This window comes from Pelobates fuscus, chromosome 9, assembly GCF_036172605.1.
Source record: "Pelobates fuscus isolate aPelFus1 chromosome 9, aPelFus1.pri, whole genome shotgun sequence".
NCBI classification, from domain to species: Eukaryota; Metazoa; Chordata; class Amphibia; order Anura; family Pelobatidae; genus Pelobates; species Pelobates fuscus.
Genome location: NC_086325.1, coordinates 13095221 through 13167309, shown reverse-complemented (window position 1 = coordinate 13167309; position 72089 = coordinate 13095221). Strand labels below are relative to the sequence as shown.

The following is a 72089-nucleotide window of genomic DNA, read 5'->3' as shown; positions in this document are numbered from 1 at the left end:
CTCGCTGTGATTTTCACAGTGAGAATCACGCAAGCGCCTCTAGCGGCTGTCAGTGAGACAGCCACTAGAGGATTTGGAGGCTGGATTAACCCATTTATAAACATAGCAGTTTCTCTGAAACTGCTATGTTTATAAAAAAAAAAAAAGGGTTAATCCTAGAGGGACCTGGCACCCAGACCACTTCATTAAGCTGAAGTAGTCTGGGTGCCTAGAGTGGTCCTTTAACTACCGATTGCAACAATGTTGCAATCTGTTAATTGGCGCCACACGACCCTCAGTGTGTGGGCTTGGGTTCGGTACTTATTTCGTTTCACGAACAGCCGGTAAAGTTGCTGTTCGTGAAACAACCATGTAAATGCTAGCGGCTTTCGGCTGCTAGCATACGAATACTATAGGATATAGGCAATCATACAGTTCAATACAGAAAGCAAATTACATTTAAACACAATATGGCAGCAGTGCTTAGGACAACCTTTAACCCCTTAAGGACACATGACATGTGTGACATGTCATGATTCCCTTTTATTCCAGAAGTTTGGTCCTTAAGGGGTTAAAGACACAGTTCTATAGTCTGAAGTGGCTAGGTTTGCCACAGTTAGTAATGATGGGGGGATTCTGGGTGGATATAGGGCCCTGGGGGCAGTTAGTAATTATGGGGGGGTGGGGGCCTGGGGGCAGTTAGTAATGATGGGGGGATTCTGGGTGGATATGGGGCCCTGGGGGCAGTTAGTAAGGATGGGTGTATACTCTATCGTCAGTTTCTTCATTGATTCCACATATTATTTTTTTCTCTGTCCTCCGCTGTAGAGGTTTTTTGACTCTGAACAATGCAGGTATTTTCCAAGCCAGTCAATCTCATGTGTTTAGAATGTTGTGTAAAGTCTAAATTCATTACATTTATTTGTAATCGTTTTTTATTAATGCGATTTTTACAATAACTACAAATCTGGTGCATTTTCAACAGGTGCCTAAACCATTCCCTAAATCATTTCTAAATCACTCCTTCCTAAAGTGAAGTGACAAGAAACAGTCGTCCCCATAGCTCCGGTGTTCAGGTCTGACAGCTGCACTCGGAGGTGCCTGAGCCAATTTAACTTACATCCCCAAATTAAGCATTGCAAGGCAACAAGAAATGGCAGGCTCCACAATTCTTCAAGGCAATGGCATTAATGAAGAGGCTTGTGAAGAGCTTAGATATAAACCAGATTGAGGAACAGATCTGTGATATACCTACCTACCCAAAACCATGATCAAATCGGAATGGGGGGCTAACAATCTAGTTTCAGCACATGCAATATCACAGGGCAGCTAGTGAAATAAAACAGCATTGACATAACGTTCGTTTGGTGAATTATTCTTTTTGGAGCGCTCAGTCACAGTAGGACTAAGATCCCATGTGGTCTAAGTAGGTTACCAGTTTGCGCCCCCGTTCACTCTTCACCTAGGGATGGTTAATGGGGTCAAGCAGTTTTAGAGTTCCGGGCCCCTGGCTAACTCCTGGGCCCTAGTGACTGCTTTGGGTGGATCGTTGATCCTGCTTTGCTCACAACAGTTGAGTTAAGTAGCTATGTTCCAAATTCCGGGTAACATTGAATACGGCCAATATTCAGACCAAGAGCAATGAAATCCCTTCCAGCAGGAAATAGGGATTCCCGCTTTATATTTGGGGATCAGTGCGTTGGCTGTTCCAACAGAGTTTGGAATATTTATAAAAGCTGTCGATGGCTGAGGAGGATACTGGCGGGTGTTTATAAACTGCGTCGATGGCTGAGGAGGATACTGGCGGGTGTTTATAAACTGCGTCGATGGCTGAGGAGGACACTGGCGGGTGTTTATAAACTGCGTCGATGGCTGAGGAGGATACTGGCGGGTGTTTATAAACTGCGTCGATGGCTGAGGAGGATACTGGCGGGTGTTTATAAACTGCGTCGATGGCTGAGGAGGATACTGGCGGGTGTTTATAAACTGCGTCGATGGCTGAGGAGGATACTGGCGGGTGTTTATAAACTGCGTCGATGGCTGAGGAGGATACTGGCGGGTGTTTATAAACTGCGTCGATGGCTGAGGAGGATACTGGCGGGTGTTTATAAACTGCATCGATGGCTGAGGAGGATACTGGCGGGTGTTTATAAACTGCGTCGATGGCTGAGGAGGATACTGGCGGGTGTTTATAAACTGCGTCGATGGCTGAGGAGGATACTGGCGGGTGTTTATAAACTGCGTCGATGGCTGAGGAGGATACTGGCGGGTGTTTATAAACTGTGTCGATCGCTGAGGAGGATACTGGCGGGTGTTTATAAACTGCGTCGATGGCTGAGGAGGATACTGGCGGGTGTTTATAAACTGCGTCGATGGCTGAGGAGGATACTGGCGGGTGTTTATAAACTGCGTCGATGGCTGAGGAGGATACTGGCGGGTGTTTATAAACTGCGTCGATGGCTGAGGAGGATACTGGCGGGTGTTTATAAACTGCATCGATGGCTGAGGAGGATACTGGCGGGTGTTTATAAACTGCGTCGATGGCTGAGGAGGATACTGGCGGGTGTTTATAAACTGCGTCGATGGCTGAGGAGGATACTGGCGGGTGTTTATAAACTGCGTCGATGGCTGAGGAGGATACTGGCGGGTGTTTATAAACTGCGTCGATGGCTGAGGAGGATACTGGCGGGTGTTTATAAACTGCGTCGATGGCTGAGGAGGATACTGGCGGGTGTTTATAAACTGCGTTGGGTTGTTTTTCCGCATTGCAACATCTGTAACCGGTTACTCTACCCTTTGATAATTCGCTCCTTTTTTTGCAACTTTTTTGTAGTGTTTTCAAAATAATCAGTTTTTCTGACACGTTATTCCTCTCTTGGATATTATTTTATGATAAATTTCCTTTTTTATAGGAAAAAATAGGACATTTGCAATTTAAAAAATTATTTAAAAGGGAGAATGAGAATGGAAAATGCATGAAGAGGAAAATGAGGGCAAAAAACAGGAAATAAATAGTAGCAACTGAAAACGCTCCAAAAAAGTGACATGAAAAGCAGAGACAAAATGTAACAGTTTGTTTTACACGGCGCGGCAGCTAATATACCACGTTGGTTGGTAGACGGCGTGGCAGCCAATATACCCAGTTTGTTGGTATACGGCATGGCAGCCGATATACCCAGTTTGTTGGTACACGGCGTGGCAGCCAATATACCCAGTTGGTTGGTACACGGCGTGGCAGCCAATATACCCAGTTGGTTGGTACACGGCGTGGCAGCCAATATACCACGTTTGTTGGCACGGCATGGCAGCTAATATACCACGTTTGTTGGTATACGGCGCGGCAGCTAATATACCACGTTTGTTGGTATACGGCGTGGCAGCCAATATACCCAGTTTGTTGGTACACAGCGTGGCTGCCAATATACCACGTTTGTTGGTACACGGTGTGGCAGCTAATATACCATGTTTGTTGGTACACGGCGTGGCAGCTAATATACCACGTTTGTTGGTATACGGCGTGGCAGCCAATATACCCAGTTTGTTGGTACACAGCGTGGCAGCTAATATACCACGTTGGTTGGTACACGGCGTGGCAGCCAATATACCCAGTTTGTTGGTACACGGCGTGGCAGCTAATATACCATGTTTGTTGGTACACGGCGTGGCAGCTAATATACCACGTTTGTTGGTATACGGCGTGGCAGCCAATATACCCAGTTTGTTGGTACACGGCGTGGCAGCCAATATACCCAGTTTGTTAGTATACGGCGTGGCAGCCAATATACCCAGTTTGTTGGTACACGGCGTGGCAGCTAATATACCACGTTTGTTGGTACACGGCGTGGCAGCTAATATACCACGTTGGTTGGTACACGGCGTGGCAGCTAATATACCACGTTTGTTGGTACACAGCATGGCAGCTAATATACCACGTTTGTTGGTACACAGCGTGGCAGCTAATATACCACGTTTGTCGGTATACGGCGTGGCAGCTAATATACCACGTTTGTTGGTACACAGCGTGGCAGCTAATATACCACGTTTGTTGGTACACAGCGTGGCAGCTAATATACCACGTTTGTTGGTACACAGCGTGGCAGCTAATATACCACGTTTGTTGGTATACGGCGTGGCAGCTAATATACCATGTTTGTTGGTACACAGCATGGCAGCTAATATACCACGTTTGTTGGTACACAGCGTGGCTGCTAATATACCACGTTTGTTGGTACACAGCATGGCAGCTAATATACCACGTTTGTTGGTACACAGCGTGGCTGCTAATATACCACGTTTGTTGGTACACGGCGTGGCAGCTAATATACCACGTTTGTTGGTACACGGCGTGGCAGCCAATATACCCAGTTTGTTGGTATACGGCGTGGCAGCCAATATACCCAGTTTGTTGGTACACGGCATGGCAGCTAATATACCACGTTTGTTGGTACACAGCGTGGCAGCTAATATACCACGTTTGTTGGTACACAGCGTGGCAGCTAATATACCACGTTTGTTGGTACACGGCGTGGCAGCTAATATACCACGTTTGTTGGTACACAGCATGGCAGCTAATATACCACGTTTGTTGGTACACAGCGTGGCAGCTAATGTACCACGTTTGTTGGTACACAGCGTGGCTGCTAATATACCACGTTTGTTGGTACACAGCGTGGCAGCTAATATACCACGTTTGTTGGTACACAGCGTGGCAGCTAATATACCACGTTTGTTGGTACACAGCGTGGCAGCTAATATACCACGTTTGTTGGTACACAGCGTGGAGGCTAATATACCACGTTTGTTGGTATACGGCGTGGCAGCTAATATACCATGTTTGTTGGTACACAGCATGGCAGCTAATATACCACGTTTGTTGGTACACAGCGTGGCTGCTAATATACCACGTTTGTTGGTACACAGAAGGCAGCTAATATACCACGTTTGTTGGTACACAGCGTGGCTGCTAATATACCACGTTTGTTGGTACACGGCGTGGCAGCTAATATACCACGTTTGTTGGTACACGGCGTGGCAGCCAATATACCCAGTTTGTTGGTATACGGCGTGGCAGCCAATATACCCAGTTTGTTGGTACACGGCGTGGCAGCTAATATACCACGTTTGTTGGTACACAGCGTGGCAGCTAATATACCACGTTTGTTGGTACACAGCGTGGCAGCTAATATACCACGTTTGTTGGTACACGGCGTGGCAGCTAATATACCACGTTTGTTGGTACACAGCGTGGCAGCTAATATACCACGTTTGTTGGTACACAGCGTGGCAGCTAATATACCACGTTTGTTGGTACACAGCGTGGCTGCTAATATACCACGTTTGTTGGTACACAGCGTGGCAGCTAATATACCACATTTGTTGGTACACAGCGTGGCAGCTAATATACCACGTTTGTTGGTACACAGCGTGGCAGCTAATATACCACGTTTGTTGGTACACAGCGTGGCAGCTAATATACCACGTTTGTTGGTACACAGCATGGCAGCTAATATACCACGTTTGTTGGTACACGGCGTGGCAGCTAATATACCACGTTGGTTGGTACACGGCGTGGCAGCTAATATACCACGTTTGTTGGTACACAGCATGGCAGCTAATATACCACGTTTGTTGGTACACAGCGTGGCAGCTAATATACCACGTTTGTTGGTATACGGCGTGGCAGCTAATATACCACGTTTGTTGGTACACAGCGTGGCAGCTAATATACCACGTTTATTGGTACACAGCGTGGCAGCTAATATACCACGTTTGTTGGTATGCGGCGTGGCAGCTAATATACCATGTTTGTTGGTACACAGCATGGCAGCTAATATACCACGTTTGTTGGTATACGGCGTGGCAGCTAATATACCATGTTTGTTGGTACACAGCGTGGCAGCTAATATACCACGTTTGTTGGTACATAGTGTGGCAGCTAATATACCACGTTTGTTGGTACATAGTGTGGCAGCTAATATACCACGTTTGCTGGTACACAGCATGGCAGCTAATATACCACGTTTGCTGGTACACAGCGTGGCAGCTAATATACCACGTTTGTTGGTACACAGCATGGAAATTAATATACAATTTGCCGGTACTCATTCTGAATGCTGTTTGTAGCGCTCACCTTGCTATAATTTCCTTTGCTATGTCTATCTCTGATTATATCTTCATTAAACCCACGTCACGCACTCGTCCAGCAAACCGATGGGAGCCATCAGTGCTGAATTCTTCCTGATTGCTGAAGAGAAAAGGCTGTGACTGGATCTGATAAACTGCGGCAGACACCTGGCATGGTGCCAAGTCGTGCTATAGTATAGAATGATGCAGATTTATTTAATGCTGGTTTCGAGGTGGGATAACAAGATTTCATAATTAACTCACTAATACTGTGCCAGGCTCTGTATCACTGCATCTTTTTACAAAGTAAACGGTGCCCTACAAACTATTCAAGCAGTGTCATCAGCCTGTAACGCAGGGTATTACAAAGAACCGTCTCAGAGAGGTGCTGCTAGACTGAGCAGTGGGAAAAGGGACATTTTTACCCCAAAATGGTAAGACAGGCTTTAAGTGTACACATTGCAATGCCATTTAGTAAATTTATGGGTAAACAAAAAACTCCACTAACATTGGCACAATGATTGGCTCTGACCCTTGTCAAATTCTGTGCCCATTGTCTACAACCATGTGCAATACACCCGGATGCTTTCCTGGAACAGAATATATCCAAGAATTAACTTAGATTGAAAGCTCTTCAGGACAGCCTTTGCACCTACATAGTTACATAGTTACATAGTTACATAGCTGAAAAGAGACTTGCGTCCATCAAGTTCAGCCTTCCTCACATTTGTTTTTTTGCTGTTGATCCAAAAGAAGGCAAAAAAAACCCCAGTTTAAAGCACAATTTTGCAACAAGCTAGGAAAAAAATTCCTTCTTGACCCCAGAATGGCAGTCAGATTTATCCTTGGATCAAGCAGTTATTACCCTACATTGAAAGATTATATCCTTGAATATTCTGTTTTTGCAAGTATGCATCTAGTAGCTGTTTGAACATCTGTATGGACTCTGATAAAACCACTTCTTCAGGCAGAGAATTCCACATCCTTATTGTTCTTACAGTAAAAAAAACTTTCCTTTGCCTTAGACGAAATCTTCTTTCTTCCAGTCTAAACGCATGGCCTCGTGTCCTATGTAAAGTCCGGTTTGTGAATAGATTTCCACACAATGGTTTGTATTGTCCCCGAATATATTTGTATAATGTTATCATATCCCCTCTCAGGCGGCGTTTTTCTAAACTAAATAGGTTTAAATTTGTTAACCTTTCTTCATAGCTGATATGTTCCATTCCTTTTATTAATTTTATAGCCAGCCTCTGCACTTTTTCTAGTGCCATAATATCCTTCTTTAGAACAGGTGCCCAAAATTGCACAGCATATTCAATATGTGGTCTTACCAGTGATTTATAAAGAGTCAAAATGATATTCTCGTCCCGAGAATGAATGCCCTTTTTCATGCATGACAATACCTTACTGGCCTTGGCCACTGCTGATTGACATTGCACATTGTTGCATAGTTTGTTGTCTATAATTCCCAAGTCCTTTTCGTGTGTTGTTATCCCTAATTCGCTTCCATTAAGGGTATACGTTGCTTGTGTATTCTTTACGCCGAAGTGCATAACTTTGCATTTTTCAACATTAAATTTCATCTGCCATTTGAGCGCCCAGTCCTCCAGTCTAGGACTGGGCGCTCAAATGGCACATGAAATTTAGTAGTTCTCCTGTACGGTACCTCCTGCACTGCACAAACCTTCAGAGAAGGTGGTGGATTTGGAGGTGGTGGCATCTGTACTGCAGAAACCTTCCCACAGGGTGATGCTTTTGAAGATGGCATCTATTCCTGGGTTGTGCTCCTGTGCTGCCCAAACCTTTTCATGATGGTGGGTTTTTGTGTTGTACGGAGGCCTGCACATTAATGGTGGGTTTTTGTGTTGTACGGAGGCCTGCACATTGTGAGATGTTAAGAGATGGGATGTTCTCCTGGATGGTGGGTTTTTGTGTTGCATAGACCCCTGCATATGGTGGGAGGTTGGAGGATGGGATGTTCTCCTGGATGGTGTTTTTTTTTATTGTATAGACCCCTGCACATGGTGGGAGGTTGGAGGATGGGATGTTCTCCTGGATGGTGGGTTTTTGTGTTGTATAGACCCCTGCACATGGTGGGAGGTTGGAAGATGGGATGTTCTCCTGGATGGTGTTTTTTTTTGTTGTATAGACCCCTGCATATGGTGGGAGGTTGGAGGATGGAATGTTCTCCTAGATGGTGGGTTTTTGTGTTGTATAGACCCCTGCACATGGTGGGAGGTTGGAGGATGGGATGTTCTCCTGGATGGTGGGTTTTTGTGTTGTATAGAGCCCTGCACATAGTGGGAGGTTGGAGGATGGAATGTTCTCCTAGATGGTGGGCTTTTGTGTTGCATAGACCCCTGCATATGGTGGGAGGTTGGAGGATGGAATGTTCTCCTAGATGGTGGGTTTTGTGTTGTACAGAGCCCTGCACATGGTGGGAGGTTGGATGATGGGATGTTCTCCTGGTTGGTGGGTTTTTGTGTTGTACGGAGGCCTGCACATGGTGGGAGGTTGGAGGATGGGATGTTCTCCTAGATGGTGGGTTTTTGTGTTGTATAGACCCCTGCACATGCTGGGAGGATGGAGGATGGAATGTTCTCCTAGATGGTGGGTTTTTGTGTTGTATAGAGCCCTGCACTTTGTGAGAGATTTGGAGATAGGATGTTCTCTGGGGTGAAGAGTTTCTCTTTTTTACACAGACCTTCTTTCAAGGTAAAGGGACTGGAAAGTGATATAGGAATGGTTTGGTGACAGTCACCATGGAAATGCATTATACGTTTCTCTTTTGCAAATAGGGGAAGAAGCATGCACACAGGTGGCATGCTCTATAGCGAGGCACACGGTGCCCCAGGCAGGGGTTAAATGCAATGTTCGCTGCAGACAGGGAAGAGAGGGTGCTAGGGAGGGGGGCAGGTGGTCTCTTTGCAAATGGTCTATATGAATTTACACGCAGGTATAGGGGGGAGAAGTCTAGAAGCTGCAATAGAATAGAAATTGCTTTTCAAATTAAAACGCAAAGCATCAAACTGAATGCCAGTCCTGGGACAACATTCCCAATACTTAATCAGGTCATCCACTGCCATGTGTACAGGGGAGACAGAGGGGGCAATATGGAGGGCTTTCTGCAGCAATGTTTCATTAGCCACAAAGAAGCAGACTGGGGTCCTTAAAATAGAGCTGTCAGCAGGGATGGGCCTGTGGAAATAGGGGTGCCAGGAGGGATGAGTGGAGGGGGCCCTGGAAACAAGGGTGCCACAGGGGGAGGGCAAAAGAATATGTATTACATTGGGGGAGCAGCTGAGTTAGGTTTAAAGCCCCCTTACCCCCATGTGATCCCCATGATGCTCCGGGCGCACATGGCACATTGCTTAGCTGTCTGATTGGCAGCATGAAGGGCAGACTCATTTGCATGATATGCCCTCCCTGTGCCAGGATAAACAAGTATAGGTTTTAATGTTGTTCATACATATATTTTATACTGATATAGGAGATATTTGTTTTTTTTTTACTTTACAGATAGTCTTATTTTAAACCTTTGAGTAATAGTGGATGTGAGAAAATAAATATATAAATTATATAAATTTAACGAATAAAGAAAACTGCGCTATATACACAAATTCGGGCGTTGAGGTTTACGGGTCTGCGTTTTTCCGTATGTTCTAATTAGAATACAGACATAATGCACTATTTCTAACCGTGAGTTTGTTGTCATTTCCAAATGATTTTCCAACAAGAATTACCATAGACTCGATTGGGGACTTCTGTAGGATAAATTACTCAGAAGGTTTTCCTAACAGATTGTGTGATCATTTGAAAAAAAATATCCAATAAAATTAAATCGAGGCCAAGCTTTGCTTGTTCTAATGTCTTATAAGGTGAATTGAGAAGATGCAAAGATGGCGGTGGGCTTATAACGTTCAATCCTAACAAGTCCACAGTACAGTTCCCAGCACATTAATTCACTTCCACTTCTCCCAAATTGCTCTGGACAAACCAAACTCTATAGAACTCCAGCCCAAATGAAAATATAGCTTGAGCTTTAATGAGTATAAATGACTCATTTTAACAAGACAACGCTGAATCCAGTCTAAACTACATCTTGACTCTGGGGATCATAAAATGGACTTCTCCTCCCCTGTACACAGGGATACACAATTTCTTTAATTAACTAGTATTTTCTGTATAATTTACCTGGATTACCATGGAAACCGCAAACCTCTGAAAACAGCAGTAAATAACAATTTATCAGGAATTGTCACGGATAAGCAAGAGAAGAGATAGTTTTTATGCTGAATCTGAACCGTCTTTCAGGGATAAACCTGCGCATACAGATTTATACCACCATGACCACTTCTAAACACAGAGATGGTGATGGAGGCTGCAGTAACCCGTTTAATCTCCCACTCATTCATTCACGTAGTGTCACCTTTGTCCTTTTCTTGATTTTGTGGTCTAGTCTACTGACCCGAGATTATTTTAGTAAATGGCTACAAGTGAGATGTAATTTTCTCATCCTAGTCTTGGCAAACAAGGATTTATGTGATGTTCCCTCCATCGTGTAGATACGTTCTACTAAAACGCCATTTATGAGACATGTATTGAGCCCAAAATTAATGAGCATTGAAAGTGGTCGAACATGAAATGTCTGCTCTTAAAATCTCATTCCCCGAGGAGGCAAATTATACACCAAACCAGAACCCATTCAGAGGGTCACGGTAGGCCCTCTGGTTACTAGACACAGAGGTCCTCACAGATTTCCTCTCAGTAATGGCAGATATCCTTCAGTAAAGGCAGATTCCCTTCAATTAAGGTGGATTTCTTGCCATTGAGGTTGATTTCCTCTCAGTAATGGTGGATTTCTTCCAATAAAGAACCCATTCAGAGGGTCACGGCAGGCTGTTTGGTTATTAGACACAGATGTCCTTGCAGGTTTCCTCTCAGTAATGGTGGATTTCCTTCAACAAAGGTGGATTTCTTCTCAGTAACGCTCGGTAACGGTGGATTTCCTTCAATAAAGAACCCATTCAGAGGGTCACAGCAGGCTGTTTGGTTATTAGACACAGAGGTCCTCGCAGGATTCCTCTCAGTAACGGTGGATTTCCTCTCAGTAAGGGTGGATTTCTCAGTAACGGTGGATTTCTTTCAATAAAGGTGGATTTCCTCTCAGTAACGGTGGATTTCCTTCAATAAAGGGGGAATTCCTATCGGTAACAATGGATTTCCTTCAGTAAGGGCAGATTTCCTCTCAGTAAGGGTGGATTTCCTTCAGTAAGGGTGGATTTCTCAGTAACGTGGTATTTATTTTAAAAATGTGGATTTGCTTCAATAAAGGTGGATTTCCTTTAGTAAAGGTGGATTTCCTCTCAGTAACGGTGGATTTCCTTCAATAAAGACGGATTTCCTCTCAGTAACGGTGGATTTCCTTCAGTAAAGGCGGATTTCCTCTCAGTAACGGTGGATTTCCTTCAATAAAGACGGATTTCCTCTCAGTAACGGTGGATTACCTTCAATAAAGGTGGATTTCCTCTCAGTAACAGTGGATTACCTTCTATAAAGGTGGATTTCCTCTCAGTAACAGTGGATTTCCTCTCAGTAACAATGGATTTCCTTTCAGTAACGGTGGATTTCCTTCAATAAAGGCGGATTTCCTCTCAGTAAGGGTGGATTTCCTCTCAGTAACAATGGATTTCCTCTCAGTAACGGGGGATTTCTTTCAATAAAGGCGGATTTCCTCTCAGTAACGGGGGATTTCCTTCAATAAAGGCGGATTTCCTTTCAGTAACTGTGGATTTCCTTCAATAAAGGCAGATTTCCTCTCAGTAAAGGTGGGTTTCCTTCATTAAAGGTGAATTTCCTCTCAGTAACAGTGGATTTCCTTTCAGTAACGGGGGATTTCCTTCAATAAAGGCAGATTTGCTTTCAGTAAGGGTGGATTTCCTTCAGTAAAGGCAGATTTCCTCTCAGTAACAGTGGATTTCCTCTCAGTAACAGTGGATTTCCTTTCAGTAACGGGGGATTTCCTTCAATAAAGGTGGATTTCCTTTCAGTAACGGGGGATTTCCTTCAATAAAGGCGGATTTCCTCTCTGTAACAATGGATTTCCTTCAATAAAGGCGGATTTCTTTCAGTAAAGGCGGATTTCCTCTTAGTAACGGTGGATTTCCTTCAATAAAGGCAGATTTCCTCTCAGTAAGGGTGGATTTCCTCTCAGTAACGATGGATTTCCTCTCAGTAACGATGGATTTCCTCTCAGTAACAGTGGATTTCCTCTCAGTAACAGTGGATTTCCTCTCAGTTACAATGGATTTCCTCTCAGTAACGGGGGATTTCCTTCAATAAAGGCGGATTTCCTTTCAGTAACTGTGGATTTCCTTCAATAAAGGCAGATTTCCTCTCAGTAACGGTGGATTTCCTTCAATAAAGGCGGATTTCCTTTCAGTAACTGTGGATTTCCTTCAATAAAGGCAGATTTCCTCTCAGTAACGGTGGATTTCCTTCATTAAAAGTGGATTTCCTCTCAGTAACAGTGGATTTCCTTCATTAAAAGTGGATTTCCTCTCAGTAACAGTGGATTTATTTTCAGTAACGGGGGATTTCCTTCAATAAAGGCAGATTTCCTTTCAGTAAGGGTGGATTTCCTCTCAGTAACAATGGATTTCCTTCAATAAAGGCGGATTTCTTTCAGTAAAGCTGGATTTCCTCTTAGTAATGGTGGATTTCCTTCAATAAAGGCAGATTTCCTCTCAGTAAGGGTGGATTTCCTCTCAGTAACGATGGATTTCCTCTCAGTAAGAGTGGATTTTCTCTCAGTAATGGGGGATTTCCTTCAATAAAGGCAGATTTCCTCTCAGTAACTGTGGATTTCCTTCAGTAAAGGCAGATTTCCTCTCAGTAACTGTGGATTTCCTTCAGTAAAGGCAGATTTCCTCTCAGTAACAATGGGTTTCCTTCAGTAAAGGTGGGTTTCCTCTCAGTAATGGTGGATTTACTTTACATAATGGTGGAATCCCTGTCAGTAGAGGCAGTAGCGCTCAATATATTGCGATTTGTTCTGTATATAAATCCAGTAAGTGCTGTCACTAATACACAAATCCAATTAACCCTGTTTCCTGTGCTATCTCTTGCCAAGTGCAGTACTTTATTTAATAATTACATCGATAATGATCATCTATCTGTTATATCCACCGACACGCAATGTAAATAGCACTCTTCCTCTCCGAGTCGCTCCTCTCACTGAAATTGCCTTCTTTCTGCTAAATTGTTTTTTAATGATAAATATTCATGGTTTGTGCCGTGAACCAATCTGTCAGGGAGGTGGAAATAGTTAATTATAACTAGCAGCGTTAAGATTGCGATGATTTATCTGTTTGGCTAATTGGTTGTTATTATGATTAGAGTGTAAATGCTGTGAACTTGCTGCCTTCATGAGAAAGTTTAAAACCAACTAATTCCTGGAAGATCCGCGGACTCAGATCTACGTGTATGAAATGTGTTGGCAATTAAAGTGGTTTGGGTGGATTTTTGCGCCGTGGAGCATGAATTGAGTGCGGATACACTGTGTCAGGGATTATATTGCTATCATGCGCATGTTCTCAATGTTCGGTCATTGTACAGCGCTGCGGAATCTGTTGGCTCTTTATAAATAATAATAATAATAATAGTGAGGCCATGTTCTCCAATGCATTATTAACCCCTTAAGGACACATGGCATGTGTGACATGTCATGATTCCCCTTTATTCCAGAAGTTTGGTCCTTAAGGGGTTAAGCTTTTCATCAAAATGGCTTCCATTATGCATCCGTCACGTGTTTTGTGTGGACTCCGCGTTCATGGATCATCACGCTTTGTCTTCCAAATTAATTTTAGTAATTTGATAATTCGATGTCTGCTTTTTGTCACATTGGAGGCATTGCCTTTAGTAATGACTGTTTGGCCGGTTCCTGTGTATAAATTCGCGGAAAAGCAATACAAAACGTAACGCATAAAGCCTGGGTTATCTTCCCCTTTGACTGTAAAGCCTGGGTTATCTTCCCCTTTGACTGTAGAGCCCGGGTTATCTTCCCATTTGACTGTAAAGCCCGGGTTATCTTCCCCTTTGACTGTAGAGCCCGGGTTATCTTCCCATTTGACTGTAAAGCCCGGGTTATCTTCCCATTTGACTGTAAAGCCCGGGTTATCTTCCCCTTTGACTGTAGAGCCCGGGTTATCTTCCCCTTTGACTGTAAAGTCCGGGTTATCTTCCCCTTTGACTGTAAAGTCCGGGTTATCTTCCCCTTTGACTGTAAAGTCCGGGTTATCTTCCCCTTTGACTGTAAAGCCCGGGTTATCTTCCCCTTTGACTGTAAAGCCCAGGTTATCTTCCCCTTTGACTGTAAAGTCCGGGTTATCTTCCCCTTTGACTGTAAAGTCCGGGTTATCTTCCCCTTTGACTGTAAAGCCCAGGTTATCTTCCCATTTGACTGTAAAGTCCGGGTTATCTTCCCCTTTGACTGTAAAGTCCGGGTTATCTTCCCCTTTGACTGTAAAGTCCGGGTTATCTTCCCCTTTGACTGTAAAGTCCGGGTTATCTTCCCCTTTGACTGTAAAGCCCAGGTTATCTTCCCATTTGACTGTAAAGTCCGGGTTATCTTCCCCTTTGACTGTAAAGTCCGGGTTATCTTCCCCTTTGACTGTAAAGCCCAGGCTATCTTCCCCTTTGACTGTAAAGCCCGGGTTATCTTCCCCTTTGACTGTAAAGCCCAGGTTATCTTCCCCTTTGACTGTAAAGCCCGGGTTATCTTCCCCTTTGACTGTAAAGTCCGGGTTATCTTCCCCTTTGACTGTAAAGCCCAGGCTATCTTCCCCTTTGACTGTAAAGCCCGGGTTATCTTCCCCTTTGACTGTAAAGTCCGGGTTATCTTCCCCTTTGACTGTAAAGCCCGGGTTATCTTCCCATTTGACTGTAAAGCCCGGGTTATCTTCCCCTTTGACTGTAAAGCCCGGGTTATCTTCCCATTTGACTGTAAAGCCCAGGCTATCTTCCCCTTTGACTGTAAAGCCCGGGTTATCTTCCCATTTGACTGTAAAGCTCAGGCTATCTTCCCCTTTGACTGTAAAGCCCAGGCTATCTTCCCCTTTGACTGTAAAGCCCGGGTTATCTTCCCCTTTGACTGTAAAGCCCGGGTTATCTTCCCCTTTGACTGTAAAGCCCGGGTTATCTTCCCATTTGACTGTAAAGCTCAGGCTATCTTCCCCTTTGACTGTAAAGCCCGGGTTATCTTCCCATTTGACTGTAAAGCCCAGGCTATCTTCCCCTTTGACTGTAAAGCCCAGGCTATCTTCCCCTTTGACTGTAAAGCCCAGGCTATCTTCCCCTTTGACTGTAAAGCCCGGGTTATCTTCCCCTTTGACTGTAAAGCCCTAGGTTTCTCTCTGTTGCTTTTCTTTACCATGCAGAGAAACACATCTCTCTGTTAAACCTTCAGTTTGCCCCTCTGCATTTCTGCGGAGGAACTGTAAATGGTTGACCCCCAATTAGTGCAATATTTTTTTAAATGGTAGGATAGCCCTGATACATTTTTTACATATAGTCCAGGATTTCCCTCCTTCCTTCCCAATGTCTTTTGCTCAGTGATTTAATAATCAGAATAAAATGGGCCACGTTTTCTTTCTACGTATCTGTGCGTGACCCATAGGATTCTGTGAAGTATAGCGCTAGTCGAGATGGCTGTGTACATTTCCGATTTCCTGCTCCGTGAATGGCTCCATTTATAAATGCTACAAATGGCAGTCTCGCTCAGGACATTACAGGCATTGTCCATAACGATATGTTTGAAGATGCTTTAATCGGCCGTCTTTATAGACAATCTATTCCATGGTTATCCCATGAATTTCACAGAGCGCTGGGTGATTTCAGTGGCATTTTGATTTTTAATTTTCATTTATAATAGGTTGGGGTTAAGGTTCTGTGAATCTTAGACACAGAGAATGACAAGAAACAGACAGAGAGAAAGGGATGGGGAGAGGGACATGGATAGGAGGGAGAAAGAGGGATGGGGAGAGGGACATGGATAGGAGGGAGAGAGAGAGGGACATGGATAGGAGGGAGAGAGAGGGAGAGGGACATGGATAGGTGGGAGAGAGAGAGGGAGAGGGGCATGGATAGGAGGGAGAGAGAGGGATGGAGAGAGGGACATGGATAGGAGGGAGAGAGAGAGGGACATGGATAGGAGGGAGAGAGAGGGAGAGGGGCATGGATAGGTGGGAGAGAGAGAGGGAGAGGGACATGGATAGGAGGGAGAGAGAGAGGGAGAGGGACATGGATAGGAGGGAGAGAGGGGGATGGGGAGATGGACATGGATATGAGGGAGAGAGAGAGGGACATGGATAGGAGGGAGAGAGAGGGAGAGGGGCATGGATAGGTGGGAGAGAGAGAGGGAGAGGGACATGGATAGGAGGGAGAGAGAGAGGGAGAGGGACATGGATAGGAGGGAGAGAGGGGGATGGGGAGATGGACATGGATATGAGGGAGAGAGAGAGGGACATGGATAGGAGGGAGAGAGAGGGAGAGGGACATGGATAGGTGGGAGAGAGGGGGATGGGGAGATGGACATGGATATGAGGGAGAGAGAGAGGGACATGGATAGGAGGGAGAGAGAGGGAGAGGGACATGGATAGGTGGGAGAGAGAGGGATGGGGAGAGGGACATGGATAGGAGGGAGAGAGAGAGGGACATGGATAGGAGGGAGAGAGAGGGAGTGGGACATGGATAGGTGGGAGAGAGAGGGATGGGGAGAGGGACATGGATATGAGGGAGAGAGAGAGAGAGGGACATGGATAGGAGGGAGAGAGAGGGAGAGAGAGAGAGAGAGACATGGATAGGAGGGAGAGGGAGATGGACATGGATAGGAAGGAGAGAGAGGGAGAGGGACATGAATAGGAGGGAGATAGAGGGAGAGGGACATGAATAGGAGGGAGAGAGAGGGATGGGGAAGGGACATGGATAGGAGGGAGAGAGAGAGGGACATGGATAGGAGGGAGAGAGAGGGATGGGGTAGAGAGAGACAGTTAGAGTAGAGGGATGGGAAATAAAAAGAGAGAAAAAACAGGGGAGAAGAAAAGTGGAGAGATAGATAAGAGAGAGGGAGCGATAAGAGAGTGCTAGGAGAGAGCTAGAGATGAGACAGGCGGAGATATGGAGGATGGAGAGATGGAGATAGATATTGAACACGGTGTTACTCTCACCAATTTCAGATCCCATTGTCTGTTCTAGAATCTGCACACGTTCTGTGTTTGTGTAATCCATCTTCGTGAAAAGTTTATCATCAGAGAACCTGGACTCTCTAAACACCCCAGTCAGAAGTGGATTTATTTTGTCGTATTCCAGGCTTCACTGGAGATAAATTCCTCAAATGCCAGATATTTAATAACAGTTTAACCAGTTCTCACGGCTATCACTGAGACCATTTTATAGAACATTACACAAAGAATCTTCCCGAAACCAACAGCACTTATTGTACCTGCTGTACCAGAAACACTTACTGTACATATACCACCTACTGTACCAAGAGCACCTACTGTACCAGAAACACTTACTGTACATATACCACCTACTGTACCAAGAGCACCTACTGTACCAGAAACACTTACTGTATAAATACCACCTACTGTACCAACAACACCTACGGTACCAGAAACACTTACTGTACATATACCACCTACTGTACCAAGAGCACCTACGGTACCAGAAACACTTACTGTACAAATACCACCTACTGTACCAGAAACACTTACTGTACATATACCACCTACTGTACCAACAGCACCTACTGTACCAGAAACACTTACTGTACATATACCACCTACTGTACCAACAACACCTACGGTACCAGAAACACTTACTGTACATATACCACCTACTGTACCAAGAGCACCTACTGTACCAGAAACACTTACTGTATAAATACCACCTACTGTACCAACAACACCTACGGTACCAGAAACACTTACTGTACAAATACCACCTACTGTACCAACAACACCTATTGTACCAGAAACACTTACTGTACATATACCACCTACTGTACCAAGAGCACCTACTGTACCAGAAACACTTACTGTATAGATACCACCTACTGTACCAACAACACCTACGGTACCAGAAACACTTACTGTACAAATACCACCTACTGTACCAACAACACCTATTGTACCAGAAACACTTACTGTACAAATACCACCTACTGTACCAGAAACACTTACTGTACATATACCACCTACTGTACCAACAGCACCTACGGTACCAGAAACACTTACTGTACAAATACCACTTACTGTACCAGCAACACCTACTGAACACACTGACACCCAGAACTCTCTGTATGAGCAGAGCACACTGACACCCAGAGCTCTCTGCAGCAGCAGAGCACACTGACACCCAGAGGTCTCTGCAGCAGCAGAGCACACTGGCACCCAGAGCTCTCTGTATGAGCAGAGCACACTGACACCCAGAGCTCTCTGTATGAGCAGAGCACACTGACGCCCAGGGCTCTCTGTATGAGCAGAGCACACTGACACCCAGAGCACTCTGCAGCAGCAGAGCACACTGACACCCAGAGCTCTCTGCAGCAGCAGAGCATACTGACACCCAGAGCTCTCTGTATGAGCAGAGCACACTGACACCCAGAGCTCTCTGTATGAGCAGAGCACACTGACACCCAGAGCTCTCTGTATGAGCAGAGCACACTGACACCCAGGGCTCTCTGTATGAGCAGAGCACACTGACACCCAGAGCTCTCTGTATGAGCAGAGCACACTGACACCCAGAGCTCTCTGTATGAGCAGAGCACACTGACACCCAGGGCTCTCTGTATGAGCAGAGCACACTGACACCCAGAGCTCTCTGTATGAGCAGAGCACACTGACACCCAGAGCACTCTGTATGAGCAGAGCATACTGACACCCAGAGCTTTCTGTATGAGCAGAGCACACTGACGCCCAAAGCTCTCTGTATGAGCAGAGCACACTGACACCCAGAGCTCTCTGTATGAGCAGAGCACACTGACACCCAGAGCTCTCTGTATGAGCAGAGCACACTGACACCCAGAGCTCTCTGTATGAGCAGAGCACACTGACACCCAGAGCACTCTGTATGAGCAGAGCACACTGACACCCAGAGCTCTCTGTATGAGCAGAGCACACTGACACCCAGAGCTCTCTGTATGAGCAGAGCACACTGACACCCAGAGCTCTCTGTATGAGCAGAGCATACTGACACCCAGAGCACTCTGTATGAGCAGAGCACACTGACACCCAGAGCTCTCTGTATGAGCAGAGCACACTGACACCCAGAGCTCTCTGTATGAGCAGAGCACACTGACACCCAAAGCTCTCTGTATGAGCAGAGCACACTGACAGTGAGCTCCCCCTCCACAAGTAGAGTGCTTTAATTACTGGGCTGTAATCTGTAGCTTATTGCAAAGAAATATTTAATTAGAGGAGCTGCTGTGCGCTTCACGTCTCTTTCTGATTCCATTCTAATTAATTTAATGAGACACAAAACACAAAACAATTTACACAAACGCTTTGCAAATTCAAAGGGTTGTTTTAACTTCCAAAAGGGACCCGCGCCCTGTGCCCGGCTTTCAGAAAATCTCTGTGTTTCAACATACATTAGCATTTCCTTTATATGAGTGGTCCTATTGAGCAGTCTATAGCGGCATGGTGGGCATGGCGGGCGATTATTGGTCATATGGAAAGCGTTTAAAATAACCCAAAATCTCAGCACAAAAAGGCTGCATTTTACAGCCTGTAACGAACTGTATCAATGTGCAATAACCAATAATATCACAGCTGCCCCATTCTATCGTACGCTGGAAAATGGGAAAATAAACAGAATTCAAAGGGAATTTCAAATGTAAGGCCAAAGTAGTAGTAACTCGAAGCAAAGCTGGCTGGGAGGATGTTTCTAGTTCAGCCACTTTGTCCTTACATTTAATGTTTCATCTAGTAAATAACAGATTATATGATCAGATTGGAAAGAGTTATTAAATGTCTTTAATCTTTTTCATCACCCAATAAACCATATAATAAACTGTAACCGTACAATGAGCTGTAATAATACAATACGCTGTAATAATACAATGAGCTGTAATAATACAATACGCTGTAATAATACAATACGCTGTAATAATACAATGAGCTGTAATAATACAATACGCTGTAATAATACAATGAGCTGTAATAATAGGATAAGCTGTAATAATACAATAAGCTGTAATAATACACCGAGCTGTAATAATACAATAAGCTGTAATAACACAATGAGCTGTAATAATACAATAAGCTGTATAAATACACTGAGCTGTAATAATATGATAAGTTATAATAGTACAATGAGCTGTAATAATACAATAAGCTGTAATAATACACTGAGCTGTAATAATACAATAAGCTGTAATAACACAACGAGCTGTAATAATACAATAAGCTGTACTAATACACTGAGCTGTAATAATACAATAAGCTGTAATAACACAACGAGCTGTAATAATACAATAAGCTGTAATAATACACTGAGCTTTAATAATACAATAAGCTGTAATAACACAATGAGCTGTAATAATACAATAAGCTGTAATAATACACTGAGCTTTAATAATACAATAAGCTGTAATAACACAATGAGCTGTAATAATACAATAAGTGGTGATTATACACCGAGGGTGACCCTTCAATGTGAGCATCTATAGTGACATAAAATTGTGACACACGTTGACTCTTACTAAAAGAAAATGCAATATAAATGATTATTTTTATTATTATTAATATATGCCCACACTCCGGGATCACAGCACAACAATAGAATCCATCTCGTTTCGTGCCCCGAGCCCTGGGACATGTTAACACTCCGTAATAAGGGTATACGTGCCCTGTCCATTCAATCTTCACAGAGCATGTGATATGTGACAAGATATGGAGCCATCTTCCCAAAGCTGGGCACTGAGCTCCCCCTGGGGGCCAATACTAGGCACTGCTACTGACGGAAAAACTGACAGCAAAAGTTGTGGTTGACACAAAATGGCAGCCACCATGAATCTAAATTCTTCTCCTACTTCCTGTAATAATACATGCTGAGGGTACAGTGACGCCTGGACTAATTTCCAGGGGACCTTCTTCAGTTAACCCAAGATAATAATAATAATAATAATAATACACTGACCTGTGTAACTAGCACAGGTGAGAATCGGTGTTCTAAAATAATTCCATTTACCCTTTTGTGGTGTCAGCATTACAGTTCCCGCGATATTCTAACAGTTCAGAGATTCTTGGAATTCTGTGAGTTCTGTGTCCTGTCAACGCGTCAACGTGTCATTAATTTACTTTAGGATCACGCTAAGGCATCGCTATTGTAGCATTATTTTTGAGGGCCCCTCTTGATTCAGCGTTTGCTTGCTTTATTTAATATGTTAAATATTATCCCCGGTAAATAAAGTGCATCTTAGACAGAACTAGTGATTTTTAACTAATTGGACTACAATGGTTTTGTAGTTGTCTTTTGGTGCCACCTTGTGGACATAACTGGTGGTGCCTGACTATGGCTGAATATTAAATTCAGAGTGGTTAAATTATCTCCTTTACAGTATTCACAATGGCTTCTGGTCGCCCTGACGTTATTCTGTCCTATCACGAATGAAACTGGGGATGCTTAGGGCAATGCTGGACAGGATCTTATTATCTGTTTCTGCCTGGGGACTTCTCATGGTATAACTTACCTGCTTGGAGAAGGGTTGCCCTTGACTGCCGAGAATTTCTATGTCTTTATTTATTTATGTATTTTTTATTTAGTTAACGGGGGGCTGAGGCTTACTCGGAGAGAATGTTTGTACATGTGGAGAATGTTTGGTTGTGGAGTTTGTAATGCAGAGAGAAATGCTCATTTCATAAACACTTTGGTCCATTTGGTTCCGAGCCACGGGCAAAAAAATATAATGAGAGAGCCATCTTGGTGGGCTCCTAAAACATTAACTGATTCTTAGCATATTGAGTGCATGCTTCCTGTGTACATTCCGTGTGTATCAGCTGCAGAGGCGTAACTAGAAACCACGGGGCCCCTGTGCGAAAATTGCCCTGGCCCCCCCCCCCCCCATACATCTATCTCCTACGCTACATGTCCCCGCCCCCTACACATATGTAGACAAACAGATATACATGCAGACACATACATACAGACACACACATACACACACACACACACACACACACAGACCTATACATACAGACATGCATCCAGACATATGTAGAGACACACACACATACACTCATAAACTCACAGACACACACTCTCACAGACACACTCAGACACACATACACTTACAGACACACACACAAACACTCAGACACACTCACTCACAGACAAACAAATACACACACACTCAGACACACACATACACTTACAGACACACATATACAGACACACACCCTTACACTCACACTAGTGATGTCGCGAACATAACATTTTCGGTTTGCGAACGCGAATTTCGGCTGCATCTTGCAGCCGCTTAGTAGATAACTCCCTAATTCCCACCGTATTAGGGAGTTATCTACTAAAAGGCTGAAAGGCCTAAATTGGTCTTTCAGCCACATTTACTAATACTAAGTAAAGATGACTTAGTATTAGTAAATTCTGCCCCTACTCGCTATACCGCGAGTAGGGGCATGTCTATTAAACAGTGAGCAGTCAGTGGCTGCTCACTGTAAAAAAAAAAAACCTATTGGCTCCCACCCCTGTGCGACGGGTGGGGGCCATAAATTACAATGGGGGAGGGGACCTACTGTCCTCCCCCCGGCCCCCACCCCTGGGCGGCGGGTGGGGGGCCATAAAGATAATGAGGGGGGGTGACCTACTGTCCTCCTCCCCCGCCCCCACCCCTGCGCAGTGGGTGGGGGCCATAAAAATAATGAGGGGGGACCTACTGTCCTCCCCCCGGCCCCCACCCCTGCGTGGTGGGTGGGAGCCATAAATCAGAATGGGGGGGACCTAATGTCCTCCACCCTGGCCTCCACCCCTGAGCGGCGGGTGGGGGCCCTAAATACTAAAAAGGGGGGAGACCTATGGTCCTTCCCCCTGGCCCCCACCCCTGAGCGGCGGGTGGGGGCCCTAAATACTAAAAGGGGGGGGACCTAAGGTCCTCCCCCCTGGCCCCCACCACTGAGCGGCAGGTGGGGGCCCTAAATACTAAAAGGGGGGGGGACCTGATGTCCTCCCCCCCGGCCCCCACCCCTGAGCGGCGGGTGGGGGCCTTAAATACTAAAAAGGGGGGGACCTAATGTCCTCCCCCCCGGCCCCCACCCCTGAGCGGCGGGTGGGGGCCCTAACAAAAAAGGTTCCCCCCCAGGTGACTAGGGGTCCCCAAACCCCTAGTCACCCTTTCCCCCCCCAAAAAAAATTAACCCCCTTCCTACCCCCCTCACCCTAAAAATAATGAGGGGGGACCTTTAACTAAGTACCTGTTAAAAAAAAAAAAACCTTACCATTCGATGTTTTCTTTCTTCTAAAATGACACAGAGCACTCTGATTGGTGGATTTCAAACCAACCAATCAGAGTGCAGTGACAGGTAAATGTAGAGACTTACCTGTCAGTCTCTTCATTTACCTGTCTGAGCACTCTGATTGGATGGCTTAAACCCACCAATCAGAGTGCTCTGAGCCTAATTGCAGGGCGGGGCAAGGCTTTATAAGCCTTCCCCCGCCCTGCAGAGCTCAGTGTGCGCGGAGCCCTCGCTGGGTGAACATGGATTATTTTTTTTGCGCTCGTTTTTTTTTTTTAATTGCGTCGGTTATTATGTTTTTTTATTTGGCCTTTTTTGGGGCTGAAAAAAGAAGATTTAGAAGAAAGAAAACATCGAATGGTAAGTTTTTTTTTTTTACAGGTACTTAGTTAAAGGTCCCCCCTCATTATTTTTAGGGTGAAGGGGGTAGGTAGGGGGTTAATTTTTTTGGGGGGGTGACTAGGGGTTTGGGGACCCCTAGTCACCTGGGGGGACACATATTTTTTAGGACCCGCCGCTCAGGGGTGGGGGCCAGGGGGAGGACCATAGGTCCCCCCCCTTTTTAGTATTTAGGGCCCCCACCCGCCGCTCAGGGGTGGGGGCCAGGGGGGAGGACCTTAGGTCCCCCCCCTTTTAGTATTTATGGCCCCCACCCGCCGCTATGGGGTGGGGGCCATGGGGAGGACCTTAGGTCCCCCCTTATTAGTATTTAGGGCCCCCACCCGCCACTCAGGGGTGGGGGCCAGGGGGGAGGACCTTAGGTCCCCCCCCTTTTTACTATTTAGGGCCCCCACTCGCCACTCAGGGGTGGGTCCAGGGGGGAGGACCTTAGGTCCCCCCCCTTTTTAGTATTTAGGGCCCCCACCCGCCGCTCAGGGGTGGGGTCCAGGGGGGAGGACCTTAGGTCCCCCCCCTTTTTAGTATTTAGGGCCCCCACCCGCCGCTCAGGGGTGGGGGCCAGGGGGGAGGACATTAGGTCCCCCCCCTTCTTAGTATTTAGGGCCCCCACCCACCACCCAGGGTTGGGGGCCGGGGGGAGGACAGTTGGTCCCCCCCATATCATTGAGTAAACTTTGACAACCCCCCCACCCCCGAGCAGCGGGTGGGGGGTTGTCAAAGTTTACTGAATGATATGGAATAGGGGCGGACCGAACATCGCATATGTTCGCCCGCCGTGGCGAACGCAAACAAACAATGTTCGCCAGGAACTATTCGCCAGCGAACTGTTCGGGACATCTCTAACTCACACTCACAAACGCATACACACACTCAGACACACACATATACATTCAGACACACTCACAGACAAACACATACACACTCAGACACACACATACACATTCAGACACACACACATACACTTACACACACTGAGACATACATAAACTTACAAACACACACATGCACGCAGACACTCACACTCACACTCACAGACAAACACAGACACACACACTCAGACACACACTTACAGACACACACACACTGAGACACACATACACTTACAGACACACACTCTAACAGACACACACACTTACAGACACACACTTACAGACACACACACATACACATCAGACATACACATATACACGCAAATTATTAATAATTAATGTCCACCTAGCCTCCCTGACTGGAGAGCTGGCGTGGACCTGTCCCTGAGGTCCAGTGGGGCTTCAGTGCGGCGGGTGGCAGAGTTTCGGTAACACGCGGTGAGGGAGCTGTGTTCTCTCTGATCTGCTCCCTCGCGGGTTGTCTATTGATGCCGGGAGCCGGAATATGATGTCATATAGCGCAGTTGGCCTCTACCCCCCCAGTACGTACAACTTTATTCCTGGGAGCACCAAGGAGATCGGGGGTGGTGGACGCTCACTCTGCAGCATGGGACCACCAGGACAAAGCTGGACACTCGAGAGCTACAGGTCAAGTACTTGGTTATGGGTGGGCTACTCGACTAACTCAGGTACCGACCGACTTTTTGACCTCTCTGCTGCCTTTGACACCGTTGATCATGCTCTCCTTCTTCAAATTCTTCAATCACTCAGTCTCTGTGACTCTGTCCTCTAGTGGTTTTCCTCTTATCTCTCCCAACGCTCATTCAGTGTCTCTTTTTCTAATGATACCTCCTCCCCTCATCCTGTCTCTGTTGGAGTCCCCCAAGGCCCTGTCCTTGGTCCCCTTCTATTTTCTCTTTATACTGCCACCTGTACGGTGATGACACCCAGATATATCTCTCCTCCCCGGGATATTTAAATATTCACTTGAACAATGTTAATTTGTTGAAGTCCATCCAGAAATTGGTATAGTGAAACTAAAGTTGTCTATTTAGATTGAAATGGTGACAGTTCTGCTGATCTACCTGGGATAAAACAATGATTAATCTGATTTTATTGTAAATTCAGATAAAACCACTTTAATCCCATAAACCAAATCTCAATGACGCCGCAGATCATCTCCAGTTGGATTCCAGGGCATGAGCAGTGAATTACAAGTAAATTCAAAACAAATATATATGATTCTCCCTAACACAGAGACTGACACAAATAAGACAATTGTGGGCAGTGATCCCGAGTACCATTACAGTGTTTTGTGTTTATTTAGATATAAAATTTCACATTGCACAAGAAGCGGGCTTTCAGCGCATGTTCCAGGTCAGCGGAAGAACGCAAGCTGCTGTCTGAGCCATTCCTCCGTGAGTTCACTTGTATTCCTAATCTCAAACACCTGGAAAGAGAGACGGTGACTTATCATAGTGGTTCCCAGGCTTGGTCTATCTATGCAATAACATTGAGACCATAATAAAATCCTAATACAACATAATACAGCAAAGTTAACAAGCACCACTCTCCCCAAAGCACAGCGAGTCCTGGAAGTGCCCAGTCAGGTATATTTTAAGGATTATTATTTTGGGGATGAGATCCTCCCCCAAACCTTCCCTTCCATTTATTATGTTTCTATGGGTTAAGGGACAATCTAAAAATAGGAACATTGGATCATTACAAAGCTTATTCACTAAAGAAGCCAAACGGAGAGCATAGCGAATCATCCAATTTGGTTATTCCGACCTCAAATTTGAAATTTACTTTGAATTCTCACTTTAGAGAATAGCTCTACTTGATAATTTATTTCTAAAAAGGTCACCTTACTAACAATTAACCAACAGCCCAGAATATTTAACTGTGCTATTTGCTAAAGAGACAATTGTCAGGATTTCAAACTAAATTTAAAATGTAATGGGGCAACTATAGTGTCAAGCACACAAATATGCATTCCTGGCATTATAGCGCTAAAACCACCATTTAGGTGATCAGCCCCCCTTATCTGGGGTCAGAAAGGTGATCTTCATGCAGTGTCCCATGATCAGTGGTCTTCTCTTCACATTATTAAAGGGGCACTTCACTTCCCAAATACAAAATAAATAAAATCACTGTTTGGTGGATATACCCCTAATAAGAGCATGCATGAATTTAATTATGCTTTTTTTTTAGGATATGTCTAAAATAGATTGCAAAAGCTGCAGATCACTTGTCTGCAGTCTTTGTAAGCTCTCCCATTCTAACCCTCCCAGACCTTCCATCAGAGGCGGCTCTAGACTTTATGAGGCCTTAGGCGAAACGCAAACATGAGGCCCCACTAACAAAAAAGTGTCACATATACACATTGATGCGCTGTCTACCTGTGTATGTGCCTGAGAGTGTGTCTGACAGAGAGTATCCTTGTGTGTCTGAATGTATGTCTCTGTGAGCATGTTTGCGTTTTTGTCTGAGACCCTATGTGTATGGGGTAGCTGCTTGAAGTGTGTTGTGTGTATAGGGGGGGGGGGGTGATGGTGAGAGGGAGAAGGGGTGCGATGGTGAGAGGGAGCGGGGGTGCGATGGTGAGAGGGAGCGGGGGTGCGATGGTGAGAGGGAGCGGGGGTGCGATGGTGAGAGGGAGCGGGGGGTGATGGTAATGTGAGAGGGAGGGGGGTGATGGTAATGTGAGAGGGGGTAATGTGAGAGTGAGGGGGGGTAATGTGAGAGTGAGGGGGGTAAAGTGAGAGTGAGGGGGGTAAAGTGAGAGTGAGGGGGGTAAAGTGAGAGTGAGAGGGGGTAATGTGAGAGGGGGTAATGTGAGAGGGGGTGATGTGAGAAGGAGGGGGTGATGGTGAGTGGGGTGAGGCTGAGGGTGGTGACGGAGGGTTATGCTGAGGGTGGTGGGGGGTGATGCTGAGGGTGGTGATGCTGAGGGTGGCGGGGGGGTGATGCTGAGGGTGGCGGGGGGAGTGATGCTGAGGGTGGTGGGGGTGGTGAGGCTCAGGGTGGTGGGGGGTGATGGTGAGGGTAGGAGGGGTGAGGCTGAGGGTGGTGGGGGGTGATGGTGAGGGTGGGGTGGTGAGGCTGAGGGTGGTGGGGGGTGATGGTGAGGGTGGTGGGGGTGGTGATGCTGAGGGTGGTGGGGGGTGAGGCTGAGGGTGGTGGGGGTGAGGCTGAGGGTGGTGGGTGAGGCTGAGGGTGGTGGGGGTGATGGTGAGGGGTGAGGGTGGTGGGGGTGAGGCTGAGGGTGGTGGGGGGTGAGGCTGAGGGTGGTGGGGGTTGAGGCTGAGGGTGGTGGGGGGTGAGGCTGAGGGTGGTGGGGGGTGATGGTGAGGGTGGGGTGGTGAGGCTGAGGGTGGTGGGGGGTGATGGTGAGGGTGGTGGGGGTGGTGATGCTGAGGGTGGTGGGGGGTGAGGCTGAGGGTGGTGGGGGTGAGGCTGAGGGTGGTGGGTGAGGCTGAGGGTGGTGGGGGTGATGGTGAGGGGTGAGGGTGGTGGGGGTGAGGCTGAGGGTGGTGGGGGGTGAGGCTGAGGGTGGTGGGGGTTGAGGCTGAGGGTGGTGGGGGGTGAGGCTGAGGGTGGTGGGGGTGATGGTGAGGGTGGGGTGGTGAGGCTGAGGGTGGTGGGGGGTGATGGTGAGGGTGGTGGGGGTGGTGATGCTGAGGGTGGTGGGGGGTGAGGCTGAGGGGGGTGGGGGTGAGGCTGAGGGTGGTGAGGCTGAGGGTGGTGGGGGGTGAGGCTGAGGGTGGGGGGGGGTGAGGCTGAGGGGGGGGTGATGGTGAGTGAGGCTGAGGGTGGTGGGGGTGATGTTGAGGGTGGTGGGGGGTGAGGGTGAGGCTGAGGGTGGTAGGAGAGGCTGAGGGTGGTGGGGGGTGAGGCTGAGGGTGGGGGGTGATGGTGAGTGAGGCTGAGGGTGGTGGGGGTGATGGTGAGGCTGGTGGGGGGTGATGGTGAGTGAGGCTGAGGGTGGTGATGGTGAGGGGGGGTGAGGCTGAGGGTGGTGGGGGGTGATGGTGAGGGTGGGGGGGTGATGGTGAGGGTGGTGGGGGGTGAGGCTGAGGCTGAGGGTGGGGGGGGTGATGGTGAGGGTAGGGGGGGTGAGGCTGAGGGTGGTGGGGGGTGGTGGTGAGGCTGAGGGTGGTGGGGGGTGATGGTGATGGGGGTGAGGCTGAGGGTGGTGGGGGGTGATGGTGAGTGAGTCTGAGGGTGATGGGGTGGTGAGGCTGTGGGGGGTACGGCTGGGGGTGGTGATGGTGGTGGGGGGTGATGGGGAGGGAGAGCCTACCTTTCCCTGGTGGTCCAGTGGGCTCCCTGGTGGTATGGTGGCCATTACTTCCGGTCTGCAGCTCCGCAGAGCTGCAGACCGTGTAATCTCGCGAGATTTCAGAGCGTTGCCGTGGTAACCCGCGGCAACGCTCTGATTGGCCAATTCTCGCGAGTCACATGGTCTGCAGCTCTGCGCACTGCGGAGCTGCAGACCAGTGTCTGCGGTGGCCGGCCTGGCAGCCAGGAGGGGCCTCGCACCCGGCGGCATACCGGGCAAGCCGCCGGGCCCCCTCCTGGTGTCAGGTCCTCGGTCACTGACCGAGGACCTGACACACTCTGCCCACAGGCGGTTTAGGCGGCCGCGAGGCCCCAGCCAGCGCGAGGCCTTAGGCGGCCGCCTAAACCGCCTAATTAGAGAGCCGCCTCTGCCTTCCATTGCTCAATGAGAAGTCTTTGCAAGGCAGGTGCTCTGGGCAATTGCTGCCACTTGAGTTCAGAGCCACTGAGCTAAACAAACCAGGAAGTAACAGGACCGGTTGTGTGATTGACAGCCAGTGGAGTTGTAACAAGGTCATTTATAAAAGTGACAATTTCTTTTTAAACCTGCACTTTTTGTAAAATGAAAACAATGGGACATAAAGCTTTTCAGCAAGATCAAGTGCTTTAGGAGTCTGGACTGTCCCTTTAATAAACGTGGCCATCTGTAACATTCAACCAGTGATGTAGTCATAAAACTACAAAGTCAACATGTTTTTTTTTGTTTTGTTTTTTTTCTTTGTCGTTAACCTCACACTATCAGCCTATCGAGTTTGACAAATACAGTAATAAGTAATGGCTTAGACCCGTTGGGAGTGGATAATGTTTTCTGAATACGGTGGTGTTGGCAGCAGTAACATAGTTTGAGGAATTTCAGAAATTATTGTTGATGTGTTACAGATGCAGGATTTTAAGGTATGCCTTTGTTTAAAACGTGTTCTTTGACTGTTTTAGGAGTGGATTATAAATGTGTCTTACTGAACTCTTAAGGCAACACAATTTCCAAGCTCCCAAGAACTGCACACACCTCCTATTACTCACTCTCCCCTCTTCTGCTCACAGTTGAGCCTTGGATGGCAAGAGACGTACAAGAGGTGGCCCTGGGCACAGTGCAGTCAGCATGTGCGCTCTGGTCCCCATTTAACTAGTCTGAGTTGGGAATAGTCATAAAGATCCAATTCACAAAAATAAATCATCTATTTAAATGTTACGGGGGGCGGGGCCTGGCCGCCGGCGGGATCAGACGCGTCTGTCTGAGCTCCTGCTCCGGGACTGGAAAACCGGCGACAACCGCTGGCGATAGTCCACCCAGCTCACCGAAACAGCAACCAATCTGACCCCCATCTGCAGAGGTACGCGGAGACACCCGCCAAGACCGCCAGCACCGTCCCGATAAGGGCCTGGGGCGCATGGGAGCTTGAGCCGGGACGAGACGGCCGCTCTCCCGGGTCTCCGGCCGGTGCCTGGCCTCCTCCCCCCCCTCTGGACCGGGGGGGTTATCCCGGTCTGCACGGGCAACCAGAGGTGCAGCAAGCGGGCCCGATCCCCGCCCGTAACAGCACTTGGAGGCAATACTGTGCTGCCTCATGAGCTTAAGGCCCAAAACAAGATGGCCGCCAGGCTGGAGCCCGCTTATCTGAAGGCCTGCTTACAACCTGCTCATATGGCGGACTCGCTTATACGAGATTGAAAATTCGTGCACACGACTTTGGACAAAGGGGCAAGAGAGCGGACAAGCTCCTACTCATCAATGCCAACATACCAGAGAATAGTGCCTGAAGCTGCCCCAACTGTGTGTCCCTCGGGTGATACCGCCGAGGTGTAGACACAGACAGACGGCGCAATCGGAACATCTATCCTCGACGGCACAGCCCCCAAACCAGCAACCTCTTACCAGCAACACCTGAGGAACCCAGGTATCTTGTCAGCCTAGCGAGGAGCCCACAAACCGGGAAACCCAGCTCTGCCCACGCATGGCGTCGAGGAAGAGGTACATGGGACTACATCTATGGCGCGGGGCCTGCCTAACGCCTCCAACTCCGACACCTGCCGAGTACCTACTCCACTACAAGTGACTCATTTAATGTCCAGGACAAACTTATCACTATATGCACATCAGCAGGGGGGACTATGCCACGTAAACACCAAGCTGCGCTTTATCCACTGAGGCACTGGAGACGGGGTTGCTGAGGGTTGTTGTGCTTTTGCATTACTGTCTCTTGTTCTGCCTACCCAAGTGCACTACCTGACTTACATCTGTCACCTCACACATAACATAGGTACAACTCGCATGCCAAGCCGCTCACAACTGCCGCTCACATAGTACCTATGTATGCAAATTTTGGCTTGCCCCAGAGGCTCCACTAGCGCTGTTAACAGAGAAAACGAGGCAGCATATTAGATGTCGACACACTGCATGTAACTTCTAAGTATCTATATGCTTGTCTACACAAAGCTTGTCTACACAAAGCCTAGCTCATGTAATCCATCAAGCGAGGTCTACTTGCAATGTTGCCCTCATAGGCGTGCGCACGGGGTGTGCCGGGTGTGCCTGGGCACACCCTAATCCCCGTGGCATGCCTATGTATTGAGTCCTGCAGGAACAGCGTTCCTGCACTTTTATTTGAGCAGGAACGCTGTTCCTGCAGGCACTCAGCTCCCCCTTCCTCACCCTATGTTCCCCCTGTCATTGGGGTCGGTCAAGCGCCGGTCTCCACTCAGCCGCGGCGAGGGAGCTGTGTGCTCTCTGCTTCCTCTCGCCGCGCGCTGTTTGCTGATGCTGGGAGCCGGAATATGACGTCATATTCCGGCTCCCAGCTACAGCAGACAGCCCGCGCGGCGAGAGGGAGCAGAGAGCACACAGCTCCCTCGCCGCGGCTGAGTGGAGACCGGCGCTTGACCGACCCACTGGACCCCAGGGACAAGTCCACGCCAGCACTCCAGGTAGGGAGGCTGGGTGGACTTTTTTAATTAAAAAATAATAATTTGTATGTATGTGTCTGTGAGTGATTGTGTCTGTGAATGTATGTATGTGTGTGTGTGTCTGTGTGTATGTGTCTGTGAGTGAGTGTGTCTGTGAATGTATGTGTGTGTCTGTGTCTGTGAGTGATTGTGTCTGTGAATGTATGTATGTGTGTGTGTGTCTGTGTGTATGTGTCTGTGAGTGATTGTGTCTGTGAATGTATGTATGTGTGTGTGTGTCTGTGTGTATGTGTCTGTGAGTGAGTGTGTCTGTGAATGTATGTGTGTGTCTGTGTCTGTGAGTGATTGTGTCTGTGAATGTATGTATGTGTGTGTGTGTCTGTGTGTATGTGTCTGTGAGTGATTGTGTCTGTGAATGTATGTATGTGTGTGTGTGTCTGTGTGTATGTTTCTGTGAGTGATTGTGTCTGTGAATGTATGTATGTGTGTGTGTGTGTGTCTGTGTGTATATGTCTGTGAGTGAGTGTGTCTGTGAATGTGTATGTGTCTGTGAGTGAATGTGTGTATGTGTCTGTGTGTCTGTGAGTGAGTGTGTCTTTGAATGTATGTATGTGTGTGTGTCTGTGTGAGTGTGTCTGTGAATGTATGTATGTGTGTCTGTAAGTGTGTCTGTGAATGTAGGTGTGTGTCTGAGAGTGTGTGTGTCTGAATGTGTGTGTGTGTCTGTAGGTGTGTGGGTGTCTGTGAATGTGTGTGTGTGCACGCGTATATATGTGTGTCTGTGTATGTGTCAGTCTGTGTGTGCACGCATATATATATATGTATTAAGGCCTTTTGGCCTGTAATTGTGGGAGGGGCGTATGACACACCTCTTCCCTACTTAAGGGACACCCCTTACCTGGCTCCATATCGTTCGAGGTCAGCGCTGCATCATTTCCACTTCCGGGTCATCCAGACGCCATTTTACCTGATTACTCCATGAGGTTTTTTAAGCAGAGCTGTGTCAGGAATCCAGCCACAGGCTTTTCCGGCCTACCACCTTCTTTCTTCAATCCATCGCCGTGGATGGTGTCCAAGTGACTCACAAACTGTAAGTCAACCTACCCGTTATGCCAGGCATCAGTCCCACGGCACCATGCACGGGTCAGGTCCTCACTTTACGGCTGCATTTTGTCTAAGTCTGTTCTAAAACCATTGCATGTTCATGCATATCATTCGTTTAAACCCCCTACCGGTCTTTGGGTGTACTACAGGCTTCTTAGACATTATCGCATTTCATGTACAAACCACTGCATTTTCGCCTACACACTGACCCCTACCGGTCATTCAGTCTACTACAGGCTTCTCAGACATTATTGCATTTCATGTACAAACCAACGAACCACTGCATTTTCGCCTACACACTGACCCCTACCGGTCATTCGGTGTACTACAGGCTTCTCAGACATTATTGCATTTCATGTACAAACCATCAAACCACTGCATTTTCGCCTACACACTGACCCCTACCGGTCATTCAGTGTACTACAGGCTTCTCAGACATTATTGCATTTCATGTAAAAAACAACCTTGCTTCATTTAAACGATTGTCATTTCGGTTTGTGTTTTCTGGTCGGCACTTATTCATAGTATATTCTATGCACGATTGCTGTTCGCATTAAAATGCATACGGTTAAGCTATTCATGCTAACTTCTGTTTCCCTTCATACTAAGATTCGGTTATTCTGCTATGTATTCACATAGATCTTTTTCGTGAGTTACATTTCATCATTTTATGTATTTACATTTGGTTAAAAAGTTGCTTGGTTAAATAGACAGACCATTTTCATGCTATTTTTAAGGTATCACTTATTACATCAAGGGTATGAAACCAGCTAACATTTCTGTATAGACATTGGACTCCCACGCTTACTGGAGTTTTTTTTATAATTATCCATTTCATTACAATTAAATCAGCCTACGTTACAGGCCTCATTTCTTTGTTGTTAACCATGACACAAGGATTTAATTCCTTTTCATGCATACTCGGGTTGAATCACACGTACTGATCCAACCAATCATACGTTTCCTGCACAGTTATCGGTTAAACTTTAAAATACTTATTTTACACGATCTTAGGTTGTCTATTTTGTTTCAGTTTGCTTATTATATATATATGGTTTTAATAATAAGTTATTTTATTTTACAATGCAGATATTACATGTATATTACTGTTATGGTTAGCCTACATTACGGCTCCTTTTTCTGTCATGCTCGTACGACATACCACGAGTTCAAGGACACGGTCCTATTTTCAAAGAGTATAATGGAGATATGATGTTATTACAACCATGTACATTACGATTACATGGCACTAACTATTCAGGCCATTTCTTATCATACTCATACGATATACCACGAGTATATAAGAACACGGTCCTACCTTCCACAGAGGGTTTCGGGTTGAATCACACGCATTGGTTCAACCACTCATACGTCACGTTACAACATTTTCTGCATAGATTGTCATTTCACATAATTTCACATGGCATTTACAAACTCAGGCCTTTTCTTGACACACTCAGGCGACGTAACACGAGTATTCAAGAACACGGCATATACGTCTCACAAGACTTTCGGTTTTTGAATCACACGTTCTGGTTCATACATTCATACGTCACTTTACAGCAACATTTATGATTCTGCATATTGTCACTTCACATTAAAAAGTCCCTTGCATTCCCAGATCAGTTTAGTGACATGCATATCATCTGATCACCTTCCATATATACACATTACACGGCCAATCCCCTGCTGCCAGGTATCGGACTCAGCGTAACGCTTGTCACCAAGCATGGGCAGTCATGTCACTATCATACTCATAGATTTTACACCTCCCACACATACTGCTAGAAGCCTAATCCCAGCCTATACAGATTACACAGGTCTCACAGGATCCATTCTCACTCGATCCCTTTTTAGGTTTATCCAGGTTTTCATACCTGTCGAATCTCAAAACTTCATACATACTACCAGGTACGTAAGCCTGCTCACGTTGTAGTTCACATACGTTTCATTCTTCTAGGCCATAGAGTACTGGCAAGTTAGGGGTATAGGCCCAAATAGGTACCTCCCTTCTTGGCATTTCTGCCTATCGTTTAGTGGTCCGCGAGGCCAACACCCCGCCTCAACGTTTCGGAGGCAAACGCCATCGGGCCACACGTGAGTAAGCCGCCTCGCAATATTATAGAGAGGGCCTCACCTGTCACTCCCTCCCCCTGTTTTCTTTTACTATCACTGAGAGGCCTACGATTCCTGCCACTACGACGGGTGGCCTCAATAACCCCTCGCGCCAACTCATAGACAGAGCCTCTCATAGCCACTTGGCAACTAGCAGGGCCTCACCTGTCACAAACAAGATTAATTTTTCGCCTTTCAGGCCTAGTTAGCCTGCCAGTATCACCCCTGGGGAATCGGTCACTACACCCCTTACCATGGCTGGGTCGGCCGCTGCGACCCCTCCAGCACTGGTTGAGTTGCAATCACTTTCTCCAGCCATCTGTTTCAGGGCACATGCTAAATCTGTGTCCAAATAAAATGTATCCCAAAACTATACTTAACATCAATAAACATTTCTGTACTTACGACATTACTGCCACATCATCCATCTAGACATTTGGTGGAATTCATTATCTCGGGTCTATCAGAAGGATTCACACAGGCCTCATACACATGCCTTCCGGAATCCTGGAATGTCCTAATTTACAATCCGCACAACAAACCCTACAGCGGTGGAGGCACTCATAGCCAGGAAGTGGCAGAGGACTTCTTATGGGGGCCCTTCCAGTCCCCTCCGTTCACCACATGGCGGACAAACCCCATCGGTATTGTCACGGGGAAATCTTCTCACAAACAGAGACTTATCATTGATCTATCAACACCTCACACCTCTGCCACTCCTAGTCTGAACTCCCTCATACCCTCTGAGGAATTTTCACTGCAATATTCCACCATAGATCACGCCATTACGGCTATCATGCAGGCAGGGGCCGGAGCATGGCTCAGTAAGACTGATATCACAATGCTTTCAAGTTACTGCCTATCCACCCTACACTGTGTCACCTGCATGGTATCAAGTGGGCAGGGAACTACTATTTTGCTCACGTTTAACATTTAGGTTCCAAAGTAGTCCGGCCATTTTCGACGTATTCGCCGAAACCCTATGCTGGTTTTATTAAATATAGCCAGATGCCCTACAGTTATACATTATCTGGATGATTTCTTACTGGTCGAGGAGAATATTTCCCCTCCCAGTAGCCTAAAAGAAACCATCAGTCTATTCGAACAGGTGGGTGTCCCAGTCTCCTCCACCAAGACTGAAGGACCAGATACCTTCATCACATTCCTGGGTATCATACTAGACTCAGCCACCATGCAAGCTAGCCTGCCACGCCCAAGGTAGAAAACATTCTGATCAACATAATCTCTACATATAACTCGGTACTTGCAACCGCAAGAATTAGTCTCTGCTTGGGTCACTGAATTTTGCCATTCGCATCATACCTCAAGGCCGGGCTTTCATCTCACAACTCCTTTACATGTTTCCCACTTTTAGATTTAGACATGATGGACACAGGTCACCCCTGGATACCCAAGCCACGGCAGGCGTAATTATGTGGAGAAAATTTTTAACCACCTTGAATGGTAAAAGCATGTTCCTTCCAAAATTGTCTGACTCCTCACCTACCATTTGGTCAGACGCGGCGTCTACCACAGGTGTTACAGCATTTTTTCAGGAACGAATGGCTTTGGGGCAGCTGGCCTTCAGAAGTTCAGGACCTGGAGGGTTTTTACACTACCTCAGCTCTGTTTGAGATATATCCCATCATGACGGTTGCCGTGGCATGGGTGCATTTATGGGCAGGTTCGTCTGTACGTTGCTACTCAGACAACCAAGTAACTTGTCACATTATAAACAAGGCCGATCCAAATCACTGACTATTATGAGATTCTTGAGGAAACTCACTTGGCTGGCTGCATGTCATAATTTTCTCTTGTTTTGTATTCATGTTCCAGGTGTATGTAACACTGCTGCTGACAATTTGTCTCGCTTTAATTTCCAGGCTTTTCGTCAAATACTCCCGTCAGCCGCACTCACAGCCATGAACACCCCACTATTCCACCATCTAGTAATGGACTAGATGCTATTATGCAACATAGCAGAACATTGTCCCAATTAGCACTGTCTACTAATACCCGGGAAACTTACGATAGAGCTTTCATTTGATTTAAAGATTCCTTTCTGAACACAACATCTTACAACCTTTCATCGTGACATCCTGGTTGGGCTTTGCTTCTTTTTGCCACCTCAAACTCAAACTATCAAACAACACAATCAAACCATATCTGACAGGCATCCAACATCACATGCTAACTTTACAACCAGACAAATCAAGTGTCCTCCTACCAATTAAGAACACCCTTAGGGGTATTCAGAGATCCGAACCCCCACGTACGGCCCAGAGGCTACCCATAGATTTCCATATTTTTAAAGACTTATACAATTCACTAGATTTAAACCCTTTGCCAACAACACAAACCTCATCGTTAAAACCGCCATATACGTAGCCTTGTTTATGGTTTCTTGAGACCAAGAGAATTTACCGCCATCAGCACAACACAGTCCACTCACATCCTACTTCATTCACACTTAACAAAACACATGGACTATTATATCTTGACTCTGCCTCACTCCAAAACCAGTCAACATGCATTTTCAGTAGAGGTTAAGTACTATCCTACTCACAACAGGTGGAGCCCCGTCCAACTACTGGACTCATATACCCAGCATAACAACGAACCACCATCTCAACCACTTTCAGTCTACAAGGTTCGGTACTCACTACCACCACCTTTATGACACACGTCAGGTCTTTACTTGCACAGCTGGGCCTCAAATCAGCTAACTATTTGGGCCACTCCTTCCGCATAGGAGCGGCCTCCACAGCATCCAGTGCAAACATTCCAGTTCATGTTATCAAGTCACTAGGGCGCTGGAAATCATCGGCTTACTCTAGATACATACCTAACCCGGTACAAGAAGTAAGAAATGCCTTTCAAGACATGTCTGGTTAAAGTATGTATATTGCTGGTATGTAATAAATTTGATTTTCTACTTTTGCCCTCTTTATTTACAGGCCTACCTCATCGTCGGTTCCGGCACACCACAACCGACTTGCTCTTTTAATACCATCAGTGTTTGTATCTTCTGTACTATCATGAGCCCTTAACACAAGTATTAAGGCCTTTTGGCCTGTAATTGTGGGAGGGGCGTATGACACACCTCTTCCCTACTTAAGGGACACCCCTTACCTGGCTCCATATCGTTCGAGGTCAGCGCTGCATCACCCTCCCACCCACTCCTCATTATTAACTCCTTTTCTCTTTACATTTCTTCTTGGTGGGCCCTCTTTTTATTTACAGGCCTACCTCATCGTCGGTTCCGGCACACCACAACCGACTTGCTCTTTTAATACCATCAGTGTTTGTATCTTCTGTACTATCATGAGCCCTTAACACAAATATATATATATACACACACACACACGTGTATATTATTTTTTTTGGGAGGTGGGAAAAGAGTTCCCACACTTTATTCCCCAGGACTTCACCGGAGATCTCCAGATCTCCCCAGTCGGCTCACGCAGAGTCGGTGCTATCTGAGTGCCGGCTCTGCTCTAAGCCTCCATGGGCTGGCGGGGAGATCACTCAGATCTCGTGAGAGTTAACTCTAGCCCCGCAGGCTAGAGTTCACTCTCCACTGGACCACCAGGGATGGCACATGGCAGCAAGGATCCCCCATCCCTATATAAGGTAGGGAGGGGGGATATTTACTAATCTGCCCCCACCTCCACAATCCCTCCAAACATACAGCCAGCATGCTCACACACACAGTACACTAACCGCACCCTCACAAACACACAACACCCTCACACAGCACACTAACAGCACCCTCACAAACACACACACACACACAGCACCCTCACAAATACACGACACCCACACACATCACACAAACAGCACCCTCACACACACAGCACCCTCACACAGCACAGTAACAGGACCCTAACAAACACACACACAAACACCCTCACCCACATAGCACACTACCAGCACCCTCACACCACCCTCACACAGCACACGAGCAGCACACACATACACAGCAGTGTATGTGTGTGTGTGTATATGTGTGTATGTATGTATGTATATATATATATATATAAATATATATTACATATATATACATGCGCCGTGTGTTTGTGCTTTAGGGTGCACACCCTAATGCAATAGGCTGCGCACGCCTATGGTTGCCCTAGTTATAAGCATCTCCCTTCATAAGTAAAGCATAGACACTTACCACAATGTAACATTAAACGAGTACGACTTTACTATGCACACACTTAGCCTGGCATGTTTACCACAAACCATAATTGTTTTATAGCTTGTTAACTTCATGATGAAGAAAAAAAAAAAAAGAAAACTGTGCTGTTTAATCTGCCACGTTATGTGATACTATGAAACTGTCTGCAACAGCTGTCGTGGCTCTGCATTCTCACTGTTTAACCATGCACAAATAAAATAAAGAATTAAATGTTACCAAATCAGTTATATTCCATTTGGATTTTCCTTTTGTAAATAAAAAAAATGCCAATATATATACAGACAAAGTGTTATAAAGTACGGTATTACTGGAATAAACATCATAACTCAGTGACTGGCAAAGTTAACCTGCTGTCCTGCGTCCTCAAGCTGGTCCAGTCACTGCCCGCGACTCACTGGCTGCAGTAACAGAACCTCCAGAACAGGTTTCCAATATTTGGAGACAGCTGCTGAGGTGTGATTCAGTGACTGATGTTTGATGTAAATGGAGTCCATTTCAGGGTACTAAACCCCAGTCTCACACACGTTGAGGTGGCTATAAACTCTCTGATTTGTCTTATAAAATAATAAAGGCCGCGCAACAGAAATTGAAAAAAATACTGAAATTTTATAAGTCCCGGAGGCAGGTCTTTTAGTGAGGGTGAAAATAATCTTGAAGTATAAACTCACCGTACTAAAATGCCCTCTAAGCACCAAAAACTACCCCCCCAGGGCAATGACACCAAACCATCTGCCCTCTAATGTCAAACCCCCAACGTGGCACCAACAATTTTCTCATGCATTAATGCCAAGTCCCTCACGGCAGCACCGAATCCCCTGGTGCAGAACAGGAAAGCTATGAATTTTATCTTGCGGTTCTCTAAATGTCAGACTAATCTGAACGCACACATAGGACGAACCAGAATTTAATTCTACAATAATCTTATTTCCCAGACGTGACACGACCCAGCCTAGAAATATTAACTCTTAAACCCTCGCCAAGCTCCCAACAATATATGTCACGCATCGCACTGAAAGCTAACGTCATTGGCATATTAAAGGTCTCTTTAAGCCCTTCTATACCGACATCAACTTTACTACTTGTGGCAACAGTGTCATCTTATCTACTGCTCTAATATTGTCAGGGTACCTGTGGTCTCTACCTCCGAAAGAGGTAGAGACTTAGCTGTTCCTCCATCCAGACGGTCTGATGGCTCCCTTCCCCGCGGTCTATCCGGTCATGCTAGGCCGGCCGCGAGGGAGTGACTGCCTTTTACAGCATCTAGGCAGGAAGTAGTCATCAGGACACTCCCCCGGAACAACCTGTCAGTCAATGGCTGCAGGACCAATCAGGACGCCTTGGGGGCGTGGTTACTGCTCTGAACAGGGTATTTAACAGAGCTTCTTTCATTAGCTCATTGCCCTGTCGTGGTTCTAGCTTGTTCTAGTCACTCAGTGCTTGTGTATTCTATTATCCCTTTTGGTTTTGACCCGGCTTGTTTACCTTACTCTGCTTATCTCTGTTACCCTTGATTCGGCTTGTCTCTCGCTTACCTGTCTTCTGTTACCCTCGACCTCGGCTTGTCTTTGACCATTCTATACTGTACTACTTACGTTAGTCCGGCCATTCTAAGGTCCGGTATACGTATCTGGCTACTGTTTGTACTCTGCGTGTTGGATCCCTGTCCCGATCCTGACATTACGACAGGGCCAATGGATCCTGCAAGTACAAACAGTCAGCTGGCTGCTCCTGATCCTAGGTTTGAAGCCATGGATCACAGAATGGATCAGATGGCGCTTGCGCTACAGGCTCTATTAGCTTGTGCCAATAAACCACCAGAGGAGATACGTAATACCCCTGTTTCTCCTGTCGGTTCAGGTCTAGAGGTAGCCACAGTGGGTGCTTCTTCTCACATTACCCCCCCAGTACGCTATGGTGGGGCTCCTGAGAAGTGTCGTGGTTTTTTAAACCAAATTAGTATCCACTTTGAATTGCAACCTCGCTCTTATCCTACAGATAGGGCAAAAGTAGGATTTATTATCACCCTACTCATTGAGAAAGCTCTGAGATGGGCCAACCCACTATGGGAGAACGATAATCCATTAGTTTATAACTATAACGCATTTGTAGCTGCTTTTAGAAGAACATTTGACCCTCCAGGTAGAAAGGTTAATGCAGCCAGATTACTGTTGCGCCTGAGACAGGAGAACCGAACACTGGTGGATTATGCACTAGAGTTCAGGTCTCTGGCGGCAGAAATCAAGTGGAATGAGCAGGCGTATATGGATGTATTTTTGAATGGCCTATCTGATGTAATCCTTGATGAGGTTGCTACCAGAGAACTCCCTGAGAATTTAGAGGATTTAATTTCGTTCATCTCTCGTATAGATGAACGTCTAAGAGAGAGACAGAACACTCGAGAGGGGAACCAGAGACCTTCTTTTAGGTTAGCTCCCGCTGTTCCAAGTCCTGACTCCACGATATCTTTGCTTACTGAACCTATGCAGAAAGGGTATACCCGCCTCTCTGAGGAGGAAAGACAGCACAGGAGAAGAGAGGGTTTGTGTAGGTATTGTGGAGCCAAGGGTCATTTACTCTCGAACTGTTCTAACCGCCCGGGAAACGCTCGCACCTAAGTCTCTCTAGAGGACAGGCCTTGGGTGTTTCTATTTTGTCCTCTACTCCTGATTATAAAGATCACAGGCTTCTGCTACCAGTTTCCTTAACTTGGGGGAAGGAAGTAGTAAGGGCTATGGCATTGATAGATTCCGGTGCTGCTGAGAATTTTATCGACCAAGCCTTTGCTAGTAAGAACAATTTCCCATCCCAGCTAAGGGAGACACCTTTGGCCGTTGAGGCCATAGATGGTAGACCACTACTAGACCCTGTTATCTTTCGTGAGACCATACCCATTAATTTAAATGTGGGTATCCTACACGTGGAGAATTTATCTCTTCTGCTCATTTCGTCTCCTTCCGTTCCCATAGTTCTGGGGTACCCATGGTTGAAAAAACATAACCCTATTATCGATTGGGAGTTAGGAGAGATACTCTCGTGGGGCCAGGGCTGCCAGGATCGGTGTTTGTGCAAGGTTTCTCCATTAGCTAATATTAACATACCGGAGAATCCTACTCAGTCCACAGAAAGACAAATACCAGACCTTTACCTAGACTTAAGGGCAGTGTTTGACAAGAAGAATGCCGATTCTTTGCCTCTACACAGGTCATTTGACTGTAAGATTAAGCTTCTACCCGGCACTATGCCTCCGAGGGGCCATGTATATCCTTTGTCTGTTCAGGAAAACTCGGTTCTAGAGGAGTATATTCGGGAGAATTTAGAAAAGGGATTCATCAGGAGGTCTTCTTCTCCGGCCGGGGCTGGGTTCTTTTTCATTAAGAAGAAGGATGGCACGCTGAGACCTTGTATCGATTACCGAGGCTTGAATAAAATAACTGTCAGAAATGCCTATCCTATCCCACTGATTACCGAGTTATTTGATCGTCTTAAGGGCTCCAAAATCTTCACCAAGTTAGATCTCAGAGGGGCTTACAATTTGGTGAGAATCCAGCAAGGTCACGAGTGGATGACGGCATTCAATACCCGGTATGGCCATTACGAATACACTGTTATGCCATTTGGACTATGCAATGCTCCTGCAGTATTTCAAGATTTGATTAATGAGGTACTTAGGGAGTTTCAGCATGATTGTGTTATTGTTTACCTAGACGACATACTAATACACTCTAAGGAGATTGAGACTCACCATAGACAGGTCAGAAAGGTATTACACAAGCTGCTGCAACATGGTCTATATTGCAAATTGGAGAAGTGCAGTTTTGATCAGTCTCAGGTAGACTTTCTTGGATACGTGATTTCTGGGGAGGGTTTTAAAATGGATCCTGTAAAACTTCAATCTATTTTAGACTGGCCCTTGCCCAAAGGACTCAAGGCTATCCAAAGGTTTATTGGTTTTTCCAACTACTATAGGCGCTTCATTAAAGGATACTCCTCTATCATTGCGCCTATTACCAATATGACCAAACAAGGGGCTGATACTAAGTTCTGGTCTAAGGAAGCTCTGGGTGCTTTCAAGACTCTCAAGGAACTTTTTGCCTCGGCTCCCATTCTAGTCCATCCTGATACGACTCTGCCTTTCTTGCTCGAGGTCGATGCCTCTGAGACAGCAGTTGGGGCTGTTCTGTCTCAAAGGTTAGGGGTGGATAAACCGTTACACCCTTGTGGTTTCTTCTCTAAGAAATTTTCTGGGCCTGAGAGCAGATATGACATCGGGGAAAGGGAACTGTTAGCAGTCATTAAAGCCTTAAAGGAGTGGAGACATTTGTTGGAGGGGACCCTACACCCTATTACGATTTTGACGGACCACAAAAACTTGTCCTATATTGGGGAGGCTAAGCGCTTATCCTCTAGACAAGCTCGTTGGTCCTTATTCCTGACTCACTTCAATTATGTACTGACTTACAGACCTGGTTCTAAAAACTCTAAAGCCGATGCATTATCTCGCCAATATGAACCTTCTACTGTACCTGAACCAGTTCTTTCTTCTATAGTTCCGAAATGCAATATCATTGCTAATACGAATCTCAGGATTCATTCTCCATTACTGGCCGAGATCATTAAGTTGCAACATCTAGCACCTAAACAGACTCCTGCGGGCCGTCATTTCGTTCCTCCTGCTCTTCAACTGGAACTTTTACAGTGTTTACATAATAGCAAGATGGCGGGACATCCTGGTATCCGCAAAACTTACGCATTGATCTCTAAGGACTTCTGGTGGCCTGCTTTACGGAGGGACATTGAGGAGTTCATCGCTGCATGTGAAGTTTGTACTAAAACCAAACAACCCCATACGCTTCCATGTGGATTCCTGCAACCCTTGGAGGTTCCAGAAAAACCATGGTCCTGTTTGGCCATGGACTTTATTGTCGATCTACCTATCTCTAAAAGACAGACTGTTATCCTCACCGTGGTTGACAGGTTTACTAAGATGGCACACTTCATTCCCCTGCCTAAACTCCCGTCTTCTCCCGAATTGGCAGAGATATTCGCTAAGGAGATTTTTCGCCTACATGGGATACCCTCTCAAATTGTATCGGACAGAGGCTCCCAATTTGTTTCCCGCTTTTGGAGGTCCTTCTGCTCTCAACTTGGTATTAAATTAAACTTTTCTTCTGCCTATCATCCTCAGTCTAACGGAGCTGCTGAACGTACCAACCAGAAAATTGAACAATATTTACGATGCTTTGTTTCTGAACACCAGGATGATTGGGTCGGTTTGATTCCTTGGGCGGAGTTTGCACACAACAATCTCGTTTGCGATTCTACTCATTCAAGCCCCTTCTTCATGAATTATGGTTTTCATCCGTCTATTCTTCCTTCGGATTCCCCTTCCCAGGGGGTGCCGTCGGTTGATGTTCATGTTGCCAATTTGAGGAAGTTGTGGGATCAAACTCGACAAATCCTTGTGCACAACTCTATGTTGGTCAAGAAACACGCTGATAAACGTAGAAGGGCGGCTCCGGTCTTTGTTCCAGGTGATAGGGTATGGCTGAGCACGAGGAACATCCGTTTAAAAGTGCCCTCCATGAAGTTCGCTCCTCGTTATATTGGACCCTACAGGGTGCTGACCCGTATCAATCCAGTTGCGTATCGTTTAGCTCTTCCTAATACCTTACGCATCCCGAACTCGTTTCACGTTTCATTGCTGAAACCACTCATATGTAACAGATTTTCCTCCACAATAGCCCCTCCTCGCCCCGTTCAGGTGGAGGGTCAGGAGGAGTATGAGGTTAACTCTATTATTGATTCTCGAATCTCCCGGGGGAGAGTACAATATCTGGTTGATTGGAAGGGATATGGTCCTGAGGAGAGGAGTTGGGTACCTCAGGAGGATGTTCATGCTCCCCGTCTCCGCAGGGCGTATCACTCTCGCTTCCCATCTCGTCCCGGTTCATTCCGCCCGGTGGGCGTATCTGAGAGGGGGGGTACTGTCAGGGTACCTGTGGTCTCTACCTCCGAAAGAGGTAGAGACTTAGCTGTTCCTCCATCCAGACGGTCTGATGGCTCCCTTCCCCGCGGTCTATCCGGTCATGCTAGGCCGGCCGCGAGGGAGTGACTGCCTTTTACAGCATCTAGGCAGGAAGTAGTCATCAGGACACTCCCCCGGAACAACCTGTCAGTCAATGGCTGCAGGACCAATCAGGACGCCTTGGGGGCGTGGTTACTGCTCTGAACAGGGTATTTAACAGAGCTTCTTTCATTAGCTCATTGCCCTGTCGTGGTTCTAGCTTGTTCTAGTCACTCAGTGCTTGTGTATTCTATTATCCCTTTTGGTTTTGACCCGGCTTGTTTACCTTACTCTGCTTATCTCTGTTACCCTTGATTCGGCTTGTCTCTCGCTTACCTGTCTTCTGTTACCCTCGACCTCGGCTTGTCTTTGACCATTCTATACTGTACTACTTACGTTAGTCCGGCCATTCTAAGGTCCGGTATACGTATCTGGCTACTGTTTGTACTCTGCGTGTTGGATCCCTGTCCCGATCCTGACAAATATCAGGGGATTGCTCCGTACCTTCGTCAGCTCAGTGACCTGTACCAGTCGGTTCTTGCTGCCGGCGTACATCATCTGCTGCTCGGGCTTGCATCCTGCTCAGAGGTGACATGTTAATTTATGACTCATTGTGCCAGGATATAACTACCCTAGTCCAAGCCCACCATAGGATCCGGCCGTCACTTACCAAAAGGACTAGAGAAGATCAGACATAGCGGATAGGAAACCCGTCCGTCATCATGGACATACTTATAGCTATAAACCAGGAACCTGCAGCAATGTCAAGGAAATTGACCGATACAGTGTGACCTCCCCCCTCGCTATCACTATATACAGCCGGTTAAAGGAAAGCACCTCCCCGAGACACTGTAAGAATTAATATGTGATATATACAGCGGTTACAGTATATCGGTCTATAGATTTCAATAGTATTTTTCTATTTCATGCTTTGGGGGTCCCGTAACATTATATCTCCCACCATAATATTAAAAGGATATCTGGGCTGGCGTTCTGGAAGCTCATGCTGCAAATCATCAGGTGAAATATCCTAAAAAATAAAAATCTTAATTTGTAATTATTATCAGTGGTCCGTGCAATTCCATTTATAGTGAACAGTTCTATGTAGATACATATCACTTGTCAATAGACCTAGAAGAGGTTTTCAATAATCCATAGATCAGTATGTAGATTGAAACTCTCTGAATGGGATTGGCACGTGGTCTGGTTTTACTTCCCTCGGTTATGGATAAATAGTGAAGAGGAAAATTAGCTGTTTACTAACCTGCAATTCCTCCTCTAGAATAACCATTTGTCGGTCCTTGTCAATCTTCACTGAAAAATAAAACAGATATAAATCAATAAAATGTCATAAATATACAAAAGAAGGGTCAGTGCTAATGTATCAGTGGGTAGGCAGCAACCTCAAGAAAGGGGTCCCTCTCACCCTTTGAGCAGAAAACAGAAATGTACACAAATAAATAGGGGCTGCGCCACAAGGGATGGTGGGACATAGTCAATGTCAGAAAGTTCAAAGGTGTAGACGAGAACCTTTGGATTCACACCACATGGTGTCTTTATTGTATATGGTGTCTTTATGGTATGTTCATACCATAAAGACACCATGTGGTGTGAACCCAAAGGTTCTCGTCTACACCTTTGAACTTTCTGACATTGACTATATCCCACCATCCCTTATGAACATCCACCATGTTCAGCGTTTCACAAATTGCTGCTGTTTATGTAAAAGAAGTTGAAAAACGATTTCTGAAGCAAATTCCAAGATTGCCGCAAAATTAAAAATTAATCTTTTCTAAATTCAAAATGGCAGTCAGATTTCTCTTTGGATTAGCAGGTTAGATATTCTGGATTTCCAAAACAATCATCCAGAACTTTGTAAAACTCTCTATAGAACCAGATAAAACCCTTTCTTTAGAACCCTTTCCTTTGTTGTTGGTGAAATCTCCTTTTTTCAAATCTCTAAGAATGACCTTTTGCCCTTTGTGCAGTTCTATTAAAAAAACAGGTTACCAGATTGCTGTTTATACGGGCACTGTATATATTTTTGTGAAGTTTAATTATATCCCATCTATGGCACATATTATTTAACATACACAAATTAAGTTAACCCCGTACTTATCTCTTATTTATGTAAATATATTATCCCAATTTTGAACAAAGGGCCATGGGGCTAATGTTACTATTCTCCAAGTTAATGCCTTCAGTTTGCTTGACCTTCATTTACTAATTACAGGTCAAGGGGAGTAAACGGTGGTTTTGAGAAGGCATGTTGGTTATTCTATCATCATAACCCATCCGGGATAGGCAATTATTTGCTTACTCCACCAAGGGTATCTCACGGCTCCCTTTTTTCTCAAACGAAGATAACTGAAAAGGGGCAACAGATGAGAAACTAGGGTCTTCCCACAGGCAAAGGGTAATGATTCAAATGAGTTCATAAGGTATTGGAAAGAAGGAGTGAGAAATTACTCCTTGAATGGGTTGAGGGGGCTTTGGCCCTGATTGAGCGATGTCCGTGGTCCATGCACCTCACTCACTCTGGATTTGATGCTGTCTCACTTACTCAGGATGGCTGCATTGTTGGTTTCCTTACGAAAACGAAATTTCCGGATCTTGTCTCTGAGCTCTGGATCCACATCACACACGACCAGTGAGTCCGACTATGAGACGGAGAAAGCTTTTTCATTCACAGCCATATATAGCATTCCATTATAAAATAACATTCCTTTGCAATCAGTCTAAAGGATCAATAAGGGGATGAGATATTTTTACATTCTGAGAAATATACAACGTGAATGTTTATTCCGACCATTGATGACCCATTCCCCTATCTTGCCCTATATCCAATATCGATTATACATTCCCCTACCCTACCCTATTCCCACCATTGATGACCCATTCCACTACCCTGCCCTATTCCCACCATTGATGACCCATTCCACTACCCTGCCCTATTCCCACCATTGATGACCCATTCCCCTACCCTGCCCTATTCTCACCATTGATTATACATTCCTATACCCTGCCCTACTCCCATCATTGATGACCCATTCCCCTACCCTGCCCTAGTCTCACCATTGATTATATATTCCCATACCCTATCCTATTCTCACCATTGATGACCCATTCCCCTACCCGGCCCTATTCCCACCATTGATGACCCATTCCTCTACCATGTCCTATTCTCACCATTGATGACCCATTTCCCTACCCTGCCCTATTCCCACCATTGATGACCCATTCCTCTACCATGTCCTATTCTCACCATTGATGACCCATTTCCCTACCCTGCCCTATTCCCACCATTGATGACCCATTCCCCTACCATGCCCTATTCTCAACATTGATGACCCATTTCCCTACCCTGCCCTATTCCCACCATTGATGACCCATTCCTCTACCATGCCCTATTCTCAACATTGATGACCCATTTCCCTACCCTGCCCTATTCCCACCATTGATGACCCATTCCTCTACCATGTCCTATTCTCACCATTGATGACCCATTTCCCTACCCTGCCCTATTCCCACCATTGATGACCCATTCCCCCACCCTGCCCTATTCTCACCATTGATTATACATTCCTATACCCTGCCCTATTCCCACCATTGATGACCCATTCCCCCACCCTGCCCTATTCTCACCATTGATTATACATTCCTATACCCTGCCCCATTCCCACCATTGATGACCCATTCCTCTACCCTGCCCTATTCTCACCATTGGTGACCTATCTAGCTAGCTGCTAAACACTGCTGACTGCTCGGTATGCACTGTAACAGGAGATTGAGTAAGGTCTCACTGGTTTCTTTTTATCTTTCACTCAGAGCATCCAAGTTTCTGTGGCTCAGCTGCGAAAATTTTCAGTTATTGCCAAATATAATATGTTCCTTTCATGCATTAAGTGGCTTCTGACTGCGATAACACAATTTCAAATAATGTCCTTAACACAGAGTATTTAGCATGAATGCATGTTATGTCATGAATCTGCCCATACTGGAGGTCAATTTATAAACAGGCAAGTCAATAACTCTCAATTACCAACTGCCCTCCTACCCAAAGAGTCCATTACTGCTTCATACTGCCACTCATTGATTCCATCACCCACTATCAACTACCACTCAGAGATTACATTACTCACCATCAACTGCCCTCAGACATTACATCACTCACCATTAACTGCCCTCAAAGATTACATTACTTGCCATCAACTGCCACTCAGAGATTACATCACTCACCATCAACTGCCCTCAGACATTACATCACTCACATCAACTGCCGCTCAGAGATTGCATTACTCACCATCAACTGGCACTCAGAGATTACATTACTCATCAACTGCCCTCAGAGATTATATTACTCGCCATCAACTGCTGCTCAGAGATTATATTACTCACCATCAACAGCCCTCAGAGATTATATTTGTAGCGGAATGCAGTAAGCCTGTCCTGCAAAATGCCTGTGTGACTGTGTCCGTATAATTTTTCCCTATGTTAAAATTGCTGTTCGTCTGTTTATTATGTGAATTATATGTATTCGGTAGTTTCCATCCGTACTACATACGTATGGAAACTACCGAACGGAGGGGCCACCCCGGAGAGAAGTGTGCCAGCAATTAAGGCTCACATTCTTTCCCAAACCACAAGTTAACCGGCATTAACCTTGTGTCTGGGTGGCCGCCATTCGGCATGCGTACACGTGGCGGCGGCCATCTTACGCATGAAAATCCCAGCGGTGTTTGGTCGTCGAGTGCCTGGAACTCAAATCGGACACTCAGACAACCAAACACCGCTGAGACCTCCAGAGCTCCGTAACTGCCGAACGGAGAGACATAACGAATCCCCATTCGGTAGTAATAAAGTACCGAATGAGGGAATCACTATCTAGGCGAATGTAAATGTGGATGGCAATTGTAAATGTCTATTTTAACTACTGAACGGAGACCGACCGCAGGGCCCATTCTCATGGAACCCTTTTCGGATACCAACTCGTGTGCGGTCGGTCAAACTTCACTTGCCGGTAACTGCCGAACCCCTGGTCCGATCTGGGTGAATTTTGGATATTATATTCACCCAGATCAGGGCTACCCAGCGGTACCCTGATATTAAAGCTATATGATATTTTAGAGGTACATCCAAGTTTGGGGTAAACTACTGTACAACTTAAGGGGATTATGACCCACTCTGAGGGGAGGAGATGTGTGGGAGGTAACAAGAATGTTATTGGTTACTATCATAATTGTTGTAGTTCCCTCCCTTGCATGGGAGCAGGCTTTATAAGAAACCCTGGAATAAACGATTGCTAGTTCTACTCCTGAAACTGTGTGTCGTCCAGTTATTGGGAGTGCTGTGGGGATATTGCTGTACCGTTTTACCTGCTGGAAACTCTGCTGTGGATTTACTAATGACTTGTTCCTGAGCCTTCCTTGGATCTAAAGTGGAGAATAGCTGCGAGAAATCAGCTCTCCGCTACATTGGTTGGCAGCGCTGGGATCCAGACTCACAGAGGAACAAGGATTAATGGAGATTGACCTTTATACGCTAAAAAGAACCACCTTGAAAGATCTTCTGGAAGCAAAAGGTGTTTCTGCCAGCAGCAAATCCAAAGCAACGCTTATCACCGAAGTAATGGCAGAATACAGAGCAGAGGAGGTCCAGGCCACGGAACAAAGACCTGAAACAGAACAGGAGGAGTTCCAAAGGCAATTACAATACAGACTGGCCTTCTATGGGGAAAACCCACCCACAGAAATCATCTCTAAAACCATGACAGAGGTGCAGGAATTTGTAAAGAGAAACAGGAGACCACAAACACCAGAAAGAGGTACCGCAGGAGCTATAGCACAAGAGGGTAAGCCCAAAATTCCCTACCAAGCTTTTAAAACGTATGTGGAAGCAGAGGAGGATATAGATGCCTTCCTACAGGACTTTGAGAGACTATGTACACTGCATAACATACCAAGGGAAGAGTGGGTACCCATATTAGCGGGACGGCTGTCAGGAAGGGCAGCGGAAGCCTACCGCACTGTACCAGATGTGGAAATTAGGAACTATAACCGGGTGAAAGAGATTATCTTGGCCCGGTATGCAATAACAGCAGAGGCATACCGGAGACGTTTCAGGGAACTGAAAAAGGTGGACAAAGATTCACATGCGGAGTGGGCTTGCCGACTAGAAAGGGCAGCCCTTGGGTGGATGCAGTCGAGTAAAGCGAGGTCCATGGAGGACTTATTACAAATGCTGCTGTTGGAGCAGTTTTATGAGGGGATATCCTCAGAACTGCAGGAGTGGGTGAGGGACCGTAACCCCACCACCCTCACCGAGGCTGCCAAAAAGGCAGATGACTTTATGGATGCTCGCAGACAAACCAAGACAGTGGGTAACAAACCGGCCATGCGGCCACTGGGGGTAAGTTCATTTTCTCCTAACCCTCAACCCCCACCAAGATCCCTTCCTCCACCAGCACCAGCCGCAGCGCAGCCGAGATACCGCACACCTGCTTCTGTGCAATGCCACCGATGCCAGAGGTGGGGACATTACCAACGAGATTGTCCGCAGTCCAGGGAACGCAACACCTGGATCCGACCAGGGCCCCCACCACCACCACCGAGAGCAGCAGCGCATCATTACCAGGACGAGGTACCACTTCCCTACAGCTCTGCCGTTCCAGTCACGACTGTGGAACAGTGGGAAGTGCTGCATGAGGCCAACCCCTTACAGGCACAGGCGGATAACCGCCAGCACCATAGGCAAACCGTATATCTGGAAGGGAAGCCTATGCAGGGGCTCAGAGACTCAGGAGCCACCATCACCCTGGTGCAAAGCCATTTGGTTCCAGATAAGGCTAAACTGAATAAGACTGTGGCTGTCAGGGTTGCAGGGGGAGCCGTGTATCGGCTAGACACAGCCAGGGTACATTTGCATTGGGGTGCGGGGTACGGGAATGTGGAAGTGGGACTAATGCCGCAACTACCTGCTGAGGTGGTCCTGGGGAATGACCTGGGCAAACTCACCTCCGCATTTGAACCACAACCTACTGAAGAAGCACACCCAGTAGTCACCAGGCAACAGGCCCGCACCCAACAAAATAACGCACTGCCGGAGGTCCAGGTAAGAGATTCCTCCCCTTCCCTAGACTGTATCCCTTGGGCCCCCCCTGACGAGTTTGTAGCCGAGGTAGTCACTGACCCCACTTTACAGGTATACCGAGACAAGGTCACCTCTATCCAACCGGGGGCGGAGGGGGAAAGATTTGTATGGGACCGACAGTTATTATACCGGGAATCAAGTAAACAAATAGACGGGTCAGACCCCATTACCACAAGACAGCTGGTGGTACCTCAGAGGTACCGAACCGAATTACTCCGGATAGCGCACGATATTCCGCTATCCGGACATTTGGGGGTCAGCCGTACCAGATATCGGTTGACCCAGAGTTTCTTTTGGCCAGGGATTAGCCAGGAGGTACGCAGGTACTGTAATACCTGCGACACGTGCCAGAGGGTGGGAAAGAGGGGGGATAAGCATAAGGCGAAGCTGCACCCCCTACCCATAATTGAGGAACCCTTTCATAGGGTTGCCGTAGATATTGTAGGTCCCTTCCGGAAACCTAGCCCCTCGGGCAAACGGTACATCCTGACTGTAGTGGACTATGCCACGCGCTACCCCGAGGCGGTAGCTTTAACTAATATACATGCAGAGACGGTGGCTGAGGCGCTGATGCAGGTTTTCTCCCGGATGGGGCTACCCAGGGAGATCATCTCGGATCAGGGCACTCAGTTCACGGCAGAGGTTACCCAACAACTCTGGAAGTTCTGTAAAATTAAGCCTATAATTAGTGCTCCGTACCACCCCCAGACTAATGGGCTCTGCGAACGGTTCAATGGCACCTTAAAGCAAATGCTCCGAACCTTCGCAGAGACTCACCGAGACTGGGAAAAATTCCTGCCGCACTTACTGTTTGCTTACAGGGAAGTGCCGCAGGAATCTACGGGATTTTCCCCTTTTGAGCTGCTATTCGGGAGGAGAGTAAGGGGACCCCTAGACTTGATTAGAGAGCACTGGGAGGGAGACCGTAGCGTGGACGGTACCCCTATTGTACCATATGTGTTGGCCCTCCGAGATCGCCTGGAAGCACTCACCAAGACGGTAAAGGAAAACCTACAGGCAGCTCAGACGCGGCAGCGCACCTGGTACGATAGAGGCGCCAGGGACCGCAGCTTTCAGGTCGGACAGAAAGTTTTAATTTTAAAACCTGTTCGACACGATAAGCTACAGGCCGCCTGGCAAGGTCCTTATAGAGTGGTAGAACAACGATGTGACACCACGTATATAATTGGCCACTGCGCAGGGAATGGGGGGCGACGCATGATCCATGTGAACATGCTGAAACCTTACCAGGAACGTTCAGAGGAGGTGACAGCGATCTGCGCCCCCACCTCTGAAGAGAGCGACAGCCTACCCCTCCCCGATCTGTTAGAAGACGGACAGCTGGCTGGGGATTTAGGAGCAGTTGTATTGGGGGATCGGTTGAGCCCACAGGAGCGTATCGAGGTACAACAGCTACTGCAGGAAAAGCAGGAAACCTTTTCTAATGTACCTGGATACACCCCTCTGGCTACCCACCGAGTAGACACCCCAGGTCAACTCCCCATGCGCCAGACCCCGTACCGCATCCCTGAAGCGGTCCGGGAGAATATGCGCAAAGAAATTGAGGAGATGATACAGTTAGGAGTGATTGAGCCCTCAGATAGTCCCTGGGCATCTCCAGTGGTCCTCGTACCAAAGCGGGACGGCACGACCCGCTTTTGCGTGGACTACAGGAGACTGAATGAGAAGACCGTATCCGACGCATACCCGATGCCTAGGATCGATGAGTTACTAGACCGGATGGCCAGGGGGCAATACCTTACCACGATTGATCTGTGCAAAGGATATTGGCAGATTCCCCTGGCCCCGGACGCCATCCCCAAGTCCGCCTTTGTCACCCCATTCGGCCTGTACCAATTTAAGGTCATGCCGTTTGGGATGAAAAACGCGCCAGCTACCTTCCAGCGGATGGTGGACCGTCTCCTAGATGGGTTCCAAGACTATACCTGCGCATATCTCGATGATATTGCCATATTTAGCGATACCTGGCAGGAACACTTGGCCCATATAGGAGCGGTCCTAGACAGGATCAGGGAGGCTGGTTTGACCCTAAAGCCAGCTAAGTGTAGTATCGGGATGGCCGAGGTACAGTACCTGGGCCACCGAGTGGGCTGTGGTAAGCAGAAGCCGGAACCCGCCAAAGTAGAGGCGGTATCCCAGTGGCCTACCCCGACGACTAAAACCCAGGTGTTAGCCTTCTTAGGGACAGCAGGGTATTATCGGAAGTTTGTCCCCAATTATAGTGCCCTGGCCAAACCCCTCACTGACCTGACCCGTAAAAACCTTCCCCGCCAAGTAACCTGGACCCCGGAGTGTGAGCAGGCCTTCCAAAACTTGAAAGATGCACTTGTTAATGCCCCTGTCTTGGCCGCTCCCAATCCAACTAAACGTTTTCTTGTCCACACAGACGCTTCTATGTTTGGATTGGGGGCAGTATTAAGCCAAGTCGGGGCCGATGGCGGAGAACACCCCGTGGCTTACATCAGTCGCAAACTTTTACCCCGGGAAGTAAGCTACGCCGCCATCGAGAAGGAATGCCTGGCTGTGGTGTGGGCCTTGAAGAAATTGCAACCCTATTTGTATGGACAGGCTTTTTCGCTGCTCACGGATCACAACCCGTTAGTCTGGCTGAACCGGGTGGCGGGGGACAATGCCAGGCTGCTGCGCTGGAGTTTGGCGCTACAGCCTTTTGACTTTAACATTCAATACCGCCCGGGTAAGCAAAATGGAAACGCCGACGGGTTGTCGCGACAAACTGATCTGGAGAAATGATCCGTGAGCACCCCGGTCATCCCCAAGCCGATCCGTGGTGGATCAGACTGTGTATGCCGGCTTGTGGGCAAGGGGGAGCAGTGTAGCGGAATGCAGTAAGCCTGTCCTGCAAAATGCCTGTGTGACTGTGTCCGTATAATTTTTCCCTATGTTAAAATTGCTGTTCGTCTGTTTATTATGTGAATTATATGTATTCGGTAGTTTCCATCCGTACTACATACGTATGGAAACTACCGAACGGAGGGGCCACCCCGGAGAGAAGTGTGCCAGCAATTAAGGCTCACATTCTTTCCCAAACCACAAGTTAACCGGCATTAACCTTGTGTCTGGGTGGCCGCCATTCGGCATGCGTACACGTGGCGGCGGCCATCTTACGCATGAAAATCCCAGCGGTGTTTGGTCGTCGAGTGCCTGGAACTCAAATCGGACACTCAGACAACCAAACACCGCTGAGACCTCCAGAGCTCCGTAACTGCCGAACGGAGAGACATAACGAATCCCCATTCGGTAGTAATAAAGTACCGAATGAGGGAATCACTATCTAGGCGAATGTAAATGTGGATGGCAATTGTAAATGTCTATTTTAACTACTGAACGGAGACCGACCGCAGGGCCCATTCTCATGGAACCCTTTTCGGATACCAACTCGTGTGCGGTCGGTCAAACTTCACTTGCCGGTAACTGCCGAACCCCTGGTCCGATCTGGGTGAATTTTGGATATTATATTCACCCAGATCAGGGCTACCCAGCGGTACCCTGATATTAAAGCTATATGATATTTTAGAGGTACATCCAAGTTTGGGGTAAACTACTGTACAACTTAAGGGGATTATGACCCACTCTGAGGGGAGGAGATGTGTGGGAGGTAACAAGAATGTTATTGGTTACTATCATAATTGTTGTAGTTCCCTCCCTTGCATGGGAGCAGGCTTTATAAGAAACCCTGGAATAAACGATTGCTAGTTCTACTCCTGAAACTGTGTGTCGTCCAGTTATTGGGAGTGCTGTGGGGATATTGCTGTACCGTTTTACCTGCTGGAAACTCTGCTGTGGATTTACTAATGACTTGTTCCTGAGCCTTCCTTGGATCTAAAGTGGAGAATAGCTGCGAGAAATCAGCTCTCCGCTACAATATTACTCACCATCAACTGCCACTCAGAGATTACATTACTCACCATTAACTGCCCTCAGAGATTGCATTACTCACCATCAACTGCCACTCAGAGATTACATTACTCACCATCAACTGCCCTCGGAGATTACATTACTCACCATCAACTGCACTCAGAGATTACATCACTCACCATCAACTGCCCTCAGAGATTACATTACTCGCCATCAACTGCCCTCAGAGATTATATTACTCGCCATCAACTGCCCTCAGAGATTACATTACTCACCATCAACTGCCCTCAAAGATTACATTACTCACCATCAACTGCCCTCAAAGATTATATTACTCACCATCAACTGCCCTCAGAGATTACATTACTCGCCATCAACTGCCACTCAGAGATTACATTACTCATCAACTGCCCTCAGAGATTATACTATCGCCATCAACAGCCCTCAGAGATTATAATACTCACCATCAACTGCCACTCAGAGATTACATTATTCATCAACTGCCTTTAGAGATTACATTACTCACCATCAACTGCTGCCACCCACCAAATGTCTACAAGGAACTGTCTTTCTGAAATGATGTGACCCTCCAACTACTGCCACCCACAGATTTTACAAAGCATATATTGTTCAAAGTGCATTGTACAATCAGGAATAAACAGTTATTCAAGCAGAAGAACAATAATCTGGTAGTTTGTTGAAGATTTTGGTAAATTTCCTAAGGCTGTGTGACTTGACACATTGCTCTCAGTTGGTTTTCTAAGGCTGTGTGAGGTGATACATTGTTCTCAGTAGGTTTTCTAAGGCTGTGCGAGGGGATGCATTGTTCTTAGTAGGCTGTTTTAAGGCTGTGTGAGTTGATACATTGTTCTCAGTTGGTTTTCTAAGGCTTTGCGAGGTGATACATTGTTCTCAGTTGGTTTTCTAAGGCTGTGCGAGGTGATACATTGTTCTCAGTAGGTTTTCTAAGGCTGTGTGAGGTGATACATTGTTCTCAATAGGTTTTCTAAGGCTGTGCGAGTGGATGCATTGTTCTTAGTAGGCTGTTCTAAGGCTGTGTGAGTTGATACATTGTTCTCAGTAGGTTTTCTAAGGCTGTGTGAGGGGATACATTGTTCTCAGTTGGTTTTCTAAGGCTGTGTGAGGGGATACATTGTTCTCAGTTGGTTTTCAAAGGCTGTGCGAGGTGATACATTGTTCTCAGTAGGTTTTCTAAGGCTGTGTGAGGGGATACATTGTTCTCAGTAGGTTTTCTAAGGCTGTGTGAGGGGATACATTGTTCTCAGTAGGTTTTCTAAGGCTGTGTGAGGTGATACATTGTTCTCAGTAGGTTTTCTAAGGCTGTGTGAGGTGATACATTGTTCTCAGTAGGTTTTCTAAGGCTGTGTGAGTTGATACATTGTTCTCAGTAGGTTTTCTAAGGCTGTGCGAGGGGATACATTGTTCTTAGTAGTCGGTTCTAAGGCTGTGTGAGTTGATACATTGTTCTCAGTTGGTTTTCTAAGGCTGGGCAAAGTGATACATTGTTCTCAGTAGGTTTTCTAAGGCTGTGCGAAGTGATACATTGTTCTCAGTAGGTTTTCTAAGGCTGTGTGAGTTGATACATTGTTCTCAGTAGGTCTATATAAGGCTATGCGAGGGGATACATTGTTCTTAGTAGGCTGTTCTAAGGCTGTGTGATGTTATACATTGTTCTCAGTAGGTTTTCTAAGGCTGTGTGAGGGGATACATTGTTCTTAGTAGGCTGTTCTAAGGCTGTGTGATGTTATACATTGTTCTCAGTAGGTTTTCTAAGGCTGTGTGAGGGGATACATTGTTCTCAGTTGGTTTTCTAAGGCTGGGCGAGGGAATACTTTGTTCTCAGTAGGTTTTCTAAGGCTGTGCAAGGTATTTTGAGTAGGTCTATACAGTCAGAGAGACATTCGTGGACTTACTCAGCAGGGTAGATTGTCAGCTCACACAAGCAAACTCCATGTTTATAGCACGTTGAATCTGTTTGATTTCTGTTCTATTTTATACAATGTTTCCTGCGAGGCAGCCTGTTGGGAATCTTGTTACACTGTAGAGTGCTGTGGAAGCTGCAGGGACTTTATAAAGAAATAATAAAGAAAGTCCATCTTACCATCCTGCAGGCTATCTCTGTCTGAGGGAGGGGTGCTGTCAGCAGGACGAAGGGGAGGCTCTGCGGGTATGCTCTGCACTCTGAGCTTTCACCACATCCTGTTGTCACATAATATGTTGAATTCTTCTACTTTTGCTGAAAACGTAAAGGAGGAAGTTGGCTAACACAGGCACACACAGCATGTGACAATCCGTCCTGGGGAGGCATCGTGCACCGTTTGGCTTCCTCAGAGATACATTCTGACATCGGAATGTTTACATTGACATGATGCCTGCTGCAAACTGCCTCTACAACATGAATGGCTTATAATCAATGTGCATCTACAATAATATCTATCTATCTATCAATCTAGCTATCTATCAATCTAGCTATCTATCAATTCATCTGTTTTCTATCTATCTGTCTATTAATCTATCCATCCACTATCTATCTGTCTATCTAATTAATCTGTTATCTATCTATCCATCTATTATCTATCTATCTATCAATTCATCTGTTATCTATCCAGGGCCGTCTATAATATGAATAGGACCCAGGACAAAGCATTTTCTTGGGGCCCCATGGGCCCTGAACTCTTCCCCCCTCTCCCCCGCCCCACCCCAATTACACCCAACCTCCAATAACACTTTTCACCCCAATGCAGTGGGGGAACTAATGTAAAGAGATTCAAAACATACTTACACATCCATATACACTGACAGACACACTGACACATACACACAAAGATAGACATATTGACACATTCACAGATTCATACTGACACACACATACACCGACACACAAATATATACTGGCAGACATATTGACACACATTCAAACATACTGACACACACAGACACATACACTGACAGACATACTGACACACACACATATACTAACAGAAATACTGAAACACACACAGACACATACACTGACAGACGTACTGACACACACACACACAGGCATACTGACATACACACAGACATATTGACACACACACACACAGGCATACACAGGCATACACACACAGACACAGACAGACATACTGACACACACAGACAGACTTACTGACACACACACACAGACAGACATACTGACGCACAGACAGACATACTGGCACAGACACACAGACAGACATACTGACACACACACATAGGCATACTGACATACACACAGACATACTGACTGGAAGGTGGTTTCCCTGGGGTCCAGTGGCAGGCTGAAGCAGTTGGGAGTTATCTTCTGGAACTCCCCTCCTCCCCGCCTTCCTCTTCCCGCGAGGCTCTGCTCTCCGGTGGGAGGAAGTGATGCACGGCACTCACTTCCTCCCAGCCGCCTGCCGAACAGGAAAAGGCCTGATCGTGCTGTTTAAGTGCCACAGTGCCCAACCGGGCCCCTGCTGACACATGCCCACTGGGTGGTCCTTAGTGCATGGGCCATCCGGAGGGCCTCCTTAGTGTGCGGGCCTGGTCCATGGGGGCTGTGCAAATCACGGGGCAGCTGCTCTGGGGCCCCCCCAGGAGCAACTAGGCCCGGGGCAGCTGCCCTATTTGCCCCGCATTAAAGACAGCCCTGTATCTATCTATTTATCTATCATCAAGTCATCAATTATCTATCTATCTATTTATCTTTCTGTCTGTCTAGCTACCTACTTATCTATCCATACCTATTGGTATATCCCTCCATCTTTCTATCTATCTATCTATCTATCTATATGTCTGTCTCTTTCTATTTCTCTCTCTTTCTATCTATCTTTCTCAGTGTCCATTTTAGAGTAGGGACCATCTTAATTAATCCTCACTTACCTGTTTTGTGCAGGCTGTGTGGTGTCTCTTTCTTGTGTCTTGCAGATGCTGCTGTTGGAAGAATGGAGGATTGGCTGGCTGGTGTCCGTGCGGTGTTTCCTGGTTCTGGGAGCATCTGGGAGACGCCCTGTTCCCATCTGGGTCTTCGGCTTCTGGATCCCTGGTCGTCTCACTCGTCGGACCAGACCGAGGCAACGAATGAGCCCTGGCACTGGCTCCACCGGGAGGAGAAGGGTGACCCCGCCCCTGGGAGCGAGGTCGGAGGCTGCTGGGATCAGCAGGAGTTTGGGAGGTCATGGACGGCGTCGCCGTGCAGGCTGCACGGTCTGTGCACATCCCTGGGAATGAGACTGAAACCGTTCTGGCCACGAATGAGAGGTGCGTTCGGGCCGCAAACAGGAATCGGCTGGAGGTGGTGAAGGTTCGGGCTGCGGACAGGCGAACTCAGAGGTTGGAGTACGTTTGGGCCGCGAACAGACTTGTTCAGGTTGGAGAACACGTTTGGGCCGCGAACTGGCGAGTGTAAGTTCTGCCGAACGTTCGGGCCACGACCAGGAGGCCAGTTCGGGCCGCGAACAGGAAGGTCAGGAAACTGCAGCACGTTTGGGTCGCAGCCTGGAGGAGAGTTAGGACCGCGAACGGGAGTCCAGGTTGCCGGGTTCGGGCCGCATTCAAGCCAGAAGCACCACAAGTGGCTGGGTGGAGACTGGCTGGGACAGCCACGGTGGGCTTTGCAGTAGGCAATGGAGGTGCTGGGAGTGCTGTTTGTCAGGACGGAGAGGAGGTTCCAGCTGGAGACACATTGGGTGAGTCGTCCCCCATCCCAAGGGGTCGCACGTCCAGGGGCAGCAAGCGAGCGGTGGAAAGCGAGCACCAGGCACCCAGGCAATGGCTAGGTCCCCTAAAGAAAGTGGGCATCGACAGGCTTCTCCAAGCAGGTCCCGGGAGCACATATTGTCCAGGGGCCGCCTTGCAGGTCAGCGTGCAGTTCATCTAGCGTCGGTAGAGGCGGCCCTAGGAGAGAGTCCAGTGAGGGGGACCCGAGTTGGGACACGGATAGGCGGGCTTCCACACCCATTAGACCCCCATCACAGGTGGGCACGGAGCGCCGCACTCAGGCATGCCACGACAGGCCCTCCCAGGGGTGCTAGATAGCAGGGGTCATCCTATAGATCCCGGAGTGACCATAGGGAGAAGGCGTGCCACCATGGCATGGGTCCCACAGGGCGGCTACCCAGGAGCGTAATTTGAGATCCCCTGGTGGTGAGTTATCTGCTGTTAAACCTTCTGGAGACGTTTTAGAGGGTCTAAAGTATTTTCTGGATTCTCTGAGTGAGGGTACAAGGGCCAGCATTAGTTGTGGGCAGGTGTGGGCGCCTAGGCAGGAAAGTGGCAGGAAAGAGAAGGTGGCGGTTCCAGAGACCAGTGGCAGCTCCACAGGGGAGACGGGGGTTTCATCAGCGACGGTCATCTTTGAATTAGGTGCGGAGAGGGTAGACTTGGTGGGGGACATTCTGGATGCAGCTGGGCAGAATGTTCACGTCTCCTTCACGGGGCCCTTGGACTGTCACCTCAGGTGATAGAGAGGATATGGAAAGGTGAATTTGTGGAGGTTTTTTCTCTTCTTCCTCTAGACGAGTACTTGGACATGAAAGAAGAGGATAAAAAAGATGCGAGAAGGAGGAAGAAGAGAAAAAGTTGGCAAGGGGTGTGCCTGAGTGTCAGGGTTTCTTTGCTGTTTTAAACAGCAACCCTTCCTTTTTTCAGTGACTGAGTTTTCAGCTGTAATTAACGATCAGCTCCTTCAGTATGTTGCCAGTAATCAACCCTGCTGCTAATCAGTTCAGCCTTTTTAAGCAGCAAATCCCAGAACCTCCTTGCCCTTGCATGGTTTCCTGTTCCCCAGAAGTCTCCTTGTTCCTGTGTTTCCTGTTTGTTCCTGACTCCGGCCTTGTTCCTGACTCCGCTGCTCTCCGTGCTCCTGATCCTGGCTTGTCTGACTACCCGCTCTGGTGACTGACCCCTGCTTGATTCCTGGACTTTGCTTTTGGTTATTTATTTGTCATTTATTAATAAAGGTGTTTTTGCATCTAGTTCTGTCTCTGTCTGGTTCCTGGTCCCTGACAGAGTGCCTGATATTATTCTGTTTCATGCCGGTGGGAATAACTTAGGCTTGATTTCACAGAGGGCTTTGATCTCGGGGATGAAGAAGGATTTGGAAAGGTTGAGGCAGGTGGTCCCTGGCATGGTTGTCGTATGGTCAGAGATGGTCCCGAGGTTGCAGTGGCGCCATGACAGGGACCACCAGGCGGTGGCGAAGAGTAGGGGGACGGTAAATAAAGTTATGACGACTTACGTTAAGCATTTGGGTGGAGTGGTTGTTAGGCATCGGGAGTTGGAAGCTCAGTTGGCAGGTTTTACAGGCCAGATGGGGTGCATCTGTCAGACGTGGGGTTGGATTTTTTTTTATTAGGGTTTCAGGAAGGTTGTCAGTGAGCGTTGTATTTGGTGGGGGGCGCTTAGGTAGCTCAGGGTGTCGAGCTAAGAGCTATGGCGGGGGATGGATAGAGAAATTGGGGTTTAGGATTGTTTGTCCTGAGGGAAAATAGTTTGGTTCGCTAACACCATTTTGATTGGAAAGAGTATTGGTAGGTTCGAGCTCGTAGGTAGCTCCGAGCCTGGTGTGTGTAGGGTGTATCTCGGTATGCCCCTACATGGAAGAAAGCTGGTAACCAGGCCCTCGGTGGCAATTTAATTATGTCATGCCCTTGGAGGCAATTGTTATGTTTACATGTTAATTATGTTATAATGCGGTTTTACTTATTGTGTTGTGGGTCATTGTCTGGCATAGTATTGTTAAAGTAGTTGGGGGATATGTTATGTTAATGTGACAATGAGCTTAAATTATTTTAAATTATTTACATGTTAATAAAGCTGTGATACTTTCCCACATAAAGGTGTCTGAGTATTTGTGGGGACGGGGTTTGGGGTTTATCACGCATATACTGGAAAGGCGACTATGCATATGTCAAGTTATCATATTCCTGTCTAGCCCTAACTATAACCCTGAGTGAACATGGCCTCATATAAACTATGCCGCTAGCTACGAGGCCGGGTCAGCAGTGGGTTATACAGAGGACCCTGCGCGATGTCAGTGTTGAGATTACATAAAGCTTGGCTTGTTAGATCGGTTCGCTTGGAATAAACCGTCATGATTGACTAGTTATTATCCTCCTCTGTGTGTACGGGAGACACTGCCCTCTAGTGGCTTCTGTGCCTAATGCAGGTTCATGCTTTAAATCCCTCCATAGTAAATAAAAGTAGTGATTAAGTGTCCTCTGACGTAATCTTAATTAGCTTTCAGGATTGAATCCTGAGGCTGAGTAGGTGACTAGCAGTTGATTCTATTTTTCTATTATTTTTTTGTTTGTTGAATACATCGGAGGGTAAAACAGAAGTGTCAGGTGAGCAGCTGTTAACAGATTAGAGGAGATTCTAGACATATGGCAAGATTCCCAGTGTCTGCTGTTTACCAAACAATAAAGATCCCAAGGTGGCAATGTGCATGTTTGTTATTCTTTAAATCAAGAGAACGTTGCTCCCCGCTGCTCTGTGCCTCCATCACACAGACTCCCTCTAGAATGTAAGCTCATTGAGCAGGGCCCTCCACCTCTCTGTTTCTGTACGTCCAGTTTTCTGGTTACAATTAAATGTCTGTTAGTCCACCCTTTGTACAGCGCTGCGGAATCTGATGGCGCTATAGAGAAAATGAAGAGAAAAAAAAGGGTGAAGGTAAGACCACCCCGTATCCAAACGGGCTGATCTCCTTCAAACCACCCCAAAACAACGTCTTAACAAGAAAATAAATAAACTTTATTTTAAACAACTAGGTAAAAACAAAACACCTAGGAACTCATAGATAAATGATTCCTGATAACTGCAAAGATATAGCTGTATCAATCCCTAGACCATGTAGCAGTCCAACTCATAACAGAGTTGTTGCTAAAGGTAATTGTTGCAATATAAACTAAACCTTGCAGGTCTTCACTAAGGACCAAATAAGCAGAAAGTGCAGAGTTACACAAAAATAATGGAAATCGAAAGGATAGAGGAGGGCATGTAATAGGAGAAAAGAATATCAAGTAGGAGTAACCTCAAAGGGAGTCCAAGCTTTACAGAAGCTGGATAACTCTACCTAGAATAGCTCCATATAGAAAGCCCAATCTCCCTAACACATTGTAACCAAGGCCGACCAGCCCAAATAACGTGTAACACACTGCCAATATGAGTTCACTAGAGTTAAATAAAAATCAACGATTAAGCATCGGAAAAGCCCGACGCGCGTTTCGGCGGACTAACCACCTTTCTCAAGAGCAAAGTAAAGTAAACCAACTTAAGTCTCCCCCTTCATCTATTTAAATATCTCCTACACACCTCCCATCTGCCGTCATTGGTCGCGAGAGTAACCAGTGCTGTCTGTCCATCTCGTGGGGAGGGGTTGTAGTTACTGCGTATGTCATGCCAAAATATCCGCGCATGCGCACCGGACAGAGCCCCATATAGTACATGAACTAACTGTGCAGTTAGTGCGCATGTCAGAACACCGATATCGGCGCATGCGCAAGAACTTAGCACAGGGAGTGAATTGGAAATTCCGTGCAATCTCGTCACGGTCTATATATAAGTGGAAAGTTGCCCAGAAAACTTATGGCCATTATTAAACTTAAGTAGGGGAATATGCCCATATTCAAATTAGTAGGTACTTCAATGTTTTCCGGCAAATATATGACGGCTAAAAATAGAGCCATTCGGGAAAGGGTAGGTAGTGGAGATTAAGAGAAGGGGAATTAAAGAAAAATAAAGATAATAAATTAATATTACATTTTACAAATAAATTAAAATATATACATTACAAAAAGACAAAAAAGAGTGGTAAAGAATAAAGCCTTCAATACAGCTGGTTGTTTTAGTAAAGAAAAAATGAAAAAGAAAGAAAAATATATATGTATATATCAACAGAACATATAGAGACCAACTTCAAAAATAGTGGTTATATGAAGGGGGCAAAGGAGAAGCCCTCATTCAAACCTAAGGGTTGGAGTGTCTTCAGTTCATATATCCACCTAGATTCCCTCTGTCTTAGGGTTTTGTCGAAGTCTCCATGTCTAGGGGTCCTTTTTACCAATTCTAGTCCACAGAACCTAAGGTTATTAGAGTCCCCATGGTGGTATTCTCTAAGGTATCTCGAGATAAGTGTTTCGAGACGATTCCTAGGGGATCTTACATGCTCCATGATCCTGTCTTTAAAGGCCCTAAAAGTTTTCCCCACATATTTCTGTCCACACGTACACGATAGCAGGTATACAAGGCCCTTTGTATTACAATTAAAAAAACGTTTAATTTTAAAGGAACCTTGTCCTTTGCTATCGCTAACAGTCTTGGAGTCTTTAAGGATAAACTTACAGGCTACACATCTACCGCAGCCATATGTGCCAGTTGGAGGGGTACCCAACCAAGTGGCACTAGGCTGTGGTTTAGTGGATAAATGACTAAGTACCAATAAGTCACGAATATTCCGTCCCCGTCTAGCTGTAATATTAACATGTGGGCTTAGAGCATCCTTAAGATGTACATCATTTAGTAGGATAGGCCAGAATCTCTCAAGTGACTTCCGTACTTCTGGCCACCCTACATCAAATGTTGCAAGCATACGGATATTTCCAGCATCCTTGTTGATATTCTTTTTCGGAAGGTCACACAGTAGGTCACTCCTCTCAGTTTGGAGTGCTCTTTTATATGCCCTTTTCAAACAGCGATTTGGGTAGCCCTTCTCCTTGAAGTGTTTCCGAAGTTGTTTCGCTTTCATTGTAAAGTCCTGGATGTCACTACAATTTCTCTGAAGACGAAGATACTGGCCCACCGGAATACCCTCCTTGAGGGGTCGCGGATGGTGACTAGTCCAGTGTAGGAGAGAATTAGTTGCCGTGGGTTTTCTAAACAACGTGGAATGAAATGTGCCATCTTCGCTAATACTAATAGTCACATCAAGAAAATTTATGGAACGTCCTCCGAATTCAGATGTAAATCGAAGACTTTCATCATTATGGTTAAGTAGTACTACCATATCTGAGAATTCCCGGGGGGTGCCCTGCCAGACAATAAGGATGTCATCGATATAGCGACCCCACCATAGGACCGTAGGTAAGTATTCTCTCAACATATCTGAGTTACGGATCTGATGTTCCCACCAACCCAGGTGAAGGTTCGCATATGAGGGGGCACAGGCCGTCCCCATAGCAGTACCCCTCACCTGGTGGTATATACGATTGATAAACAAAAAGTAGTTGTGTGACAAAATAAACTTAAGGAGACGTAGAAGAAAGGCCGTATGTAAATCATCCCTAGGAGCTCTTTGATCAAGAAAGAAACCCACATGTTCAATTCCTCTATCATGAGGTATGGAGGAATAGAGTGATTCGACATCCAGACTGCATAGTTGGACAGTGGGGGAAAATTTGAAATTCGAAAGTCTATTTAAAGCTTGCTTGGTATCCCTAATATAGGAAGGTAAGGTTTCCACAAAAGGTCTTAGAACTCTGTCAATATGCAGGCTGCAATTTTGTGTGAGGTTGTCAACCCCTGTGAGGACGTCCTGGGGGTGCCTCCAAGTTCTTGTGAACTTTAGGTAAGCAGTAGAAGGTTACTATTTTTGGGTGACGAGTAAGAATAAATTTGAACTCGTCACCCGACAGCAACCCCCCACTGCGACCATCTTCCAATATCTCCCTATACTTAGATAGGAAGTCATTCGTAGGATTGTACTTGAGAACTGTGTATGTCTCAGTGTCCCTGAGGACCTGTTCAGCCATTCCGAGATATTTATCCACATCCATCACCACGATATTTCCCCCCTTGTCGGCGGGTTTAATGATGATATCAAAGTCATCTTGTAGAGTTTTTAATGCACGTTGTTTCCGCCTAAGGAGATTATCCCTTGAATGGATGCGGAGAGATTTGAGATTGATTTTTTTCAATCTCAGTTTTAGCCGCCTCTAAGAACAGCTCAATATTCCTAAAACTCGCAAAGTTAGGTGTATAGCGACTCTTTGGCTTTAGACCCGTGCGATTGAGTATAGTGTTTGAATCACTTTCATCCAAGAGAGCTAGCAGGGTGGTGAGGCATTGATAATCTTTTGGTGCAAGTCCGAGGTCTCTGGCCTTCTTTCGTTCTGAACAGAGTGGAATTTGTGTAAAGCCAACTTTCTAACGAAAAGATGGAGGTCCCTAATCCAACCAAACTTGTCAAAAGGTGGTGTAGGTACAAATGTGAGACCCTTCCCCAGAACGACATTTTGGTCGACAGTTAGTGTTCGAGAGGACAGATTGCTGATCTGAGGCTTGCGTTCTAGTACCTGAATATCAACTAATACCTCCTCCTCCTCACCCCTCCTCTTGGATTGCGAGTCTGATATCTCGTCCGTAGGCTCGGAAATTCCTCCTGATAGCCTGGAGCTAAAAAATTATCCCCTTTTTCAGGATCCCTCTGGGATTAGAGTTCACTATATTAACACTAACTTTGGCCAGTGTTTGTGACCAAGTGGCTACTAAAAAAGACTGGACATACTCCATTTGCAATACCTTGGGTTGTCTACTTTTGCAAATGGTATGCCATCATGGGGGTAATTCTTATTCCTGGGCTACCATATGGTCTCAAAGGCAACATAACCAATCTGGCGAATTGCAATGTGAAAAAACTGAAATATGTAACACGCTATATTTGACCCTGTAACTTCCCAAAACACCATAAAACCTGTACATAGGGGGTACTGTTTTACATGTGAGACATCGCTGAATACAAATATGTGTATTGTATTGCAGTAAAAGCAAACAGTATTATGACATTCACAGTTAGAATGTCACGTAGAACTAAAACAATTTAAAAAAATCTTATTTTCTCCCATTTTTGTATATTTTTTTCATATGTACAACTTGTACATTTGGCTGCGGTCTTAAGGGGTTAAAATGTTCCAATTTTTCTTTATGATCCTTTTTAATGACCCTATATTACTACAGTAATCAAAGATCAACGGGATTTGCTTAGTTTGTATATTTTGATTCCTCTTTTTATAATTTAATAACTGGGCTCTGTCCAAATCTCTTACTTTATCTATATCTTTCTGAAGTTTTTCTTCACTATATCCCTTTTGTAAAAATTGTTGTTTTAAAATTGACAACTGTGCAATAAAATCTGTGTGGTCTGAGCAGTTTCTTTTTAGTCTTAAAAATTGACCCTTGGGGATATTCTGGAGCCACGGATCATGATGACAGCTACACCTGTGAGGTGGATGGATTATCTCGGCAAAGGAGAAGTGCTCACTAACACAGATTTAGGCAGATTTGTGAACAATATTTGAGAGAAATAGGCCTTTTGTGTACATAGAAAAAGATCTTTGAGTTCAACTTGAAAAACATGAAAAAATGGGGGCAAAAACAAAAGTGTTGCGTTTATAATTTTGTTCAGTGTATAATAGATATTATCCCTTCCCCATCAGCAATGGCACGCGGCAAGGTTGTCCCCTGTCCCCCCTCCTGTTTGCCCTCTCTCTAGAACCTTTCCTGGAGGCGGTCAGACGGGACGGGGGTATTACGGGGGTGACTCTGGAAGCAGAGGAACACAAACTTGCCGCCTATGCTGATGACATGTTGTTCTTCCTGGAACAACCCTTAATTTCCATCCCTAACCTCCTCAAAGCGTTCCGCGATTTTCATCGAGTCTCCAACTTGAAATTGAATATGACCAAGTCAGAGGCCTTGCCTCTACTCGATAACACCGAGCTGGTTGATCGGTTGAGCTCAGAGTTCGCCTTCTCTTGGCGACCAGATAGACTACGGTACCTGGGCACTTGGCTACCGAGAGATCTCGCACAACTCTACCCGATGAACTTTCCCCCCCTACTCGCAATTATCCAAAAGGACCTTCTACGTTGGTCCCCAATGTATCTCACCTGGTTCGGCCGCATACAAGCCCTGAAAATGAATGTCCTCCCCAGACTACTATATCTTTTCACGACATTACCTGTCGCGATCCCGCAATCGTTCTTCCGTACACTGGCCAGAGACATCCGTAGCTTTGTATGGAACCGCTCCGCTTCCCGCATTCGCAGAGCCACCCTGGAACGCCCAAAGTCAGCAGGGGGGGCCGGACTACCTTCCGTGCAACGATACTACCAGGCCACACATCTACAAAGGGTGGTGGACTGGCACGCGAACACGGGTGCCAGGAGATGGGTGTCCATGGAGGTACAGCAATCCCGCGGTACGATCCCTGCTAGACTCTGGCTTGGCTCCCTTACATATTCTGAGCTCCGACTCCAAAATCCCCTCATAGACGCCACCCTTAGGGTATGGTGTTCACTACGCTTCACGCACAGGCTCACCACATCACCTAACCCACTGACCCCGATCACACATAACCCGTCTCTCGCGGACGGTCTCACCCCCGCGGCAATGCGAAATTTTCACCAGACGGACTGGCTCTACCTGCATCAGTGGATCGCAGACAGAGCCCTTAAACCGTTACCCGATGTCATATCGACCCAGCAACCGACCCTGATAGACGCGTTCCACTATCACCAGGTGAAGACATACTACACAAATATTCAAGGCAAAGACCACATTCACAGACAACTGACCGACTTCGAACAACTGTGCACCGACAGAAAACACCTTGATCACGCTGTATCCCACCTCTACGTACGCCTACTGACACCGGACAATGAGGGCCCACTGGGGTTCACGGACAGGTGGGAGCGGGAGACGGACACGCGCTTGACTGCCCAGGAGTGGGGCAAAGTCTTTCTCCTAACCCACAAATGCTCCATTAGCTCCAAATACCAGGAGATGAGCTACAAATTACTCACGCGATGGTATAGAACCCCAGAAGTGCTCAGACACATGCACGGTACAACCTCTGGCGACTGCTGGAGATGCCACTCCGCCCTGGGCACCACCCTTCATATCTGGTGGTCTTGCCCACGCATAGCTCCATACTGGCACATGATACACGACAAAATTAAGGAAATCACGGACACAGACCTCCCATTCTTGCCATTGGCAATGCTCCTCCACCACACATCCATGCCCATTCAACAGTACAAAAAATCCCTCACAATACACCTGCTCTCTGCTGCGAAAAGCCTTATCCCGCTGCTTTGGAAAAGCCAGGCGGCACCCACTTACAAGCAATGGGTCGACAAGGTTGAGGAGATCCGTGGGATGGAAATGCTAACTGCGTCCCTGCGGGAGCGCTCGGACAAGTGCGCCCTCCAATGGTACCCCTGGACGTCCTATACTGCACGGGGACGGGCCTGACCCCGTATTCCCGGCCCCCCAGGAGACGCCTGATACCCTCGCCTGCTACCCCGACCCATATCCCTATGACGAAGATTAGTTCCCAGACCCAGCCACCCCCTCCTATACCCAACCTTTGACTCACCTGACAGCTATAGACGCGCCTGTAATACATTTTACACCCGAGGAAGGTGCCCCACATCGCCAACCACAACCCGCTTAGGCGGACACGCTGTACATTGATTGTGACAATGTCATTGGTGAAACATTATACTCGACTATGTATCAATGCTGGGCTCGATATACTGAGCCGATGTATGTCATTCTTTGCAATTTGATGTTTGTTTCCCCCGCCCGTCCCCTCCCTTTCCTTTTTTCTGTACCCCTTCCTTACTTGAAAAATCTCTCATAAATAAAGAATGTCTAAAAAAAAAAAAGATATTATCCCTTCCTTCTTATGGGTAATTCAAATAAAAAATTGGGTATCTGAATTGATAGAGGAGAAAACTTCTCATAGTATATTAAGTTTAGTGTATTATGTACACATGTATACTGGTTGCATTTACAAATTATGGAGCCAACAATATCGGCTCTGTTTGATAGTAGTGCGTTGGCAGTATATCAATCGATCATCAATTTGTGGAAGTGCTCAGTATTTCCATCAGTAAGTGTTTTCTGAATTTTCCTCAATATTCCAATGTAGGTTATGAGGTGAGATACAGAAAATAGGTCGTTAAAATAAAGTATAGCAAATTTATTGAAATATAAATAAAATCTTAAATGTATGCTTGAAATCATCCACATATGCACAAGCATAACGCATTTCATATGTGGTCTTTATCAATGAGAAACAAATCCCCTTAAATCCCCTCCCAAAGTTTCTTTGAGAAACCCACTTTCATTGGATTTTGGCGAATCTTCAATCATCATTCGATTTTGGTAAATATCCAATCAGCATTCGGTTTGGCGAATGTTCAATCGCATCATTGGGTTTGGCGAATGTCCAATCATAAAAAAATTTTTACATAACTAAATAATAGTGAAAAGGAAAAAATATATATATTTTAAGAATAAAACGATACAGCAAATGTCATAAAATATCATTTTTTACACAGATATAAAATATCCATTGGTAAAAGATAAAACACTTAAAT

General features: G+C 46.4%; 1 protein-coding gene across 1 annotated transcript; it reads right to left on the bottom strand.

The window, feature by feature from the left end:
- Nucleotides 1–26195: 26195 nt before the first annotated feature.
- GMFG (glia maturation factor gamma) lies at nucleotides 26196–58949 on the bottom strand. The gene is made up of 7 exons (XM_063433215.1): nucleotides 58802–58949; nucleotides 48197–48293; nucleotides 46898–46947; nucleotides 46617–46663; nucleotides 46304–46389; nucleotides 46138–46211; nucleotides 26196–26354 (listed from the first exon to the last, which is right to left on the bottom strand). Exons 1-7 carry the CDS (start codon nucleotides 58802–58804, stop codon nucleotides 26283–26285), a joined length of 429 nt encoding a protein of 142 aa, XP_063289285.1. The 5' UTR covers nucleotides 58805–58949; the 3' UTR covers nucleotides 26196–26282.
- Between the last annotated feature and the right edge of the window lie 13140 nt (nucleotides 58950–72089).

Bases quoted from the DNA above. Each gene is read 5' to 3' on its own strand.
- GMFG (XM_063433215.1), bottom strand. The intron at 46,948-48,196 runs GTAAGTGAGACA...TTTATTTTTCAG, and splicing joins CAACAATGCAGCCATCCTGA to TGAAGATTGACAAGGACCGA. The intron at 46,390-46,616 runs CAGATATCCTTT...TTGACATTGCTG, and splicing joins GAGCTTCCAGAACGCCAGCC to CAGGTTCCTGGTTTATAGCT.